The 72089-nt window shown below is 34.7% G+C and overlaps 1 protein-coding gene and 1 long non-coding RNA gene across 6 annotated transcripts; both read left to right on the top strand.

The window, feature by feature from the left end:
• Positions 1 to 16428: 16428 nt before the first annotated feature.
• On the top strand, positions 16429 to 30870 carry LOC127880075 (uncharacterized). Of its 2 annotated transcripts, XR_008049403.1 has the most exons (6): positions 17533 to 18744; positions 20050 to 20220; positions 24960 to 25039; positions 27874 to 27922; positions 29808 to 29900; positions 30352 to 30870. It is a non-coding gene; the product is annotated as an uncharacterized LOC127880075 (long non-coding RNA). The 2 variants fall into 2 exon arrangements; XR_008049404.1 differs by lacking the exons at positions 17533 to 18744; positions 30352 to 30870 and adding an exon at positions 16429 to 16853 and having other exon boundaries at positions 29808 to 30275.
• A 14558-nt stretch (positions 30871 to 45428) lies between these two features.
• LOC127877411 (sorting nexin-24-like) lies at positions 45429 to 57552 on the top strand. 4 transcript variants are annotated; one of them, XR_008048431.1, is made up of 7 exons: positions 45429 to 45562; positions 50271 to 50459; positions 51075 to 51154; positions 51641 to 51732; positions 52024 to 52095; positions 52441 to 54021; positions 54784 to 57552. XR_008048431.1 is itself a non-coding variant. In XM_052423264.1 (6 exons), exons 1-6 carry the CDS (start codon positions 45503 to 45505, stop codon positions 52449 to 52451), a joined length of 504 nt encoding a protein of 167 aa, XP_052279224.1. In that variant the 5' UTR covers positions 45429 to 45502; the 3' UTR covers positions 52452 to 57552. The 4 variants fall into 4 exon arrangements, 1 of the variants encoding a protein (XP_052279224.1); XR_008048429.1 differs by having other exon boundaries at positions 52441 to 54335; XR_008048430.1 differs by having other exon boundaries at positions 52441 to 56803; positions 56966 to 57552.
• The last annotated feature ends 14537 nt before the right edge of the window (positions 57553 to 72089 follow it).

Raw genomic sequence — 72089 nt, 5'->3', positions numbered from 1 at the left:
TTTATTTGAATACATGAGCTTTACGTGTCTGTTTACATTGTTTCTTTAATGATTATGTTAATTGATAATTGTTCCGATATAATAAGAAGTGCCTTTTAAGATGGAACATATTATCAAATAATAAATAACAAACTACATTTCTATACAAAAAGCAGTTGAAACAAAACATTCGAAAAAATCTTTGCGTCCGGAAAATTCACTTTAAGTGTATGCAAAAACGTACATTTAACTATTGTGAAGGTATTCTGCATCCATTTACCGAACATTTTTACTTACCTAAAAGGGTTATATCGAAAAATATTTATAACGTATGTCAATTGAGTATTTCAATTTTCTTCCGAAATGGACGCTTAATGTTCGTACGAAAACGTGTTAGTAACTGGGGATTTTAACATCAATAATATTGGAAATATATATCTAATAAAACAAAAGATGTGTTTGTCAGAAACACAATGCCCCCAATTGTGCCGCTTTGAAACCATATATTTGACCTTTGACCTTGAAGGATGACCTTGACCTTTCACAACTCAAAATGTGCAGCTTCATGAGATACACATGCATGCCACATATCAAGCTGCTATCTTCAATAATGCAAAAGTTATTGCAAAACTTTAACGAAGGTTAAAGTTTTGGGACACACACATACAATGAATGAATGAATGAATGAATGACAGACAGACAAACAGACAGGCAAACAAACAATATTCCTCCGATCTTTCGATCCGGAAGCATAATGACCCGACTCATCTAACCATATAACGACAAAACGCTTATCTCTTCTGATTTAAAAAAAAAGAAATGCCACTTACATTCGCGAGCTTTGTAGCAGATCAGTGAATTCTGGAACGCATACGTTATCCCTTTAAACTCTTGCTATCCTCAAGATTTAAAAGCGAATCTCCTTCAAAAGCCGCACCCGGCTTAATACAAAGGCACACAATTTAAAGCATGAAGAAAAACTTAAAAGCAAGTTGTGTGATCGGATGTTATTGCTTGTTATTTTTGTTCGTTGTTGCTCGGCATTGTTGTGTTAATAATATTTTATGAAACATGAATCAAAAACGCTGCGGAAACGATCCCCAACTAAATAGCAAATATCCGACTAACTGAAATACCCTGGTTTAATCATTATATCCTTCACTCCACGGTCACAACAAACGCTAGTGGACGTGATCTATTAAGCCCAAATCTCCTTCACGAAGGTTGTTACTCATTAGGCCGAATATTTTTTAAACTATTTAAATTCTCCTTTAAACGCATTAACATTTCAACCATCTTGGAAGCTGGAAAACAATAGAACATTGTCTCAGCTGCGTTGGCCAACGCCATGCACATATACATTTTTACAATGTCCGAACTTCCAACAAACTACTTACTTTTCGACAATTCAGTTGTATGACTACAAACCATTTGAAGGCATACAATGATAACATCGACTATTATTAAAGGTATCACTTTAGTAAAAGGTATTATTAATGGGTTTAAATAATCAGATTCTCGATAGGTAAAAGTAATATTTTTCACAATACAAACAACTCCTCATTTATTCATTGGCCACCATCTCAGGTGTTACAAATGGTTCGATTCTCTAGCCGTTGCTCTATCTTGTGTTTGTAATCGTCATAATTAATTATATTAACTCCGAAATAAGGACATATATTTGTCAATAATACAAGTATATATATGTTATCTCCATGTAAAGCACTCATTAGCCGAAAATACCAAAATGCTTGATTACGAGTCCAAATTAACTTGTAAACGTCGTTGTTTTATCATTTAAACGAAACGAAACCAAATTAAGTTTGATTTTATTTTTTCCTAACTGTAGCAGGGCTGGAAAATCCCCACCGCCATGGGATTCGAACCCGGGACCTCCCAGTTCCTAAGCGAACGCTCTACCGCGTCGCCATGAAAGCTAGCTCATATAGCAAGGCAGTATAAGTGTCCCTTATACGTCACCCTACTACATACTCTCCCTCCATATTTGAAATTCTTTCACGAATTTCCTTCTGCCTAGACATCTTTGGGACGTCGTGCAGACAACCTTGGGTTATTTACGTTGGGTGCCAATTGTAGCAGGGCTGGAAAATCCCCACCGCCATGGGACTCGAACCCGGGACCTCCCGGTTCCTAAGCGAACGCTCTACCGCGTCGCCATAAAAGCTAGCTCATAAAGCAAGGCAGTATAAGTGTCCCTTATACGTAACCCTTATACGTAAAGACGCCCGATGATCTGCACAGTAATCTGCAGAAATAACCAGGCGGATAAATTTATCGGTAGTTGGAGGTTTCTGAAAAACACACTGCCTAAGTCTAATCTGGAAAAAATGTATGTTTATTTTATCCAACCGCTTATTGAATACGCAGACACAGCGAAAGGTAACTGCTTTACCGAATTAAACGCAAAAATTTACAAAATGACGCAAACAGAATATCTACCGACGAAACATAATAATACAACATCAATTTTCTGTTTACTGATCTTTAATGGAATTTTGTTTTCAAATATTAGAAATAAGACATTTATTGTCTCAATTACGAAATGAAACACCACGTATGCACCAGAATACGTCTCAAAACTGATTACAATCCAACCACAAAACCACTTCTAATAAGCAACAAAAATCAGTAGCTCTAATTTTCTATTCAGATAAGCAAAGACGAAGGTTAAAGTTTCCTTCTATATTGTCACCACTTAGAAGTTCTTCGGAACAATCTGTTTAGAAATATATCATGTCCTCTTATACAAATTACTGTTTTGAACTCTTTTACTAACATCGGAACACTACGACATAACTTATCATAAATGTCAAACGATATATCGTGTTGTCAAAAGATTTCACATAATAACTGGCTTCCTCTTTGCGAGTGACCTTCGTTCGTGACTGTTTTGTATCTTCACTCAGTCCTACTCTTTTTACATTTTCTTGAATTATACACACTGTTTAAACCATCGGTAGAATTTAATTGATGAATGTTTTGTCTTTGTTAATGTCTGTTTGATCTCATTACTATAAATGGTCATTGAAATATGTGTGTATCTTTGTTTGTGTCTATGTGGTCTCGAACTTGATCAGAAAAAAGAAAACAAAAATGTATTCATGAACTATTTAGACTAGGATGTCCACCACACAATACTGCTAATGATTGAAGGCATGGCTTTTAGATCGCTGCGTAGACAACTACGATTACTTTTCATGGAATCTAGTTTGTCCCAAATCTCTTGTGGATAACACAAATGACCTCTTTTAACGTTTCTCTGCAGTACGTTCGCAGTAATGTGTAGTGTTGATCGAGAAAAAAATGCCCGAATAGACATTGACATTGCATGAATATTGTTTAGTTATGTAACGTGACAAAAAATACAATTGAAACAATTCTATTTCGTTAAGTACTTTATCCAAGACGCTGTGTATCCTACGACAAAAATGCGCATTAGAAAAAAAAGATTTGCTTCCCTCAATAAAGTTGTGTCAATGGACAACTGTTTAAAGGTTAAAGACCAATAACCTACTTCCATTGCCGACTGTTTACAGACGATTATAAATCTTTGTCCAGGGGGTAAATGTATAAGTCAGCTGAGAATATATATCAGTAACAGACGATTACATTTACCTTTTGCGTGTGTATTACAGTAAAAAACAATTTAAGGTGCGAAATAAATCATGTAACGGGTGACGATTAGTTATTGTATTATAGACTATTACGCATTTTTTTACATCCTCCATCTGTTTATACTCGTACTCCTTATTGACGGATACACAAGCAAAGCAGTCGTACTGATCTAAAGCTACTATGTCGTTTTGCTAATGTTTGCATGAAGACTGATCACCAATACGTTGAACCACGAAAAAAACAGTACGAAATCTCGTTGGTAAACAGAGTTTTATTTTAACGATCATCACTCAAATGCAAAAATGCGCATTCACATGGTCAATTTAGTGATCAACCAGTGATTCATCTGAGGCCAATTGTGATTCTTGGCATCATGCTTATTTACCGTTTGCAAAAAAATTATTTTATCAAACTAAAGATGTTAACATCAATAAAAGAGCACACAATAATGCAAGTGCTCAACACATACCCAACTTAAATTTAAGGCATTCTTTATAGTTGAAAGCATGTCGTTTAAACAGTGAAGTTTGCTTGCTCACAAAACAATCGAACACGTGAACTTTTCAAATCGTCGTGTGTACATGTGTTCATTGTCTGTACTTATTTTCACTGAGACTTTTCTTACGCAACAGTTTTCAAACTTGAGTATCTCAATTATGAGTACATATTTTGATTTTAAATTTGATATGTAATCATGTGACTACATTCTGTGCAAAATCAAGATAAAATAATTGCTTTAGAAAAGTCTCAATGTGTATTTTGCATACTTTAACTCACGGATACTATGGCAATCGAAGTGTGCTTAAAAATAGTATACATCGCTCGGAATGTTGGCGTGTTTTTTTTATGTTTCCGAGTGTTTGTGTGTGCAAAAAAGACTAGAACACATGGTCGCACTTATACAGGAAATCAACAATACACTGTATTGTAATTTGGATGTGTATTGCAAGATAACGAACCAGTAAATTGAATGGAATGTATCTCCTAACATTGTTCAGCAAATAATGCAGCTAGACAACTAAAAGAGCATATAACACTTTAACAACAATGTTTATGATAATCACTTGTGTTTGATGCGTATTGACAATAACGGATGGTTTCGAGCATTTTTGAGGTATTGTAGGTACGTTGTTTTATTGTATTATTTACATAAAGACGTTTTACGTGAATTAGAGGGGATAATTGAAGGAAGAAGTCAATTAACATGAAACATTAGAGAAACATAAGAGAAATTCGAAAACAAATGTATAAATAAAATCTATTAAGTTTAGAATTAAATATGTAATTAATTTATACATAGCCTCGAATATTTAAGTATGTGTTTAAAAGTCAAAGATGTAAAGAAGTATCGATATAATGGGCAGAGTCCAAAGATAACGTTTGGATAAAATCGTCGCGGATGTTTACGTAATTAATCAATTGCTTAGTGGAGATGTGACCATGTTGAACATAGGTGTTTCAGATATAACGAAAAGATTTATGCTGCTTATAGCCATTTTACATTTTTTCGATTACTCTACATTTTGTTGTGATCATGTTAAAAAGTTACAAGGCCTTAAATAATCTATGATCGCCCTTAAAACTGATTTGAAGAATTAAAGAAGGGTCGCAAAAAAATACGCAATGCTTCATGTGATTGAAAGCAGGTATTGTTAGTTCTGTGCATTGAAAATGACCGCTTAATCCAGCAAACAATAAAAGACAATTTTTGCCCAATCTCTTGTGGACAACACAAATGGCCTCATTGAACGTTTTCTTTCAGTAAATGACCAATGGTATTTAGTGCGGATCAATAACTGTAAACCCTTGAGGGCTGACATTGAATGGTTCTTAACGAATGGTGAGGTATGCACCATTACAAAGTCGATTGGTGAAACGTTGATGGTTCCTGAATTACATAGCAATAATTATAATCCAGAAACATTATCTAGAGAGAAATTCTTATTAACACCCATTTGTTTTCGATTAAATGCAAGTGACATTTGGCTCATACAATATAAAACAACAAAATCAACATCATAAAACGTAAACATGACTAAAACTTGGGTCATCTCCTTAAACGTAAAATGCAAATTATTTTAGTTTTAATCCGATTGAATCCCGCGTCGAACCGCACACTAAGGCCAAAACTAATCGCTTACCACACGGTGAAATACAAATTAACATCATCATATTTTTTTAAACAACTAACAATAAAATATAATTAAAATTCGATTGAATATCAATCTAATTACGGCTTCATATTCACAACAGCAACATAATAACAACTTTCTGATGCAAGAAGAAATTTAATTAATACAAATATTAACTAAATATCTTTTGTTCACCAAATTTGAGATAGTAGCTACCTATAGTACAAGCCATAGATCAGTGTATTGGATCTTAGAAAAAAATCGTAACGCGGCGTGTAAATATCCCTGTTAACACAACTTGGATCTATAAGCAAATTATAAAATAGTACAAATTATAGTGTCTTTAACTCATCATAATTATTGTTTCAAATAAACATAGTTTTCTTGGCTAAGCGTTTCGCTACCAATGGACTCCAGGTGGTCATGTGATGAACGCGAGGCAATGACTAGTATCTTACGATATTATGCGCAATTATAATTGTTTGGTGTGTGTTGTCAATGTTGTTGTTTTTGTAAACAATCAATTGTTTCTATACCCGTTATTTCTATGTGAAAACAATATTTAATCAGTGTTTAACAACAAAGGTATATACATGGACAACTGAATGAGAAATAGGTGAATGCGCTTCTAGTGTTCCCGATGTTTACAGACAATATATCATTTATTGGTCATGGGTTCAACGCAAAAATAGGCTGGAGATGTATATCAATAACATATCGTTTAATAAACATTCTTCTCGTATTGTAAGAAACATTTTGAGGCGCTAACAAATACGAAAAAGCGGTTATATCGTCAACAGGAGTAAACTTCTTTTACAAATTTTGAATTTTGTTTGGTGAAATTTAATACCAAGACGCATGAAAACTGATGCATTATTTGTGATAATTACATGTTAAATATTTCCTTCAACAACAAACACCTGAGATAGACCGAAACAGGAAAAAGTGATGGAAGCATTAATGAAGGTTCAAAATGAAAGAAATGCATCAATTGAGAATACATCAGTAATGCAATAATCGCTTTTCGATAGGCTAATAATGATAAATCAACTAAGTATGCAATCGTTGATGTTTGAATGATACACTTACAGAGTGTAATAGCATTTTTACATTATATGTTAAGGACAAGAGAGTGGAACATTCATAAAACCGATAGATGTGAAAGTTATGTCAATTGTATTTGCTGTATAGAAAATATCCAATTATCAATGTGGCAATCACTTCAGTTGCATGCAATTGAGCACGAGTGTATGATACATAAACATTTTTCAACAAATTATCGGCTAAATCACTAGTACTGCTAATTAGAAAAAAAACGCCCACTAAATGAATACCATCGCGATTCTCAGATGTTCACACTGCATGGTTAAAACAAATCTGTCTCCGGCTTCTTTGTTTTCTCAATGCGTGTACTTAGTATGTACACTGCATATACCAGCAAGCAAAATATCCATTAAACTTACTGTAGCTACATGTTCACTTAAATAATTGAAAAATTGGTTTACTGTATTAACGTGTCAATTGTTCTAACTTTAAGTAAAACGAATAACATATTGCTCTTGATTCGTATACAGGTTTAGTAGGGCAATTGTGTTTCTTATGTTTAATGCTACAACTCAAAAAGGTTGACCTTGCACTCGTGAACTCACCATAAATTAAACGCTTGGATCGTTTCCAATATTTGCATTCGGTTTTGTTCGTACATGTCTTGCACGAGTTTTAAGAGACTATAACAGTCTACACGGTGAGAGTCGGTTCTATCGCTTCCAGTAGGAAACATACATACATACATGTATCCATCGTTTTTTGTCGATCATATTGCCATTGTATTTCCACCACTTCTACTTGCTCTGAATATTTATGCCAATTTCGGGTGATCAAAGCTATGCAATGATAACTATGAAGCGTCTCAACTATGGAAGGGAAAGATCGCCAATATTATTTATCACCAGAAATGGTGCACGTATTGAGTATTCAGCGGATATGTTCTATGTTGCAATTATTGATTATACATGTCAATTAATATCCGTTCAAACAAACATTGTTTGATATTTATTGTTTCAATTTCAACAATGTTAATTTTTAAGGTGGAGACATCTCAAATGTTCATATTGTGCATTGTCCAATTAAAACTGTTAACTAAATAAACAATTAAATGTTCAAAATGTAAAATATACATTTACTTTTATTATTAATTTGCATTCACAACGCACAAAACTTTGTCACAACTCTAACGCTTCTTTACAAGGGTGAATGCTAAAGAATACAAATTTGCAACAGTAACTTTAACGAACTGCCGATTTCCACTGTGAGCATGTTAACATAGACTAGTCATCGCGTATCTATACATCTTGCAATGTTACAAGTTGACATTTGCTCAGTTGGAAAGTCTGCATGAAATATACACGCGGCGGGAGCGACACAATTAGTTTTCGCCTTAGCCAGGAACAAATGCCTCGCTTACGGGCCGGTAACCATTGTAAATGTAAACAATGATTCTTCTGGTGCACAGCTGTTGGGCACGTGGCCAAGTCACTTTAACACTACCAATGGTCATTTTGACCAAAAATGTTTTTCTGATATATTATAATATATATAATATATATATTATAATATATATATATATATATATATATATAATATTATAATATATATATAATATTATAATATATATATATATATATATATAGAAGGTAGGTATCTCTTGACACAGTAAAATTACCAACATCAACATTTTTAAACCATTAAGTGCCTATATGGCGGTCGATTTTCTTAAACTATGTACCATTTTGTTGGGAATGGTTGCCTCGTGACGAAAAATGACCACGAAAGGCTACTTGGCAACATAAACTACAATAAAACCACAATGCTAGGTCGGCTCTCGTCTGACCGAACGTTCAGTGCCGATTTTTACAAGAGTAAAAGTATCGAAATACCCCAGTTACCGAACATAATCCTCATTAGTACAATAAACAAATAGATGTTTATCAACTATCAACACAGATTTGTCTTCTTGTCCACCAAACACTAATATAATCGTTATGTTTTAATGTTTATTTCAATCGTATACGATGATCCGTCCTTCACCTTACGCTATTTATCCAACAATTGGTCCCGCGCCTCAGAGTTACCGAATACCCCAACCGAGAACCGTATTTACCTTTAGCGTCTGATCGACATGGAGCTGGACTCGAAATTGCCGATAAACAATGCACGATTTAGAACGATTTCGACGTTATAACGCAAACAAAAGGACAAATATGTGTTGTAAGTTGATGAACTCGTATTTGTCTATTGTACTAATGTAGATTACGTTCGGTAGCTGGGATATCTCGATAGTTTTACTCTTGTAAATATCGACACTGAACGTTTGGTCAGACGAGAGCCGACCTAGCATTTCTACGAATTCGAGAAGTGTTTTCTTGTAGTTAATGTTGGCAAGTAGCCGTTCGTGGTCATTTTTCGTCAAGAGGCAACCTTTCCTAACAAAATGGTACATAGTTTACGAAAATCGACCGCCATTTAGGCACTTAATGGCATAAACATGTTGATGTGGATGATTTTCCTGTGTCAAGAGATACCTACCTTGTATATGTATATTATATAAGAATTGTTTTTTTGGTCAAAATTATGAAAAATGTTGTTTTTTGACATATTAATAGTGTTTAAGTGACTTGGACACGCGCCCAACACCTGTGGCTGCTACTAATGACAAGTTGTACCCTAACACAGGTTGACTTAAAAATGCGTTGTAAAATGTTGAATTCGCCAACTTGTACTCTGTACAATTGTATATTGTACACTTGTTAGATGCTGACTAGTAGCAGATTACTAAAACCGATCGTACAACTTAGAAAATATTCAACATGCTAATGTAGTTTGTCATCAACTTACTTTCAGATGGATCTATTATCTTTTATTTATTATTATGACTACAATATTAGGTAAATGAAGATGCAGACTTTATATATGCATTTTTAGATCTGTAGTATAAGAAGTGATATCTTTGTTTTTAAACAGGTAAACATTTGTAGAATCGGAACAAACAACATTTACACTTTACAATTGTACAAAACAGATATTAAAATGTTGCATTTTAAAAATTATATGTTAAACAAATGAGCTGAATATTCAACGCGTGCAACATTTCTGGTGATGAATAATATTGGCGGTCTTTCTCTTCCATACTTAACAGGTTAAATGTAGCTAACACATCAAAAACGTTTTATGCATATTTGATTATGTATGTGTTAAAAATAAATACAACGAAGGAAATAAATGGATGACATTATTATTATATAGTCGTTACGTTGACACGTCAATGATCGATATGAGAGGAAGTAGTATAAAGTATATGGAATCGTGTTCAATAAAATATTTAAATTATTATTTTATATGTATTTCAAATCTTAACTGTTTCATATTAAGACCTGAACAGTCATTAATTAAATTGTAAGTTTCAACGTGTAGTGGCATTAGACATAATTCTTTGTTATTTCGAGTAAGAAAAAAAAGAAAATTAACAGTTAAGAGTTTTACGTTTACATTTATAATTATCATGAAACCGGCTAAGTGGTAACAAATCGCATAAGTTTCACCAATTTTTTTCAATATAACGTATTTAGTATCCGAATTTCTGCTCTATTATAACGTCGGACCGATACAAATTGTACAGAATACGTTGCACTTCCTTAAAAAATTAACCAAAAAAGGCACATGCAGCGTGCAACTTGATATGCAATTTTGGCTGTCGTATTTGTATGACTAATATTTGATAATCAATAACTAATATAATATTGTTTCCAATTTTGGACATGTTTATTCCATATCCCTTTGAAACCATAGTTTTCGCTGAGTTTAATTACCAGTTGGCTAATACCTCTGGCAAATAAACGAAAGTAAGTATTATACACAGACGGGAAAAAAACTCAGGTGTAATAAAAGATGTAATACTTTTGAGTATTTAATATACATTTCATATATGTATGTCAGTTTCACAGGATCGCGACAAATATATTTCGACACAAATACGCGAACGATAAATCATACATCCAAATGTATCGCGTATGGGGAATGAACTAATAAAAATGAACAATTGCACTTGGTCAAACGTAATTGTAGTGTCAGTAGGACCGGAGTGCAATATGCGTAAATAATATACGTCGCTAATCGTTTGTCTTTATTCTCGCAAAAGAAATTTGCTAAAAATGACAAAAAAAAAATGTTATTTAAATCAAACATAAATTACACCAATACATTAAGCCGAAATGTATGTATGACAAAAAGCATATTATTAGTCATGTATTATACTAGTGTAGCTACGTTCGGTCCGCATTTCTTATGCACATGTAGCTAGATACGGGATCTGCCTACAGTTTTTAAGATGAAATGAAGCTGGTTTTAATAACAATTAATATTCCGATGATATGCATAGACTTCTCAATATTCCTAGTTAATTATTAAGTCCGCAAAAGTCAGATCTTTCCAAATTGGGTTACGAGATTACCGCGTTTCCTGTCAATATATCACTGAAGACTGTGTGTGAATACCGTTAAGTGCTTGTTTCAGCCGAAATTAAAATAAACAGTCAATCCAGTTAAAGCATACGTATTGAATTCGTGTACTGTATTGCTATTAATTGCATGAACGTATGTTTTCTAAGGTATCAATATAAATATGTTTTATAGAATCGTAAAACTACGAGGTTTTAAGTTTCACTATTGCATATATACTTTTGGCCCTTAATGATTATTCAGCCAATGGTAACACTTTTAGAGTTATGACTACGAACAATATACACACAGCCGCAAGCGTTTTTTTTTCTCGTTGCAAGTTACACCGTTACAAATCCGTTAAATGCAAATTTTATTTGCATAAGAAGGGTTTCGGAGAATCGGCAAGTAAAAACGTCCATAGTGGCGGTACAAACCTCGCAGAAACCGCAACAAGTCAACCCCCTATAAGTTTTGATCTAGCAAGTTAGATCAAGTTTAAAAGTTAAAAAGGTACAGAGAACTTATTAGTATTACTTCAAGGGAAAAAAAACGATCAGATGAATCTTGGGGTAATTATGCAAAACATTGTTATTCTATTGTTATTGAGCAATGTTTTATAAACTTCGCACTTTTACGAGCAATAGTTTCAGAGTGTTTAAGATACTAATTTCCATCGACTAAACGTGTGTCAAAAGCAGATACTCGGCCGCAAGCTCGTTTTCTCGTTTCTTTGATAACAGCTAAAAGTGTACGAAGTCATTAGGAACTTAGTTATCTCTAACCCGTTTTGTGTAGATGATGACCTTCATGTAATAAGTTTGCACTTTTGCTGCAATAATGTATTTACTTTAAGTTAGTTGTGCTAATGTTGTAAACATTATATACGTATATATGTTCATATACTAGTAAATAAGTCTGGTTGAATACATCTATTTGAATGTGTTATTGTTCGAATAAATAGGTGTTTTATTTCCTTTGGTATAATGTTCGAAATTGTAACGTTTAAGCTGACATACACATGTTCCATCATAACAATAAGGAGCACTTAGTAAATGATGTATAGACAAATGCAAAATGTTACATTTGCAGTGCTATTAAGAATTGACTTCAGCAGACCAATAACAGACTGAAGTTTCGTAATAAAACTTAAAAGCCAAACTACATGTAAACAAAAATATGCTGATTACTCAACTTTTCTACATTTTTTGTCTCTCAAGAGTGTAGTAATTAATTTGGAATTATAATACGTGAAAAAAGTTTGATCCATTAACAAAACATTTCCACTTACCTGTAAGAGTGATATCGACAAAACCGTTAAGAATATTTCGAATGAGTATTTATCCTGTATCCGCAAAACAGAAATGCACGAAAGCGTCAATCAATATAATTCGTTTAATTGAAAATTATATTTCGAAAAATATACATCACTTTAAGAAATCGTAAATCGCATTAAAATGGCAACACAACTATAGCAATGACCGTCACATGATATCCGTAGCCGAGTATGATTATTTGGCACAGCGATTGAGCGCGTATTGCCGAAACTACGATGCCTGGATAATGATATACTTAGCCCAATACTTGATTTCTGCGGTTATCGGAGTTTAACATTGCATACTTTTCGATGACAAAAAAGAAAACAAGTCAGAAGTGTGCACATTAACAATTAATAATAGAAATGTTAATCATGCGAATTATTATTGTTTAAACAAAGATACCTTTCGGAATACATTTTTATTAAATTATTGAAATATATTAAATGTATTGATAATGGCTCTAATGTTCTTAAGGTTACATGCATTTATTAACTTCTTTATCATTCAATATTTATTCAAAGGTTTTGGAGTTTGTATTCGAAATATATAGTCGTGGCAGATCTTTACTGATCGTATTGGTATAACTATAAACATTCTGTCAGATCAAATCTCTGTTATGAAATTTTACAGTTGCGTAAGACAACAAATAAAAATAAAGCTTCAATGCTAATAAAAAAAATCACTGACATTCAGATCACCCATTAAGAACTTAATTGGCAGTGTTTTTACCAATCATTTTGTGTCAAACTTTCTTCATGCGCTACATGACATTGTTAGGAATAATTGAAATGTGTGTTTTAGTACCCCGGTGGGATGGCACACATAGCAGTCGCACTGTTCATCAGTCCGTCTGTCAATCCGTCCTTCCGGAAGGCATTCCGTTGCCGGATGGTTTTTTTTCTAAACGCTTTCAGATATTTACCTTATTTTTGGAATTAGATTCATTCCGGTCCATGGATTTGTTTGGGAAGTTACGGGCCTTGGACTTCAATTTCCTCTAGAAAGAAAACTGTTCTCCGATTTTATTTCCGAAATCCTTGCAGATATTGACCTTATTTTTGGTGTGTGCGTCTAAGAACCTGAGGTACAGATTAAATTTTAGTTTTGTTATGGCCCATGTATTTTTTTACGAAGTTGAGGGTCTTGGACTTTTTTCTTTAAAATAACACTTTTCGGGATTTTTGCAAAATGCTTTCAGATACTGACCGTATTTTTAGTGTGTGTGCGTTTACGCTCGAGTTTCGTTCCATTCCATTGTCACGGGCCTTAGACTTAACAACATCATCTTATATAATTAGTGTTGGTGTTTGAGTCTACCTACATAACATTCAGTTAAACGTTGAGTTTTGTTTTGGTCCGTTACGAGCATTGAAATGTTCTCTAAAATAACAGTTTTTCAAACATTGTTCAAAACACTTTCAAATATTGACCTGATTTAGGACTTACGGATCATATTTGAATTTTTTTCGTGTTACGAATTTTGACAAAATTACAAACAGTTGTGGGCTTTCGACTAACTTAGAATTTGGGCGGGCATCTTTTGGTAAGAACTGTTTTCGTTTAGGATATAGCTGCTGTGCGGCTTTAAAGCGCAGTAGGAGGGCTCTGTGTTTCACAAACACAGCTCTTGTTTGTGTAATAGTTTTACCCCATGACGATAGTCAATACATTCATGAAATGCATATTCATGCACCCCACTCGTCAACACATAAGCAGGTATGTTTTTACGACGTAAAAAGCAAGGTATATCGAATATGAGAAAAGCGGCCTCATATAAGTGGTCTTGCAAGGATTACGTTATTCACAAGAGAGAGCTTCATTAAATAGAAAAAAACACTTGAATACTCGCAACACTTTGCCCTCCAAAACCTCGTAACATCGTTTACAAAGTTTAAGAATTGTTCTGATTAACAACCGGTTTTGGGAGATCTTGCTCAAATAAGCCAATTTACTGTTATAAATTATTTCTTCTGGTCTATTGATGACAGATGTCTCCAACATGCCCATATATTATTGAGAAAGGTCAAAAAGGTTAAAAAAAAACTACGTCAAAACATCTTGCTCATCGTTTTCGTTGAGACACTGCATAAATGACCTTTTATATTGTCTTCTTTACGTACAAGAGTAATACTGTTTTGGTTTTGCGATATTCAATAACTTTAAGTCAATATTGATGTCAAATGGAGAACTATTGATGTAACGTTCCATATTATATTGTCAAAACAGTTATATTGTGTTGATAATTGCAACGAGAGACATTACCGCGTATCCTAACATGACTTGTTTCTTCAGTGAAAATACTGTTCTGTGGTGCGTTAATCGTACCAATACTGCAGTAAGTAAAAAATGCACTTATTAAAATTATGTTCGCTTTGTTATCACCATCTTTCTAAGCCGATCACGAAATAAAAGAATGGATCTAAGCAGTTCCCGACGGGGTTACATTTATTATGTTTACATTTATAAACGTATTGCCACCTCTTGTAGTAAGTGTTTAATGGTTGAGGCCCGCGAATATAAAGAGAGAAACATTTACATTAGCACAAAAAATGATTGCAAATCATACGACAGCTTTCATTTTCTGAATATATATTTGTTTATCATGCATTTATATAAAAAAGACCAGACGAGGTATATAAAAACAATCTTATTTAGTTATGAAACGTATTCAATTATGATAATGCGCTTAAAGTGTGTCCTCAAGTTTTTTAAATTAAACCTTCATTTTAAACCTACAATCAGTCACCATAAAATTATTGTTTGCCAATGTTATTTTCTTTCATAAACACATGCGTATCATTTGCTTGATCGAATGCGTATCATTTGCTTGATCGAAACCATTCAGATACTTAATATTCACAGCTTTAAGAAGGTTAAACATCAACAACGTCTTCATTAGCCTACTCTAACAGAGGAACAAACTGACAAGAGAGAAAGTCAAGATAATATCTATGAAAAATCAAAAGCTGCTAAAGCCTGAAGAGAAATCGCCCTGTGCGCGTATATAGTATTCACCAGTCGAACAGATCAGTAGTAAGCTGTTTTGAAGACATTTTTAACTTGCGAAGATATGTTTATCCATTTTATCTCTGTTTAGCCATACTGGCGACTCACCAAGTTTTATATACAGCATTTATAAAATCTAATTTAACCCCACATTGCTGCCAGCAATAATTAACCGAAGCTTAGTATTTTAAACATTAATTATGTCTTATATACACATAGAAAAATCTTTAAAAAGATATACGGCGTTGATGGTGTAATGTTTGCGACCAGTGAAAGGAGATGGAATGAAGCGACCATGAATTTTAATGAGGATAGTGAGTGATAATAAGATTATATAGTTTACTGTATTAACAAATAAGAAATGAAGAACAAGAAGAGGTGAAATTATATGTTTAATTATCGGTTAGTATTGTAATGACTAGGTTTTCATAATTGAACGAGTAATACATTAGTTTCAATATGAAAAGAAAACGTATTCGCCACTGAAAACTATGAACATAATTTTGGAATGAAATAAAAGATAATGTGTTATAATATGTAAAGATGTTAGTAGAATGCAAACATAAAAGACTCAATATTGCAAGCATCAAAGTGATAGGAATTTTTTGCAGAAAGACAGATTTTATATAAAAAATGAACAAAACAAAGTACAAAGAAACATTTTTACACTTATAAACGCAAATATGGATTAGAAAAAATTAAAGACAGATATATTTCCAACACCTATATATTTCCTTAGTATCGGGGGCTACCGCCCCCAAACCCCGCTTTGTCGATAGGGGTAAACAACTGCGTGCAGGTAAAGTGCAATCTAGCCTGTTCTTGTAGTGTTAAGTGTGACCGCTATGGCATGTAAACAATAGCTTCTTTTAATTGTACAGACATGTGTTTAATGCTTTACTGCTTCGTAAATTAAGGAGAAACGTTTCGATATAATGTTTAGAGGATGTTTTGTATCATGACAGTTTTTAATTTATTGTAATTGACATGTAATTTACAAGATATTCCTATTTAAGTGCACATGATATGCATCCAATGTTTACGGTGATTTTTGTATTATTAGCCAATGCACAATTCGGATTTATTCATTTCGGACCTATCATGAATGAAGGTCATCTACGGTCAAAAGTGACGTTAAACAGCTACGCCGAAAAAACCTGCACATTTCCACATTTGCTGACATAAATGATAATTTATGATAAACCAAAGTGTATAGCTTCACCGTCTATCATCACCACCGGAAATAGATGACAGCGACGCGAAAGTAAACACACCAACCATGGAGAGCAGTGAGTATTTACCTTAAATATCTAATAATTACTCGCTGCTGGATAACCAGTGCGTGTTAGGCATCTTACTGAAAGATAAAAATGTTAAAAAATGTGTATCTATATTGCAATTCGTATGAAGCGTCAATTACACAATTTTATGACTGCTTGGCACCGGTTTGAAATTGGTACTTCTCGAAGAAACAATTTCTTTTATGATAACATGGTTTGTCATCGTATATGGAGTTGATTTCCTATTCTTATAGGCAATATATACCATCGTAACGCTATTTCTGGTCTTGGTTTGATTATTTTTCGTGGAAATCTATTAAAATAAAATAACTGTAGTGTACGGCGAATAGTTGTTTATGGCAAAAGTGTCCGGCGAATAGTTAAAGTCATGTACGGCGAATAGTTGCAGCGTATTGGCATTTGAACACTAGTCTGATAACTGATTATAATGAAATAAATAGTATAGTGAAAACATTCCATTGAATGTTAATTCATTTATATGTTAAACCCATTTTACCACGCCTTTGCAGTAAACTGCTATTTTTTAAGTGGTTGCAAATACCATTGTCAAGCAAAAACTCGTTCGTATGGTCCAAACATACACTGCGGGAACACGTTACACTTGTTTCGCTTTTTAAAATACAATCTATTTACAATATAGAGTTATGCTTAAGAGGAGAAACCAGAATGGAGTATATGCCACTGCAGACCGAATTTTGAATACGGTTAGCAACCCCAGCAGACAAGATGCTTATCAGCTGGTCAGTGGGGAATTTCCGATAATTGATATAGTCATCCCAGAAAATTAATTAACTCTTCACTATTAGATTTTGAATATTAATGAAATTATATAGACGTTAATAAGCATTAAATTTGCTTTCCAATGAATACAGTTTCAATTAAGTATCCATTGATGATGCCTTGCATAAACAGAAGTTAAGTCAGATTATCTTTTTCATCTTGGCAGTGGCTAGTCGTACGGGGCCGTACGTATAGCATTTCCTATAGGCACTGTCTAGCCGTACGACTGTTATAACAAATAAATATATTGATTATTAATTGGTCTACGTTCAGATTTCTTTTCCATGCGTCATGAGGAAACGTGCTAATACATGTGCTTAAAATTGTGTGCTACCACGCAGGCATTTTAGATGATTATTGTTTTTCGCTACATGAACGTCCCGCAAGATAATCAGTGCATTTGTTTTAGCTACTTAGATAGTGAAATTGCAAAATTTCTACCCTTTAGACTAGCTCGTGCAGTCGTTGTCATGGAATTTGCAGTCTGGTTTATGTTTCGTCGTGATTGAAAATCCGTTTCGTACATAGTATATAATGAGGTGTAAAAAGGGAGATATGAAAATGTAAATTTAGTTCGCATAACACAATTTCGGCAATCAAAATAAATCACAGTAACTGTTATGGAGTATATAAATACGCATTGTACATGCGAATATCAAATGTATACATTAAATATATAGTAAATAATTTTAACTAAGTCAATGAAAATTGCGACATCACAATGAGAAAAGTTTATAACAAAACAAGTAAAAGGGAACTTAACGTGAAAAGGATAAAACGATAAAAGAGACCTCCTCTTTTGTTATTAGTTTTTTTCTTAAAAAGTGACTTAAATATTTTTTTAAAGCATTTTTTCTAAGTTTTACAGTTGTTACAGCTACGGTATAATATTTTCCAAGAAAGTAAATGACTATTTGCATTAAAAAGATGTTTTTACAAAGAAAATAAGAGTTTGCGAAATGAAGTAGATTAAATGGGAAGTCTACGACTGTAGGTGGATGGTCCACGGCCGTCCACAAGCTCAAATGACCATATATGGAGAAAAAGGCGGGACCAAACCAAATAGGCTTGCAATGCGCATGCCCAAGCAAAACCGATTGTAAGCCATCTTGAATTGTTAGCGTGAAAAGAATACATTAATTGGATATTTTAATATGATGAATATTTTAGGCAGAGAATATGGATAGTATCATCATCATAACGTCAACATTAACTCAACAATTGTATTGTTGACATGAAGATAAAGCTATTTCGAGGTTGTTTTGACCATTGTATTGCTAAGTAGGTCAAACTCAAAGTTTTAACTTTTATTGATATTTTATTTAGTTAAGGAATCTTCGAGTAATAGTTAAAAAAAATCTTTCGCAATCTATAGCTGAATCATGTGTTGTTGCTATAATATAAACTTTCGTGCATGAGCCATTTAAATCCGTTTGCATTACTTTTTTTGTTGTTTCCCCTGGAAAATTCTCTTCTTCTCGATTCAACATCGCTATATTCCTGATTTTTGTTGTTTTTTTGGTTAAAGCTGCATGCTTTTGTTGGATAATGTTTTATTTATCATTCACGTTTTACATATGATTCTGTTTAAACCATATTTAATCGATGTTTTGGTGAATTTCGCGCATGCTTAACTTGCCTGATTTCGGACGTAATTTACTTTCGGATACATGCTCCTCTTGTGTTTTTTTTTCGATGTTTTCTTATGTATGCAGATTAAAAAACAGCTCATGCTTAAATGTGTTATTGAGCAAGTGACTTCTTAATACTATGGCAGGAATAAAAAAACTGTTATAAATTAAAAAGGCAGTTTAGTTATATGTATAAACTCACAGTCACAAGTGTGTAAGTATTACTGTTACATTTATTTATATTTACTAAAAGTAAATATATTCTCACATATCAGTAAGTATTGTACAGCCCTAAATTATATTTAATACACCCATCTAGGCAGTAAATTCATATATGTGCTGGTTTTAATTTACATTCATGTTATTATCCCCCCGCAATAGGCGGAGGGATATTGTTTTGGCCTTGTCCGCCCGTCTTTCTGTCCGTCCGGCACTTTTGTGTTGGGAGCCATATCTTGGAAGTGCTTTGGCGGATTTCATTGAAACTTGGTATGAGTATACATATAGATAAGAGGATGATGCTTGCCAAATGGCAATGTACACTATCTGTTAATAACGGAGTTATGGCCCTTCGAACCTAAAAAAATGCTTTTTTACCTGAGTGTCAAATATAACACTTTTGTGTCCAGAAGCTAATTAGCGGGGGATATCAATTCAATGAATTTGCTTGTTATTAATTGAATTGAAATAAACCTGTTATTTTGTCTGTCATTATGGTGTTTAAAATCAAATTAAATTTAAATGGCATCCAACCTACTTGATTTCAAATACAGTAACACCTGGCGCCGTGACCTGGATGCAGATTCTAAGCAGATGGGCCAAAATGGGGGCAGCTGGAGAGACTTGCCCGGAACTGACAAGCCTGGAGGAAGCTGGTTGACTGTTGGCGAGATGGGACAACAGACGAAGAATAAACGAACCTACTTGATTTGATAAACATTTTTGTAAGTCAGTAAAGAATCGAGCAAACTTTTTGTTTCCAATAAGCAGTCCTGTATATATCCGAAATAAAATAAAATGTTTCACTCAGGTTCCTTGATACTCATCTTGGTATTTAAGGGACCTTATAACAGATTTTGGCATGTATTGAAGTTTGTCATTAAATGCGTTATATTTATAAATGTAAACATTAAATCTAAAAAGCTCAATTAAAAAAAAAGAAAAAATTAAAAGAACAAGATGTGTTTGTGAAACACAATGTCCCCCTATATGATGTTTGACATTGTAGGATGACCTTGACCTTGTGAAGGATGACCTTGACCTTGACCTTTCACCACTCAAAAAGTGCAGCTCCATGAGATACACATGCATGCCAAATATCAAGTTGCCATCTTCAATATTGCAAAAGTATTCATAAAATAAGCGATTTGGGCCACATATATTTGACCTCTGACCTTGAAGGATGACCTTGACCTTGACCTTTCACCACTCAAAATGAGCAGCTCCATGAGATGCACATGCATGCCAAATATCAAGTTGCTATCTTCAATATTGCAAAAGTATTCATAAAATGAGCGATTTTGGCCACATATAATTGACCTCTGACCTTGAAGGATGACCTTGACCTTGACCTTTCACCACTCAAAATGTGCAGCTGCATGAGATACACATGCATGCCAAATATCAAGTTGCTATCTTTAATATTGCAAAAGTATTCATAAAATGAGCGATTTTGGCCGCATATATTTGACCTCTGACCTTGAAGGATGACCTTGACCTTGACCTTTCACCACTCAAAATGTGCAGCTTCATGAGATACACATGCATGCCAAATATGAAGTTGCTATCTTCAATATAGCAAAAGTTATTGCAAAATGTTAAAGTTGGCACAAACAGACAGACAGACAGACCAACAGACCAACAGACAGGGCAAAAACAATATGTCCCCCACTACTATAGTGGGGGACATAAAAAGTAATCCTCATCTGGGCTCGAACCACTGACCTCAGGAGTAAAAGTCTAACGCTAAGACGGCCATCCATGCTCATACAATATTTTATACTTTCAGTTTCTATAAGTAAAGCTCGTAGTGTCACAAAAAACGACAACAGAACTCCAAATTATTCAATTGTTTTGCTTTGCAATGATTTATCATTTTCAGGTTGTTAATGTTAAGTTTAACTGTTTTCTCACAAATATCATAACTGCAACAAAAATGTGCGAGTCTGAAACGATTTTTATGCCCCCTTTCAAAGAAAAGGGGCCATATAGTTATCAGACTGTCCGTCTGTCGGTCCGTCTTTCCGTCACACTTTGCGTTTAGGTTTCGAAAAATGCTCATAACTTCTATGTCCCTTGAGATATAACCTTCATATTTGGTATGCATGTGCATATGAACAAGGCCTTTCCATACGAACACAAATTTTTACCCCTGTGACCTTGACCTTGAACTTAGGGTCCGCGTTTAGGTTTCAAAATCTGCGTTTAGGTTTTGAAAAATGCTCATAACTTCTTTGTCCCTTGAGATATAACCTTCATATTTGGTATGCATGTGTATATGGACAAGGCCTTTCCATACGCACAAAAATTGTTACCCCTGTAACCTTGAACTTAGGGTCCGCGTTTAGGTTTCGAAATCTGCATTTAGGTTTTTAAAATGATCTAACTTCTATTTCCCTTGAGATATAACCTTCATATTTGGTATGCATGTGTATATGAACAAGGCCTTTCCATACGCACACAAAAAATTACCCCTGTGACCTTGACCTTGAAGTTAAGGTCCACGTTTAGGTTTCGAAATCTGCGTTTAGGTTTTGAAAAATGCTCATAACTTCTATGTCCTTTGAGATATAACCTTCATATTTGGTATGCATGTGTAAATGGACAAGGCCTTTCCATACGCACACAAATTTTGACCCCTGTGACCTTGAACTTAGGGTCCGCGTTTAGGTTTCAAAATCTGTGTTTAGGTTTCGAAAAAAGCTCATAACTTCTATCAAGCATTTATAGGGGGCATAAGTCATCCTATGGTGACAGCTCTTGTTTTATTTTGTCAATTTACCAAAACATGCAAAGGCCCCTTAAAATACATGAAGTAATGTTTACAGTTGTCCATAACCACATATTGAAAAAGAATGTGCAAGCTCTATCTATTGGCATACAAACAAAGCCAATCTGTTGGATTATTACTCATGGCAAGCAATATGATCTTAGGTATACCTTCTATAATAAGGTGTTTGCACTTTAATCACATTAAAATTTGAAATACTATGGAAGTACAAAAAGGTCAGAATGATAACAAACAGGTTTGTAATGGACATCATCGTGCAATTGCTATTTATGTGAGTGGGATGGTACAAAAATTCTGAATTTGTTATATGTAGGACATTTAGTAACTTAGCAACCCATGCATGTTGCAAGGGTTTAATTGTCCGGATTATTTGGAAATCCCGATTTGAGCCATTCAGGATTGAATTTTAGATCAGTGTAAATCCGATGATTTATTTTAAGGGGGTGTGAACAAATATTGTAATTGCTTCATTGGCATGCCGGGCATGTGCGCTTAGTACGGATTTTTCCTGGTCTTTTTAACAATGTTTTCCAAAGAAAAAAACGGGTTATTAGATTGGCAAATGTCGGTTGGCGGGCAGGCGGAACAAGCTTGTCCGGGCCATAACGTTGTGGTTCTTGGTGAGAATTTAAAATCATTTGGCACATTTGTTCACCATCATTAGATGGTGTCGCTCAAAAGAATACCGTCGATATATCCAAGGTCAAGGTTTTTGAGTTCAAAGGTCAAAAATGGCCATAAAAGAGCTTGTCCGGGCCAAAACTATGTCATTCATTGTGAGACTTAAAAATCATTTGGCATATTTGTTCTCCATCGTGGGACGTTGTTTCACACGTTAGAATTACGTCAATATCTCCAAGGTCAAGGTCGCCACAACTTAAAATCTATTTATTTTGAAACAAAGGGAGTTAATTATAAACAATCAGTTCAGTTTGAGTTGTCTCCCTCTATCAGACTTTTTTCTACATTGAAAACCTGGTTTTGTGACAATTTTTTCCCTTGTTTAACTATTGTCTGATTGGTTATCTGCTGACACGGACGTAAAAGGTAACTGACCTAACCTCTTGGCTACTTTCCAGAAATCTTACATACTACAAAATGTAGCATATGTCCGCCATCATTAAATTTCCATTTTCTGCTGTCAAACTAAGTGCATATATTATTTCATTTGCAAAAGACATATCTGGATATATTTTTGGACAGTTGTTTTACTGTATGGTTAGTGGATTAACATTTATTATGCCCCCCTTCGAAGAAGAGGGGGTATATTGCTTTGCACATGTCGGTCTGTCGGTCCGTCCACCAGGTGGTTTCCGGAGTATAACTCAAGAATGCTTAGGCCTAGGATCATGAAACTTCATAGGAAGATAGATCATGACTCGCAGATGACCCCTATTGATTTTGAGGTCACTAGGTCAAAGGTTAAGGTCATGGTGACCCGAAATAGTAAAATGGTTTCCGGATGATAACTCAAGAACGCATATGCCTAGGATCATGAAACTTCATAAGTAGATTGATCATGACTTGCAGATGACCCCTATTGATTTTGAGGTCACTAGGTCAAGGTCACAGTGACCCGAAATAGTAAAATGGTTTCCGGATGATAACTCAAGAACGCATACGCCTAGGATCATGAAACTTCATAGGTAGATAGATCATGACTCGCAGATGACCCCCTATTGATTTTGAGGTCAGTAGGTCAAAGGTTAAGGTCACGGTGACCCGAAATAGTAAAATGGTTTCCGGATGATAACTCAAGAACACATATGCCTAGGATCATGAAACTTCACGGGTATATTGATCATGACTCGCAGATGACCCGTATTGATTTTGAGGTCACTAGGTCAAAGGTCAAATTCACAGTGACCCGAAATAGTTAAATGGTTTCCGATGATAACTCAAGAACGCTTACGCCTAGGATCATGAAACTTCATGGGTACATTTATCATGACTCACAGATGATCCATATTGATTTTCAGGTCACTAGGTCAAAGGTCAAGGTCACGGTGACCCGAAACATTAAAAAAAATTCCGGATGATAACCTAAGAATGCTTTTGCCTAGGATCATGACACTTCATAGGTACATTGATCATGACTCGCAGATGACCCTTATTGAATTTCAGGTCACTAGGTCAAAGGTCAAGGTAACAGTGACAAAAAACGTATTCACACAATGGCTGCCACTACAACGGACAGCCCATATGGGGGGCATGCATGTTTTACAAACAGCCCTTGTTATCGATGTTCTTTATAACATTAATATAAAATGACAATTACACATAGAGTGTTACTGGTGGTCTGGCTTATAATATTTTGCATTTTACTCACAAGAAATAGCAACTAAGACTATAAAAAGAACATTAAACTATGGCTTTGGGGGCTCTACCTGTAAGGAACCTACAGCCTCAGACTCCAGACTTTATCATTAGGATTTCAAATTTGGGACATTTGACACCCCTGATGTTGTGTCATGTATCAAACCGTCTATAAATATTAATTTTATTAATTGGATATGTTGAAGATTTGGTGATGCAATCATTGGATTTCATTTTGTGTTTTGTTGACCTATTTTTAATTTTTAGGCTCAGCAGAACTATGGCTGTCAAAACACAATTGTATTAAAATGAAAAGTGCTTCAAATTATACAAGAAGTCACTTTCTTTTTGTTTTAGATGTTTTTCAGTTTCGTCGGAAGACGTTTCCCAACAACCATCCTGTCTTGAAAGAAATAACTTTTGAACTTGATTTTCTGGTAATACTATTTTTTTTACTTACAGTTATTAGTGAATTATGAACATTTCATAAGGATCTCAATGGTCACAAAAGGTATATTTATAATATATATATATATATATATATATATATATATATATATATATATATATATATATATATATATATATATATATATGTATAATATATATATATATATATTAAAAAAAGGCCTGTTGAGTTTTTAATTTGTTCTCTTAAAGATTTACAGAAAGACCCTTTTCAGCTCGACTATTATATATGAAATCTATATAGTGGAGCAATTCTACTCACCCGACGTTGGCGTTAGCCTTAGCATTGACGTAAGTGTGAGCATGCAAATGTTAAAAGTTTGTGTACTACCCCAAATATTTTCAATGTCCCTTGGCATATTTCTTTCATACTTTGCATACTTCTTAACAAACATGACCCCAACATATAAACAAGAGCAGACAACTCTATCAAGCATTTTGTAATAATTATGGCCCCTTTTCCACTTAGAAAATGCAGCAAATGTTTAAGTTTATGTACTACCCCAAATAATTTCAATGTCCCTAGACATATTGCTTTCATATTTTGCATTTTTCTTAACCAACCTGACCCCAACCTATAAACAAGAGCAGACAACTCTATCAAGCATTTTGTAATAATTATGGCCCCTTTACCATTTAGAATATTCATTTTATTGATAAATCTATGTTTAAGTTGGCGTACCACCTAAAATATTTTCAATGTCCCTTGACATATTGCTTTCATATTTTGCATACTTATTTACCAACATGACCCCAATCTATAAAGAAGAGCAGACAACTGTATCAAGCGTTTTGTAAGAATAATGGCCCTTTTTCCATTATTATATGCATATTACTTAAGATTCAACCCAATAATATCTTTGACAAGTTTTAAAATGACGCCTGTTGGTTGAAAAACATGGCATTTATGAGGTGGGGCATTTTCCTTATATGGCGATAGTAAACCTTGTTATCACTCTAGAGGCCACATTTATTGTCAGATTTTTATGAAATTTGGTCAGAACATTTTTCCAATGATATCTTGGATGAGTTTGAAAATGGTTTTGGTTGCTTTAAAAACATGGCCACCAGGGGGCGGGGCATTTTTCCTTATATGGTTATATATCGTCCTTATATGGTTATATATGGCTTTAGTAAAACCGTGTGAACACTCTAGAGGCCGCATTGTCCAATCTTCGTGAAATTTGGTCAGAAGATTGGTCTCAATGATATCTTGGATGAGTTTGAAAATGGTTATGTTTGCTTGAAAAACATGGCTGCCAAGGGGCGGGGCATTTTTCCTAATATGGCTAAAAATGGCTATAGTAAAATCTTGTTAACACTCTAAAGGCCACATTTATTGTACGATCTTCATGAAACATGGTCAGAAGATTCATCCCAATAATATCTTGGACGAGTTTAAAAATGATGCTGATTTGTTGAAAAATATGGCTGCCAGGGGGCAGGGCATTTTTCCTTCTATGGCTATAGTAAAACCTTGTTAACATTCTAGAGGCCACATTTATTGTCTGATCTTCATGAAACTTGGGCAGAAGATTTGTCCCAATGATGTCTTGAATGAGTTCGAAATGGGTATGGTTGCTATAAAAACATGGCCACCAGGGGGCGAGGCATTTTTCCTTATAGGCTTTAGTAAAACCTTGTTAACACTTTAGAGGCCACATTTATTGTCAAAGCTTCATGAAATTTGGTCAGAAGATTGGTCTCAATGATATCTTGAAAGAGTTTGAAAATGGTTATATTTGCTTGGAAAATACGACTTCCAGGGGGCGGGGCATTTTTTTTCATTATATGGCTATAGTAAAGTCTTGTTAACACTTTAGAGGCCACTTTTATTTCCGATGTTCATGAAAATTGTCAGAAGATTCATCCCAATAATATCTTGGATGAGTTCAAACATGATGCTGATTGGTTGAAAAACATGGCTGCCAGTGGGCTCTGCATTTTTTCTTTTATGGCTATATAGTAAAACCTTGTTAACACTCTAGAGGCCACATTTATTGTCTGATCATCATGAAACTTTGTCCGAAGATTTGTCCCAATGATGAGGTAAAAAATGGTACAAAAACATACAGACTTTAATGATAAACACTAGTCTGGCCAATGTCGTCTTACAAGCTGTTATATTTGTAGTCTGCTGCAGACAGGCAGTGGTGATCGTTCTTAGCAAATTGAGTTGCGGTTCTTTCCGTAGCTAAGGCTTCTAAGCACACACTGATTTGCAAAATATGCTCTGTAAGTTCTAAAATGCGACCAACTAAAACAAACCCTTTGCCAACTTCTAGGTCAAAGGTTAAGTTTGAACATCATGATTCCTTTTAAATGGCAAATGATATTCGCGTACGATCTTACAACTGTAACTCCCTATTAATTGTTCCCAACTCGGCATTTTCATCAAAGGGCATGAAGGGTGTCCAAGGTGGACAGGTTGGAATCTTTGAATGGCAGGGTGCTGCGCCCTTCCATTCATGCCAAGCTGGAGCACTGGTTTTGATGGTGTTTCACTTGTAACACACCAAGCATTATGACCCATTATATTTATCAACATTGCTAAAATGAGGCCAAAATAATTGTTAAATGCCCTTTGTTTATTCCCAAAGACATGGATGGATCATCTTTGTCTCTGAATATATTATAAATACTCGTGTTGTTGATTTTGTCCTGTTTGCTTATTGCAGGAAAACTGTTAACGCATTATGTTGTGAAGACTCCTCTGTAATCAGACAGCTAGCAGTATTATGATTATCAAATATTAAAATTTGACTTAACAATACAGCGCTTCAAATTATTATTTTTGTTTCAGATATTTTCCAGTTTCCCCTCACAACAATATGCATCAAACCTCTTGTCTGGTAAGAAATTTCCATTGAAACCAACTGCTGGTAATACTATCTTTTAATACCCCCATTACCATTTGTAATGGGGGCTATATAGGAACCACTTTGTCATTCCGTCTGTCTGTCCCGAAATTTCATCAGATCTTCACCCAAACTTGGTCACAAGTTGTATATAGATGATGTATAGGTCAAGTTTGAATATGGATCATGCCGGGTCAGAAACTAGGTCATGGGGTCACTTATTGTGTTTTAAACCTGAAGTTTGTCTGGACCATAACTTTGTCATTTATTTCATACAGTATTGTAAATGATGGAACAGTTCATAATGATTTCAAGACATCTTCTGATCCCTGGAAGATAAACTAGGGATTGATATGTCTGTTTATAACAGTTCAGAGCCTTCCAATCTAGCGTGTGAAGATGTAATGATAATGTTAAAAGGAAATTACATATAACAGTTTATACAGTTTAAGAAATACAATACATTTTATACAATATCATTTTTGTGCCCCTGAACCAGCGATTTTGGGGGCATATTAAAATCGCTCTGTCCTTTAGTTTGTTAGTCCATCCGTCCGTCTGTAAGTTAGTAAGTCCGTCTGTCAGTCGGTCTGGATTATTTTCCGCTCAATAAGTCAAGCAATTGTCATCAGATCCTCACCAAACTTCGTGAAAATGTGTAAGGCAATAACATTTAGGTCAAGTTAGATAATGGGCCAAATAGACCCAGACACCCCTGAGTTATGGCCCTTGAATCATAGTAAAATGGGGTTTTTAGCTGGACTATTATATATGAAATATATATAGTGGAGCTTTCCTACTCTCCCCGGGGTTCCAGTGTCCGTGAGCGTTGGAATGAACTATAGTGGGGGACATATTGTTTTTGCCCTGTCTGTTGGTCTGTCTGTTGGTTTGTTTGGTCCAACTTAAATATTTTGCCATAACTTTTGCAATATTGAAGGAAGCAACTTCATATTTGGCATGCATGTGTATCTGATGGAACTGCACATTTTGAGTGGTGAAAGGTCAAGGTCATCCTTCAAGGTCAAAGGTCAAAAGATACCTAGAAAGGTGCAAATTTGCTTCAGTTTTGTGTTTAGGTTCATTTTATTCCTAAAATATCACAGCTATTACACTATGCCTCCAAACAATATACGAAAGCTTGACCCAAACCAAGACACTCTTGATGTTAGTAATGGTAGATGAATACGTCGTAAGAATTAAATGCTGGCAATTCACATGAAATTGACATGAGGGTTTATTAATGATCCATGGTCCTGACCCCTTAAATATCTGAAATCCCTGTTTGTGCATGTAACATAATGAGAACACCCTTTGGTCGACTCAACTTTGTATTTCAATCAGTTTCTTGTTTTGACCATTATTTTTACATTATCATCAAAACTTGTTAGTTTCCTACCCTTGAAAAAGGAGAGGGACTTACGGTTTGCGCTCTGTGTCTGTCAGTCTGACACTTTTCTGGATCCTTCGATAACTTTAAAAGTTCTTCACCCATTTACTTCAAATTGATACTGAACCTCTCTTATGACAATACGGTCAATCTCAACTATGTATGGCCCCATTACCAACCCTGGGGTGCCCCGCCCACATAGGCCACGCCCACCCAAAATTGCCTTCTACTATAATTTCTTCATTTATACACCGATTCACTTCTAATTGATACTGAACTTCTCTTATGACAATACGGTCAATCTCAACTATGCATGGCCCCATTACTAACCCTGGGGCGCCCCTGGGTCAAACATGCGGCGTGGGGATATGCGTCGGCCTCTGCCGCGCCATTTCTAGTCAACATTGGAAACATTGGCATCTTAAAGGAATAAATTATGTATGAGCCCAAATTTTGCAGAACTATGGTCCTTGCTCATTTTTTGTTTAGCTCCTCAGCTGAAATCATCATCTAGCAGTCACAATAGTTGAGCGGTTGGAGAGGCATGCATTGCGTCCTACTACCTGCTCTGACTATATCATGGTAATGCCTTATCCAAATAACACAAGTATTCACCATGTGCAAATGTCTTGTTGTCTGTATAACTCTCTCTATTTGCTCAAAGTTAAAAGCATTTGAACTTGCACACTTTGGTGTTTTAGTTTAAGTAGACCTTGTGTTTACAGTGGACAGGTTTAAAGTGGAAGTGACTAGTTAACTGTTGATCATAAGCTGCACTGATGGAAAAAATACCTGCTCAGACTATATCATGGTAATGCCTTATCCAAAAAACACAAGTATTCACCATGTGCAAATGTCTTGTTGTCTGTATAACTCTCTCTATTAGCTCAAAGTAAAAAGCATTTGAACTTGCACACTTTGGTATTTTAGTTTAATTTTGTTTGGACATTACAATTGTTTTGAAACTAAAGATTAGTGTGGGGGCATTACACTTCTCTTTAAAATGTTTATTTGTGATTAATATTTTTTTCAGTTTGGCAGACAAAACATGCTGATCAAAAAGAATTTGTACCACAGGGGCCAGTTTTTCCATTTGAGAGATTGACAAGAAGAAGAGATGAGAAATGTTATCATCATATTTTAGTCTCTACATTTATAGTGTACAGCTCAATGTATTGAACTGGTGTTGTAGAATATAATTGGAGATACATGCGAACATTATACCATTATATATAAGATGATATTTCAAAAGCAATAAGAAATAAAGAGTATAAAAAGGTCAAAACAGTAGACCTTGTGTTTACAGTGGACAGGTTTAAAGTGGAAGTCACTAGTTAACTGTTGATCATAAGCTGCACTGATGGAAAAAATAGTGGGAAATTACTATCTAGAAAACTGTTTAACGTACGACAACAGTTGTGGAACTTCATAAATGACCGTATGTAACAGGGCTGGGCAGTTTTCCTTATATAGCTATAGTGAAACCTTTTGAACACAAGTGAAGTCACTGTTTTTTTCCAATCTTCATGCATTTTGGTCGAATATTTGTTCAAATGATGGCTCAGTCTATCAATGCTTTGATAGAAATTATGAGCATTTTTCGAAATCTAAATTCATTTTTCAAACCCTAAACGCGGACCCTAAGGTCAAGGTCATGGGGTAAAAATTTGTGTGCGTATGACAAACAGACGGAAGGACAGTGCGATCACTATATGCCCTCCTTCGGCGGCATAAAAAAGTTAATCCAGAAATGCAAAATAAGTCCCAAACTAGAGAGCGGACACCATACTTAATCCTTGAAATGCACTTAGTGACCCCGTGACCTAGTTTTTGACTCGGCATGACCCATATTCGAACATGACGTAGATATTGTCTTGATACAACTTTTGACCAAGTTTGGTAAAGATCAGATGAAAACTACTTCAATTAGAGAGCAGACACCATGCTTAATCCTTGAAATGCACTAAGTGACCCCATGGTCTAGTTTATGACCCGGCATGGCCCATATTCGAGCTTGACCTAGATATCGCCTAGATACAACTTCTGACCAAGTTTGGTAAAGATCGGATGAAAACTATTTGAATTAGAGAGCGGACAAGAAAAGTGTGACAGACAAACAGACAGTGCAAAAAATATATACCCACTTTTCTTCGAAAGGGGGCATAAAAAATGTGGAGTAAAATATATACAAATGTGTTCTTTTTCTTTGCAGACTGACTAACCTATCAAAATAGTTACATAAACAAATATGTATAATTATATTGTTAATATTATGCACATAAATAAAACATTTGCTATTTCATCTAAAATTAATTGTAGACAGAAAATAATGAAACAAGAAACCGTTTGAGACGGGTGATGCTCCACAAAGGTTTTTTTGTCACAATATTGCACTATATATTCAGATAAAAGGAAACGTCTTGAGGGGCATAACTTTGGACAAAATAATACGATGGATGGTTTGACAACTTATAAAAATTTCAAAAGGCCATAACTCTGTAAATAAATCATCTAACCAGAACCCACTAATAACATGTGCATCTTCTCAAGGTAGTTAAGCTTCCCATTAAGCTTCATTGTATTCCAGTCAGTAGTTGGGGAGAAATAGCCCGGACAAGAATTGCACTATATGTACAGTTTATAGAAAATTTCAAAGGGCCATAACTCTGTGAAAAATCATCCGACCATAACCGGCTGATAATATGCACATCTCCTATTGGTAGTGAAGCTTCCCATAAAGTTTCATTGAATTCCCAGGATAAATTGCTGAGAAATAGCTCGGACATGAATTGCACTATATGTACAATGGAAAATTTCAAAGGGCCATAACTCTGTGAAAAATCATCCGACCATAACCGGCTGATAATATGCACATCTCCTGTTTGTAGTGAAGCTTCCCATAAACTTTCATTGAATTCCCGTAATAATAAGTTGCTGAGAAAAAGCTCGGACAAGAATTGCACTATATGTACAATGGAAAATTTCAAAGGGCCATAACTCTGTGAAAAATCATCCGACCAGAACCGGCTGATAATATGCACATCTCCTCTTGGTAGTGGCGCTTCCCATAAAGTTTCATTAAATTCCGGTCATTAGTTGCTGAGAAATAGCCCGGACAAGAATTGCACTATATTTACAGTTAATGGTAAATTTCAAAGGGCCATAACTCTGTAAAAAATCATCCGACCAGAACTGGCTGATAATATGCACATCTCCTCTTGGTAGTGAAGCTTCCCATAAAGTTTCATTGAATTCCGGTCATTAGTTGCTGAGAAATAGCCCGGACAAGAATTGCACTATATGTACAGTTAATGGAAAATTTCAAAGGGCCACAAATCTGTGAAAAATCATCCGACCAGAACCCGCTGATAATATGCACATCTCCTCTTGGTAGTGAAGCTTCCCATAAAGTTTAATTGAATTCCGGTCATTAGTGGCTGAGAAATAGCCCGGACAAGAATTGCACTATTTGTACAGTTAATGGAAAATTTCAAAGGGCCATAACTCTGTGAAAAATCATCCGACCAAAACCGGCTGATAATATGCACATCTCCTCTTGGTAGTGAAGCTTCCCATAAAGTTAAATTGAATTCATGTCATAAGTTCCTGAGAAATAGCTCGGACAAGAAATGCACTATATGTACAATGGAAAATTTCAAATGGCCATAACTCTGTGGAAAATCATCCAACGAGAACCGGCTTATAATATGCACATCTCCTGTTGGTAGTGAAGCTTCCCATAAAGTTTCTTTGAATTCCCGTAATAAGTTGCTGAGAAATTGCTCGGACAAGAATTGCTCTATATAAACAATGGAAAATTTCAAAGGGCCATAACTCTGTGAAAAACATCCGACCAGAACCCGCTGATGATATGCACATCTCCTCTTGGTAGTGAAGCTTCCCATAAAGTTTAATTGAATTCCGGTCATTAGTGGCTGAGAAATAGCCCGGACAAGAATTGCACTATTTGTACAGTTAATGGAAAATTTCAAAGGGCCATAACTCTGTGAAAAATCATCCGACCAAAACCGGCTGATAATATGCACATCTCCTCTTGGTAGTGAAGCTTCCCATAAAGTTTAATTGAATTCATGTCATAAGTTCCTGAGAAATAGCTCGGACAAGAAATGCACTATATGTACAATGGAAAATTTCAAATGGCCATAACTCTGTGGAAAATCATCCAACGAGAACCGGCTTATAATATGCACATCTCCTGTTGGTAGTGAAGCTTCCCATAAAGTTTCTTTGAATTCCCGTAATAAGTTGCTGAGAAATTGCTCGGACAAGAATTGCTCTATATGTACAATGGAAAATTTCAAAGGGCCATAACTCTGTGAAAAAACATCCGACCAGAACCCGCTGATGATATGCACATCTCCTCTTGGTAGTGAAGCTTCCCATAAAGTTTCATTGAATTCCAGTCATTAGTTGCTGAGAAATAGCCCGGACAAGAATTGCACTATATGTACAGTTAATGGAAAATTTCAAAGGGCCATAACTCTGTGAAAAATCATCCGAACAGAACCCGCTGATAATAAGTTTCATTGAATTCCGGTCATTAAAGGGATCTTTTCACGCTTTGGTAAATTGACAAAATTGAAAAAAGTTGTTTCAGATTCGCACATTTTCGTTTTAGACTTTTAGTTATGATATTTGTGAGGAAACAGTAATACTGAACATTTACCATGGTCTAATATAGCCATTATATGCATCTTTTGACGATTTTAAAACCTAAAAATTATAAAGCGTTGCAACGCGAAACGATTGAATAATTTGGAGAGTTCTGTTTTTGTCGTTAAATTTTGTGAAACTGCGAAGATTGCTTATATAAGGTATAAAATACGTCTAGTATGTGTACTCGGCGGAATAGCTCAGTAGGCTAAAGCGTTTTTACTTCAGGACTCTGGCAGGACTCCAGGGGTCACTGGTTCGAAACCTGCTCCGGGCAATGTTCTTTTCCTTTTTTTAATTTTATTCTTGATTTTTTACTGGAGCTTTTACGATCCAATGTTTACGTTTATCAATATAAAGCATTTAATGAATAAGTTAAAAAATGCAAAAATCTGTGAAAAGGCCCCTTTAATTGCTGAGAAATAGCCCTGACAAGAAATTCACTATATGTACAGTTAATAGAAAATTTCAAAGCGCCATAACTCTGTGAAAAATCATCCGACCTAAACCCGCTGATAATATGCACATCTCCTCTTGGTAGTGAAGCTTCCCAAAAAAATTTCATTGAATTCCAGTCATTAGTTGCTGAGAAATAGACCGGACAAAAATTATTCACGGACGGACAGACGGACTGACGAAGCGGCGACTATATGTCCCCCCCGAAATTTTTTGGGTGGAGCATAAAATGTCAAATTAACATGGATAATAGAAAATATTGTGAAATGCTTTATTTATAAATTAGAAACTGGATAACACTTCTAAAATGATTGCAAGTTTCCATGACTCATTGAGGAATAAACCATGTAAAAATGTTAGTTTTGCAAATTTATATAGTTATGGGAAACAACTACATTAAATTTAAATATCAAAGCTTTTTTTCTAATTGTATATGTACCGGTAAAACACCGCTTCATTCGTAAGAATGTCATTTGAGCCTAGATGAAGATACAGCTGTTGAACATCCATCTTCCGCAAGTCTCTCAACAATGCATGGCGAAAACGATCACAAGAAAATTTGGCACCTTTGAAAACAGAGTTAGCGAATGTCTGTGTAAATAAATCACAAATTAGATGAATGAATACACAAGGAAAATGCATGCTTTGCCTCAAGATTAAAATGAAAAGTTTGCAAATACAATTCCCTACAATCTGTAAAATATTCCACACGCTTAAATAAAATATATAACCATGCAAATTAGTTAGAAAACGCAATCATTGCACATCAGCATAATAAGTTTAACTTTATATTGATGACAAATACTGTAATCATACGAAGCTTAGGACTTGACATTTGAACTGTTTAAGTATAAAGAAATGAAATAATTACATCATTTATAGAAACTACGAGTATCACGTTAAAATGGTGGCGTTTCGTGTTTTCTCAAAAATGTTTACAAAAACAGTCAACATTTAAACGACTGTTGATATCAACATAATCCATTTTAGTTCATTACGTTACAATGTTGCAAAACTTATTAAAAGCTGTTAAAAAAAGACTGGTATACATTTGTATCATGTGTGCCAGATGGCCCTTATTCACAACAGCGTAAACATAACAAAACACCATGTTCGACCTAGACGTCTTGAATATTTGACACACGTCGGCACAAAGTGCTCGGAAAATTTTTCCTGCTATTTGTTGCATGATCATTCCCCGAATTGTCTTGAACATTCGACGCGCGTCAGCACAACGTGCATGAGGAAATTTTCGCGACATTTATTCATCCGCATTCATTTTTAATTTAATAAACAGATACTCGTTTTTATGTACATCTTGTTAGGTAGAAAACAATAAAAAAATTACACAGGTGTAGTCTTAATTTATTTGTCTTTGTTATAAAATACTACGGCATGTAAGTAGAAAATGTGTACCCAAAGACTCAACAACGGCAAGAACAGTTAGTTTTAATGTGACGTCATTGCGCAAATGGGTTATGATCTGAATATAACTTCTGGAAATAATCATTAATTTCAGTTTGAAAATGCGATGTCAATGACGCTTTTATAACTGACATATGGATACCGTTTAAACGGTAAGCTTTTGTTTATTTCATTAATCATTTCGTTTTAAGGTTTAGAAAAATGTGTACATGTGATACCATTAATAGAAACAAACCTGAAACTGTAATAACTGTTCTATACCATTTTCATTACATATTCTCACCAGAGATTGGCAGGCATTTGACGGCTATATCGTCAGGAAGAATATCCTTAATCCGATGAGCATTGGAGTCCCCAGCAATACGGTTCACTTTTCTCCTGTCTTGGGCACCTGAAAAAATAAAAGGAAAATGCTTCCTGACAAAACGCTGCATCCTGTTCAAAAGAGCCTGCGTAATAAATCTACTAATTTATTATAAAAAGACAAGTCTTAACAATTCAAATACTACCTTAACAATACTATTGCAACAAGACTAATAAGGACGACTAAACTTGTCTTATGTGTGTCTAACTACACAAAAAGAATATAAACAAAACAGATCAATCACGCTTTAATAAAAATAAAGGTCACACAAGTTAAAAAGCACTAGTTTTCAATAATCAATAAGTGTCAAATTGCAATACACTGGTCAGTGTTCAGTGCAAATATCACTATGAACATGTCAAGTGTCAATTATTGCACTAGTGTGTAACACACTGTATGTGTTCAAATGCGCGAAGCAACTGTTTTTTAATAATTAGTATTAAAATGTCACTCAAAATTGCAATCCACTGGTAAGTGTTCAATCAATGCACAGTCACTATAAACACATCAAAAGCGTCAATTATTGCACTAGTGTAAAACACACTGTAAGTGTCCAAATGCGCGAAGCACGTGTTTTTAATAGATCACAAAATGGGTAATAAAACACACACAGTTGAACTTAAGGTGAAAAGTAAACACAAATCCTTCGTTCACTCACACCGAGTTACTAGGACTAGGTCGCGAAAATGAATGCCACTTTGAATTATACACTTTACAACGTCGAAATACACCAAATCACAATTAAAAGATAGCTATTGCAAGTTCAAAAACAAAACTGAAATAGACTTCTTGATCTCAAAACAATGTCACAAACGTATACAATACCGGATCTCAACCGTTTGAAAGCTCGTGGGCAATCAGAAGGGGAGATTATTCAAACGGTGTTTTTATTGTTTCTCCATTCGGTACCCCTCGCACGTTATTTGATTACGCTTTCTTCATGTATGGTCATATTACACTCATTCATAACGTTTATTTATAGATGTTTGTGTTGTGACATATATGGTTATGATTACCATATAAGGTAAAGACGGCCAGGGACCAGAGTCGCTCTGACGAAGTAGACGACACCCTACATAGCTAAAGACATATCACAATGCTAACATGTCCTTGTGGTTAGGATCCAGATCCCTTCAAGCGTATTTAATACCTTAATTGCTGTTGAGGAGGATATTCTTTTTTATTCTTATTTCTGCTGCAAACATACATTTTTGATAATAGTTAGAAACCTTCAGTTTGATGGGTCTGACGAGTACTTAGAGCAGAAATAAGAAGATATATGAAATAGATTTCATAATTTGTCATATGATAATTGTCTTTGTTCGGCTGTAGAAATCAGTTTTAAGCATTTGCGTTACGAACGAACGGGAAAACACACACAAGTACAAATACCGAATCAAACAGACATATCATAGAAGAACAGCGATACGATTCAGATACATACATGGTTGAACAGCGAGGGCTTGTCTTACTGGGCGTTTTGTTTAGCCTTACAGAATGATTTGTAAAGTGCGCTATCGAATACGGACATCGGTGAAACATATTTATATAAAACTACAATTTTAATACTAAAAGCTGAATAGCTTAAGGACGAAAAATTCTATTGATTTAATTGTCATTTATATTACTTGACAATAAGTATTTAAGAAAAATAAACACTTCAATAACATGTTTCATTAAAATAATAGAACGTCTTCATATTCATGAAAATATGTTGATTTAATACTTTTTAAACTTCAAACAGGCAACTATTTAAGGGGAACAACTTTCCTAAATAAATCTGCTTAACTAATGCAGTGCCGTAGCCAGACCCAAATTTAAGCCGAGGCAGTATCTTTGGTCCTTCTAGGGGGGTCCGGGGGCATGCCCCCCCCCCCCCTGAATTTTTTGTATACCTAGAACGTCTCTGGTGCGTTTTAAAGGCCATTTTAACTACATTTTATACCTAAATTATCGGAATCGTGGACGCTACATATTACCGTTTGGTATCAATAAAGTTAACAAAACAATCTGCTACAAGTTCATTGTCAATTTTATATTCTGGTACCATAAACGGTGTTTGAAGTGACAATGATGTAACAAACTTAACTACAGAAAAATAGTCATATACTTCATTTGAAGTCAGATAAAAAAAATAAAAAATTGAGACGGAGCTCTCTCATACAAGCCACAGCATGGATAATAGAATGTGCTTTACATATTTATTATTGAAATACTAAAATAAAATAGATCTACCTTATTATATGAAGAAACAGATCTATCAAACATTTTAGCGAATTATGTTTCATGAACATGTTTTATTATTCTTCAACTTTTAAATATCAATCTTATTGAACGCTAATTCAACTCTTCTGTCTCCAGTCGAATCCCACATTTGAAGAGTTTGTTTTCGATCAACTGGAATGTGTTTATGCACAAACATTAAAGCGATGCCATTTAGCCGTTCCTTTTTCATAGTAGAACGTGTCCACGTTTTAAGCCTTCGCAATCCGCTAAAACTCCGCTCACATGTACAATAACCAATAAAAAATATTATTTCTTAAGTTAACATCAAATCAGCTTCCGCATACTTGCTGTTGTAGTTCAGACAAGTTCACCGTGAAAAAATTCGTGGACGATTTGTTTTTTCCATTTAGAGCAAAGAGAAAACACAATAGGGCTATTTAAAGAAATATTTAAATGCATTCAATCAAAAGCGTTTTCAATCATAAACACATATAAAAAGGATCATTGATGGAATTTACTTAAACACGGACCTACTTGGATTCGAACCAATGCAGTTGTGTAACATTTTGTTTTAGCACTGCGTCATCATTTTCTATCATCAACGTTCTATCATCAACTTCATTGACTATTAAAAAGAAAAGACTTGAACTTCTTGATATCAAAAAAGTTTATCATAAAGGGATATCATAATTTGAAAATTCTAATGTAAACAAAGATTCTTACCACCTGAAACGGTCCCGGATTAAACTCGACGCCGGCCATAAAGAGGAGAATTCCAATAAAGGCGAAAACGCCAACCACCCGAAGTGTGTCTAGGTCTAAAATAGAACCAGATCTGGCCGTAAAACACCCGATCCTCGCTCGGTACGTTCCGATGTCCACAATGATTGTAACATTGAAGTGTACAGTGCGACGCTTTGTTTAATATACGGATTTTTCTAATCATTTTGCTGGGCCAAATGGCATCAATTGAAGTTATTAAAATGAAATAATTATCTGCCTCATCATGAACCAATTGTACTCAATGATAATATTTGTGTGTGAATATCATAGTGCCTTAAATTCATTAAATTGCCTCAATTTCTTATATAGATTTTATTCTTTGACATAAATTGTCCTTTTTTTCCTTGTAATCTCAACATTGCTCTGCAAATTTTAGCCGAGGCAACTGCCTCGTTGTGCCTCAGCGTGGCTACGGCGCTGTAATGTCTACATTTCCTCAATGCGGTCGGACTTCAATGACTATGACCAGACTCAGCAAATAATTTCTATCATCCACTCATAATACCGATGCCGCAACTCATTAAAAACAGTTTTTCACACCTTACTTAGGAACGTCGACTTATTAAGGAATCAAATTACAAACCGAATTAAATTATTTGTGTAACTCAATTTCTAAGACCTACCTTTGAGGGCTACCTTCATTGAATTTCATAATATTGATGCCGCAACTCATTAAAACGTCGACTAATTGAAGAATCAAATTAGAAACCGTATTACATGAAAGGAAGCCGAAACAGATAAAGAATTTGTGTACTTTTATGAGCTTTAACAAACTTATTACTGATTAACAGCACTGAGTTACAATTCTATACTTGATTAAGCCGTACGGCAAGACAATCCCCATAGGAAAGGCTATACTTACAGAGCCGTACGACAAGCCAATATGCCTATTGGCTAGTCGTACGGGGTCGTACGGCTAGCCACTGCCTTTAATCTTACAGGTCGCTATCTTTTCATTTTTGGACGCGCTATTTTTACACCTACTTGTGTATTCCTTTTTCCGGGTCACATACCTTTCATGAATATAAATGATTTGTACATTTTTTGACTCTTATTTGATTGGTCTACAAAAATATACTTGAATCATTGCACTGTCTTAACTGGTGACAGAGAAAATAGGCCCCAAAGTTGTCGCAAAATAAAATGATTTAAAGAAAACTAATCAAGATACATATATATTCTTAAAGTCGTGTCTTTGCCCTTTTTATTGATGTATAAATCTTGATTTTAAACTTAGTTTTTGCTCCCCGCATTAAACGCAAAAATTTAAATTTTAAATTTTAAAATTTAAACAATGGCGACGCCATATGCGTTTGCAGTTGAATCCTACAACGCTGCGGTTGAATGCTACTACGAACAGAAAGTCAGCCGAGTTCCAATAATTACACGAGTTGTATATCAATCCTGATTGGAATCTACTTGTAAGTAAATATTGTATCGATTCATCTTAATTTTTAAACAAAACTAAGATGAAATACATTAGAATCGTATTAAACTAAAATACGGACTGAAAAATTGTCGATCGATGTAGCAGGTGCCGGTAATTCAAAACATTTTTTAAATATAAACAATGCATCAGACGTACTTTTTGGCCATAAACGGTCTCATCGTAAAGGATATAATTGTTTTTATTTGTTTTACACCAAGATGGTCACATATTTGCGAAATTTTCATTTATTTTCCCTTACAAAGTCAAAACTATTCGCCGTACACAATTTAATTTTATTTTGCTACACGCCGTACACATCAGGTTCTATTCGCCATACACAACGAAGTTTATATTTTAGCTAAACATTTGCTTACTTACTAAATTTTTGGACTGTAGCTGGCAAAAACCGATAGTTTTTATAATTCTATTAGGACACCATTGAAAAACTCGGCAAAATTAGTATACTTTCCTCGGACAAAAGGAAAAAAAATGTCCCAATGAACTTAACTTTCGGTACCAGGTAGCTGATGATTAATCTATTTCAACACTCGAATGTATTAATAAAGAACTCCAACTACTTACGATAGAAGCTTGATATGTCCACTATTAATTTGTCACACAGTTTTTGGAAAACGTTCGCGATTAAAATGGAACAGCATATTCTTTTCACGAGCACTACTTCTTGCGTGATGTTTACATTCGCTTCGCTGGTCATCTATTTCCGGTGGTGATGATAGACAGTGAAATACTATTTTAAACATTAATTATGTATTATATAAATATAGAAACAACAACAAAAAACACTTCACATTTCAATGTTTAACATGTTCAATTATTGTCTATCAAACTTGTGTATTCATTAGATATTCAGTGTGTGTAGAATATAAACAAAATACACAGGCTCTACTGAGCGTTGTCATCCGAATTGTCGAAGACCGCTACAACGGAGAATTTCTGAGTCACATTGTGTGCTTTATTAAATAATACAACCGTTTGTTTCGAGGTGTGTCGATGCAATAAAAGGTATTTCCGTACATAAAATTATATGAAATGTTGTCACATTTCAGTCTTCTGGGGATTTTATAAGTAGAGCTATTTTTGCCTGTGTTTCATTGCATCTTATAAACCAATAAAAAAGCTATTCTCTTATCAGTTAAATACATTTCCGATACTTAAGACACAAGTCCATGAACACTGAAAATATGAGTGGAGTATTCCATTTACGCGTCACGTTTTGGAAATCTGTCTCTTTTCTGTTCATTTTCTTCCTGCATGGGTAAATTTGAATAATATTGTTTTTGACGCGCGTTTGGTATTTTATTAATTCTACGCTTCGGCTAACTCTTAATCCGGTTTAAATAAATCTATTGAAATAAGTAAACATTCGACAAAAAAGGGCTAAATAAGTGAAAATAGGAAAGTAAGATGCTTTGAAATCACCTCCATAAAATCGCGATGTTTTACATGCATTTTTGTTCTATGTTAATGAAATGCTACTTTCTACCAAAAGAAACGATACATCCTATGATAGTCGAATGATTACGGTATTTCTTCTGTGTGGCGACTTTTGTCACGAATGCTGCTTCCGAACATCGTTCAAATAAATTGAATAAAAGACTTAATAGTTCATTCCCGTTGAAATATTATTTCTATCAGTATCGATCACAATTTTGACGATGCTGCTTCAGAAGCTCGTCTTAGTTATCATACCATGAAAAATTCTTCACAATGGCGACCTATGTAAAAGACCGAGCCAGTCCGATTGAGTAAGCAAAATTTTCTCAATCGGCATACCTCGCTGATTAGACAGACGGACGGACGGGCGGGATGGCGGGCCGGCGGGTGGGCGGGCGGGCGGGCGGGCGGACAGCCTGCCTGCCTGCCTGCCTGACAGACAGACAGACAGACAGACAGACAGACAGACAGACAGACAGACAGACAGACAGACAGACAGACAGACAGACAGACAGACAGACAGACAGACAGACAGACAGACAGACAGACAGACAGACAGACAGACAGACAGACAGACAGACAGACAGACAGACAGACAGACAGACAGGCAGGCAGGCAGGCAGGCAGACAGACAGACAGACAGACAGACAGACAGACAGACAGACAGACAGACAGACAGACAGACAGACAGACAGACAGACTGCCTGTCTGCCTGCCTGCCTGCCTGCCTGCCAGCTTGCCTGCCTGCCTGCCTGCCTGCCTGCCTGCCTGCCAACAGACAGACAGACAGACAGACAGACAGACCGACAGACAGACAGACAGACAGACAGACAGACAGACAGACAGACAGACAGACAGACAGACAGACAGACAGACAGACAGACAGACAGACAGACAGACAGACAGACAGACAGACAGACTTATACACAAGAACATCGTCTTCATACTCAAATATACAAATTATTTATGTCATGAAATTAAGCATATTAACATATAAATAAATAACATAAAATGGCCATTTAAATTTAAAATGACAAATATGAATAAACGCATTAATACGCAAATTCTATCGAAGCGGTAAAGGAATTTTTAAACAGCATTATTTAGAATCGTATTTCTTATAACAAAAGCTTCTTTCATATATTTACATACATTTGAAAGTACTGATTTGTTACATGACGCTAATAACATGTGGATTTTATATACAAATAGGTTTATATAAAATATACGGCTAATATATATTTTTTCTTATCAGTGTAACACCGGCAAATACATATAAAGTGGTATTCATCTTCTAAATCGAAGTTATTACAACATAAACAATAACGCTCATTGTGTGGTATGTTATTCTGAGCGTATCTACCAGTCTGATTTACAACGGGTGTGCAGAGATTCTTAATCTAACAAAAATAGGCGTAAACGTCTAAGAAGCAAATCTAAATATTCTTCATAGTCCAGTGAGGTTTAAAAAACTGTATACATATCTAATACAGAACTGTTATTATTTTTTTCATACCACTCTTGTTTATAATTGTCAACAAGTCTACATTTGAACTCGCTAATAAAACGTTTAGCATGCACAACATTTGGATTGTCAAATACATAACCGAATCCATAATTATTTAACATGTTCTTAGCATTTAAGACCCAATTTGTAAAACCTTTATTACAATCAATTAAAGCTTGTTGTTTGTAAACAATCTGTATTATAATATTTGTATTTTTTAGAATTGTAAACTAATACTTTAGAATTTTAGCATACCTGTTTACATACAATGGATATCTACCTAACTCAACATAAACAGCAATATTACATGTATTTATTTTAATCTGTAACAATCGTTTGCAAAATTTTAAATTTTTCCAATATCATCAGACTTTGGGAAACCTCATACTTTTGAAGCATAATTCAATATACAACCCACAAAGGAGTCAAACAACTAGCAAAGTAGTTTTGGTTCTATGTCAATTTTGTTGCATTTAAACAATAATGCATTCATAGCCTTAAGGGCTTTACCAACCAAATGTTCTTGGTTTAATTTAAGACTTCCAGTGTAATTCAAAATTGTGCCTAAATATTTAAAGTTATTAACAACTTCAATATCAGTTCTATTGTGTGTTTTGTTTTTGCAGTGTTGACATTAAGCCCCAATGAATTACAATATAAATATAAGTTATCTAGATGAAATTGAACTTCAGTCGGGGACTTGCCTAAACTAGCCATGTCATCAGCAAATATTATACATAATAAAACCAGCACAATATCATCTATATTCAAACCAGAGTTAATGTTATCTTGTAAGTAAAGTTCAATTTCATCAACAAATAGAGAAAACGAAATCGACGACATTACATCCCCTTGCCTCAGTCCAATCGGATAACTAAAATAATATGAACAAGATGAACACGATTTGACACGTGATTTGTATACATATGTTTTACTAGTCTGTGAAATTTGCCTTTAGTACCAGACTTGAACATTTTCAACCATAATGCAATACGGTATATACTATCAAAATATTTTAACACACGAATTAAGTTTAAAATATCGCATAATCCTACGACTACCAGTCGATCGGGCAACATGTTTTTGGATATTAAGCGATTCGTTAATTGTTCGAATCGTAACAACAATTTTTACAGTATACAACGATTTATTTAATAACACAATAACAAAAAACATAAACTTAAATTTCAAATTATGTCTGGTATATTAATGAACGGCTGATTTATTGACTTTTACATATTTGTCTGCACATTTATTCACTTTGGCTAAAATTTCTCATCATATTTTTCATTTTAAACCCAATTTTACGTTTTTGTGGCTGGGTTTTTGTCGCCGAATGGTGAAAGGTGTGCAGCCAGTCCGTGACTCGAACCCGGGACCTCCCGCCTTCAACGCAAGTGCTCTACCGAGTGAGCTTACACAACTTGGAAATCGTCCTCGAAATCGAGTCATAGAAAACAGTGTATAACCCGACGAAACCACAGGTTCAATAGATAACTGCAATTGTAACTTGCTAGCGCCACATGACTCACGTTGGGTGCCATTTTTGAGATTCGTGTTATGCAAGCATTAAACTTAATGAAAGCAGATGAAATACTTGTATATTTTATTGTTATTTGACCGTTCTCTGGTGTTGTGAAAAAGGAATTTCTCTGAAACAAATATTAAAACAATATACAAACGAACACGAATATATATCTTTACAAAAAATTGTATGTGAGAGCATAGACCAACAACTATGCGTGGAGATTGGGTGAACCTGTGACCGGATTAACATGTGGCCGGCTTGACTGTAATTCAAAGCGTTTGTTAAACTTAGATCAAGATAAACAAAGTTGGGAGTAAGTGATTTATCTAATGCAGTAATGCTTAGGGTCTCTATACCAAGTTTTCAAAAGGTGGAAGAAAATGGAGAAAGTTTTACGGTATGATAGTTTGACCATAATGTTAGTGAAATGCGTGTGGCATAGATACATAAAACAGATATTTGTAAACAATGGTTACACACCACTACACATACTAACGCTCGATTGGTCATTGTCGGCCCCGGGTACTCTTAGGTTGCACACTACAGTTTTTTTAGTCTCGGCCAATCTCGTACACAAGCAGGAGCGAACCAATGTCTGGAAACTGGTCACCTCGCAAATCTGTATCGTGTAAGTACCTGTTATCGAACAGCACCTATTATCGGACGTTTTCTTTGGTTCTGTATGCACATGCGCAAAAGTGCGCATGACGTCACATTGATAAACAAATGGTCGCACATGAAGTCCATGAGCTACTTGCCTATATAGCTTGAAACAAATGCGCCAAAAAAAGGTTAAAGGGATGCATTTATTGTTATTTACACCGTTTTATGTGTTTTTTTGCTATTACTTTTTGAATGCATTTATCAAAACGTGCATTTACACACCAAAAAGCATATTTCCTTTTGCAATTTTGATTGCAGCAGACGCAGATTTTTTCGCCGAGTCCGGGTCACATGATAGTCATGTGACTTTGTATATACTGGAGTAGTATTTATGAAGTGTCGGGTAATAGGTCATGTTTACATCGGCCGCCATTTTGTTTTGTCTGCTAGAGGTTACAATAAACAGGGAATCATTGTTATAAATTCTTGAAGGAAGTTTGCTGGAAAACTTTACAGATAAATCATTTAATGATTGAACTGTTAGTCATTTGTTAAAACAAAATGTTTTTGTCATTTTAAGTGTTTTTATTTTAAGGAAATTTAACGTAATTTCTTAGGTGTTCGATAACTGGTTCGTCCACCATAAATAAACCAAGCACATTTCCAGAATTGTTGCCTTCTGAAAAATCAGTAACATTCAAATCAAATGAGTTGGGGCAAAATGTTTTAGTATTGATTATTTCAAATCAAAACATCAGAATTCTGTGTGTTTCTGAGCCTTTTAAGCCAGTTTCAACAACAAATTGCCACTTTCCTGCAGAAGCAAGGTGCCTGGAAACCATGTTTTTACATTGGTAACTTACCAAGGACTAAACAGCAATGGAGAAAATTGGGGGTCAAGGGATTAGATTTTTTGTAATAGTTCAATGTCTGTACGCCCTTTCAAATTTCCAACAGAAATACTGACCGGAGCCAGCATTACACCTGTTTTCGAATTGCATTAATTCTACTTCCTGTATGCTATAGTTACAATACCAATGTTTTGGTAACTGACAAACATCCAAGAAAAATCACCACAACTCAAACCTGACATTCATTATTATTTAGACACTCAAAATGGTGCTTACTTGAGCAATGTTCTCTTTTATTAGAAATTTGACCGGGGCCAATTCGCATTGATGGCTAAAAAGCGTGGTGTGCAGCCATAAGTATTCGTACGGAAATTATACTAACGCATACCAGGCAAATTAACACTGTACAAGAGTTTTATTTCTGCCAATAATCTGATTTTGTTAAACGCGCTGCGGAATTCGAAAAAAAAATAATTTTTGAACAAAACCTGACCCAACATGCTTTTCGAGTAGGAGTTGCGATATATTAAATAAAGAGGACATTTTACAGAATGTTGACATAAATATGAACATAATTTATGTGAAAAAATAGCCGACAATTACCAATTAAGCATTATAATTCCCAGGTACTTTTCAGTATATTTTCCATACCCAGGGTACATTTAAGTATACTGAAGAGTACCTTGGGTAGGTTTTAGTAGTACCAGTCAACAATGACCAATCTAGCATTAGTAACAATTTTCACACTTACATTCCATGAGAGATTCCTGTTTTTCTCACATTTTGAAGAAAATTCTACATTAAAGTACACTTTGCTCATAGAAAAAATCTGCCGGTCATCCAGACAGGCATTTCAGAAAATGTGCCGGTCAAGAGAAAATTTAGCCAGACTGAAAAAACCAACAACACAACTATGTACATTAACTTAAACCCTTTATTTTAGCTGAACAAGCCACTGCTGGAACAGTGCTTTATCCTAATAGGATAACAATTGTTCTGTGTTAATCAACTTGTCTTGATAGTCTGGACAATCTTCTTCAATTTCCATATCTTTTTCAGTGTCACACAGTTTATCAATCTCCTTTTTGAAGGTAAGGATTTGTACCACAGGCACCTCATCAAACTATATAACACTGACCAATGATAACCATTTAGGCATCATACATGTAACAACGTAAACTAAAGTAAGAAGAAGTATTGAAAATAAAATTGCGGTTAACGGACACTAACTTGTACAATTTAAAATGATACCTTTTTTGGAGACCTATGACCAGTGCATGTTATAAAGATATCACTAGAACATTGTTTATATTTAATAAACAACCTTTTTAAAGCCATGCTCCATACAGAAATTCATATTTTAATGTCCTTATCTACTCGAAAAATGTGTCAAAGCTATCAAGATCTTTTTTGTTAGAAGCAGTTGCTGATTTTGCAACTGAGTTTGAAGTAGGTGTTGTGTAACCAGTTGGATTTGCTAATTGTACATAACAAAATTATTGGAAACATTGAAACAATGAGCGATTTCATTTTCATGATGTAGTAAGGCTCGATTGGTCATTGTTGGCTCGGGTACTACTTACATGTACCCCGGGTACTCTTAAGTATACTTACATGTACCCCGGGTACGGTAAATATACTAAAACGTACCCGGTAAATTTAACGCTAAATCGGTCGTTGTCGGCTATTTTTTAAAATTAATTATATACAAATGTATGTCAATTTTCTGTAAAATGGCCTCTATACTATCGAAAATCATGCTCACAAAGCATGTTGACGCAGTTTTTTTAAAAGAGAAGTTTGTTTACGATAATCGGTAGCGCGTTTTACGACATCAGATTTTAGGCGGGAATACATCTCGGGTACAGTCTAATATCGACCGGGTACGATAAGTTTATTACCGTACCCGGGGTACATGTAAGTATACTTAAGAGTACCCGGGGTACATGTTAGTAGTACCCGAGTCGACAATGACCAATCGAGCTGTAGTAAGGGATTTGTTCTTCGAATTTTCAACTTTGAAAAAAATATATTTTGTTTGCATTCATTATTTTCACATTTTGCCGGTCGCCAGGGCCGACATCCTTGTTAAACCTGCCGGACTAAATGTAAATCTGCCGATCAGGACCAGCGGACCGGCATTGTCACCAAGCCTGTCATAGTTGCAATAATACAACTCCCAATTATTGACCCTCCGGGTCTCTGGGAGTGGGAACTGATTACACGTTTATTCGTGTAAATATGCCACCCAGAATCTAGACGGGGTTTTAATCCAAACTATTAGCCACATAAACTTTTTTCTGACATAAATAAACACAAATAGATGGTAAACATACCCATTGTGCGCATATTAAAACAACTTTCGTGATAATAGTGATATGGTATGCTCGCATAATATCGATATTAATCCAAAGTTTCAAACACCTCAAAGGTTAACTCAAATTTGTAACTTTTTGTGATAGACAAAGCCAAGTAATCCAAATTAAAAAATGCGCAATAGACTATCTCCGGAATCCTCGGCAAGATAGATCTCATGTCTAATCAACCAATCGTAATATACCGATCATTTCTGGAACATCCGTAAGATAGACGGAATCGTCAATTCAAAACTTCAGCTTTCCGTTTGATAAAGTTTTTGTATAAAGTTTTCGTTCTTAGTATTTCTCCACAAATCACTCCCAAATTGAAATGGGTTATAACAGGTATTGTGTTTGGTACGATGTATAAGGTTGATTGAACTCGATTTCATATACATACTTGAGATATAATTTTTTAACATTAAAAAATCTGTTAACAAGAAAAACTCTGAGCTGTACATTATGTACTTATAAAAGCTCAGAGCATTCAAGAAGAACTAATTTTGCCCAGTGATAATATTGCATATCTAATGTTTTTCACAGCTGTTCAACTGTAACTCTTTACACAGGACATGCGTTGAGTCCAAACAGAAACAATTCTAATGGCAAAAAAACACTCTTGCTCATGCTGTTCTTATTTTTATTTTGTTCAACAAGTGACATATAAAACAGTTGATAAACCAGCTTAAAAACTTTTAACAAACTACATGTACTGTATACACTAATGAGCTACATAATTTAAAATCATGACATCACCCTGGAGTAAACATGATCTTTTTTCAAATGAACACCGGTAAAAGGTGGGAATAGTCGTCTTAATAGTCATTGATAACCATCAAATAAATTAAATTGTCTAACAATTAAACATTCATTAACTTTCTGGCTTATTTAGGATTTTTCGTTGAAGTCATGATACAGACAGGAGGATCATGATACATGTTGTAATTGTACTGGGAAGGGACACTGTCTGATATGACGGTCCCTTTGATTACCATTCTAGAACAAATTATTATTTCAACAAAATTGAATTTCCAAGCTATTTTGTTATGTGGAGAATACTATGTCTTAAACAGTAAATATTTAACAAATTATTATCTTCACATTTTAAACATCTGTGCCTCATTTCATTTAGCAGGTCATTTCATATGAAGGTTGAAGAAAGCCAACAATGAACAGTAAAGATTTTAACTGGAATAATTTAAAAGAATGTAGTGTTTCCTGACCTACTTGTATACGTTATTTGATATATCAAGAATGTCCCTTTTAAACATAGCATATGTTCTGTCTTTTAAAGGCTTACAGAGTTGATGTGTTCCAAAGTGGCCAGTCACATTACCTGTACAAGCGCTACTCAGAATTTGAGGATCTTCATAAGCTGCTCAAAAAGGTCATAACAACGCCCGAGTTTCCACCGAAGAAGGTCTTGAAGTTCAGTAATAAAGTAATCGAACAAAGACGAGTTACTTTGGAGTTGTATCTGCAGGTAGATTTTTCAGAATCACAAATTTTTTAACATCTGTTAAGTATTTACCAGCAAGGCCTTTGTTTGTCTACCTAAGTTTTTAGAGTAATGACAGGTGATTATGCAGCACTTATCAGAACAAAACAAATCTTGTTTTGGGGAAACACATTATCAAATTATTCACATGCTTGTTCTGTACCCGATAAAATCGATTGAGAATCCTATAATTTCTTGAAAAGCTTAATAAGAGAAAAGATTATAAAAAAATCCTTAATTGGTACGGGGTACTGAGCAAAAAGGCAGGTTGAAAGCTTCCATTCCTTTGTGATTATGTAATAATTACGTAAATAATAGGGATTTCTTATACCATCAATTGTTATAAAGTTATAAGTTTATAGTCATTATTTGCTGTTTGCTGTTTACAAAAATATGTTAACAAAAAACAGTTTTCACATTTTTCATGTTAACCAATCAATAGGGGCAGAATGAAACCAAACAGGAAAAGATTACAGCACCCTGCTTTTTTGCTTCTGATCTTTCTCTATTAATTGAATGCTTGGCTTTAAAAGAGCACAACATCCTGATAACACTCATTCTGTTACACTATGCAGAGTCTTGTTCTCTGGTATTTTTCAGGGAATACTGAATGGTGAAACAATACCAAGATCTTTCTTCAAGTTTCTTCAAGTTCAGTTGCCAAGATCTGGGAGTTTTGAGTAAGTTTTTGTGTGGCTAATGTTTTCCCCATCATAATACATGTATAACCTTTAACTAACTTAACCTTTGAAAAAGTAAAGAACTGACCTGAGATATCTTAATTGCTATAATGTCTTTGATAGAAGTCATTTCAAAATATTATGTTTAATTTTAGTATACCCAAAATACAGACATTGTTTTATTAATATAAACATAAAATTTACAATAATATATTTAAAAAAATCATGAACTGAAGTGAAAAAAAGTTATTCCTTAAAATTGTATGGACAGTTATAATTTGTAATGTTTTGATTAAGTAATTTTTTAGTGTGAACAAAGTTTGTTTCAATATTTGCTATCCTCGAGTATTATTCACCCATATATTCAGTGTTTAATAAAAATGCTGAACATTAAAAAATAAAAATATTTTCAATAACAATTAAATAAATTTTGGTTTGTTATTTATATGCATGCCTCTGCCAGTTAACCCATCCAATGTGTTTCAGCTCCGTGGACATGGGCCTGACAGAGCCAACAGTCACACACGCCCCTGTCATAGGCTTCTCCAAAGATGCTTTTCTTCATGAAAACTACCGCAGTAAGAATATTCAGACATATGTAAATCAGAAATGAATTTTGAAAATATGTACAGTAAACCAATTTCACTTTTCTCTGATAATTTTAGCATGTAATATTTGTTTCTCAATTGTTGATATATTTTTTTATATATTTTAGAACAGTATACTATACAGAAACTTTCAATTGATTTGCTTTCTTACTTTTTGAGCAGTATAAATACAGGTTATTTTTGTATATACCAACATGGTATTAATAATAAGACTTCTCTTTAGATTGTGCACTTGCATTACTGACGTCGTTGTGTTTGTAGGCATACTGCCAGACATTGTCACTGCAGGTGTTCAAGATGGTCTATATTCCTATACAGAGTACAGTAACAATGGTTAGTATTTTGCAGGCACCAGGGAAACATTTATGTCGTTGACAGTGACTGCAATTTGTTACTGAAAAATAATATTTTTAACCGTATTCATAACTGTAATACATGATATTTTCAGTCTTATCACAGTTGTTGACCTTATCAAACATTTTTAATGGTAATTAGTTATACTGTTCAGTGAGCCAAAGCAGACATTTGAAACAGAATGATATTCAAAATAAAAAAAAATAAAACAAGGTAACATTGACTGATACATGTATGAATCAGTCACTGTTACCTTGTTTTCGAAATAAGGTTTCTGAGCACATTGTAGTAACATTTCATAAGCCTTTTTTCATTCTCTTTTAGGCATATCCTGAAGTGTTCCAGATATTTAACAATTCAGCTACAATTGAATGTGTGTGTTTTTGGCAAATCTGCAGATCAACATATTTACATCAAATTATAGCCTGGATAATTTAGAAAGACACTCCTGAATTATATTCCTATGAAATAGGCCATACATGATTTCTTTTAATTACATGTATTTGCAAGACTCCTACCCTGTACTTCTTTTGTAAGATTCCTAATTTTCTGCCAACTTTGATAAATACTCCAGCTGATGCATCTTTACGGGAAATATATTCATAGACCTATCATTTCAGAAACTTGTTTTGACTCAATCATTTCCTCATGAAACTTACCATAGGTGTAAATGTGACTAAACACACAAAAACTATATGATGTCTTAGGAAATCTTGTTTTTGACTCAGAAACACATATCATTTTATATTAATTTTTAATAACATGAAACATTTTTCAACTAAATTTTCTGACTTTCTCTTACCATAAGGTAGAATGTCTCCTACTTTAAAGTAAAACTGTGCTGGTAGATATACTCTTGTTGTTAAGTGTATTCAATAAGTATTGTAGCGACAGTATTTAAGTATTATGAATTTTGTATCAAAGCAGCATTAAGGTTGAGACAATTAAGGCTTCATGATGGTTATTTAAGATATGTTTACTACTAGCATTCTGTTACTAGTTTATGATGTTTTGTCAAGATCTGCAGCATGTTTATCTCACCTGAGCACATTTATATACTATGATATCCATCATCATTCTGTCCATGTGTTACTGGAAATTGTGCGTCCATCAACTTTGTATGCCCCCGGATCGATAGATCGGGGTTATATTGTTTTTGTCCTGTCTGTCTGTCTGTCTGTCCAAAACGTTAACCTTGGTTAAAGTTTGATAACTTTTGCAATATTGAACATACCAACTTGATATTTACCATGCATGTGCATCTCACCGAGCTGCTCATTTTGAGTGGTGAATAGTCAAGGTCAAGGTCATCCTTCAAGGTCAAATATCATTGTATTTTTCTTTCCTAAAACTTTAACCTTCGTTAAAGTTTTATCACAACTTTTTTAATATTGAACACAGCAACTTCATATTGAGCATGCATGTGTATCTTGTGGAGCTGCACATTTTGAGTGGTGAAAGGTCAAGGTCATTCTTCAAGGCCAAAGGTCAACAAAAAAAAACATTTCTCCAATCAATCTCTTACTTACTTCTCGTGGAGCTGCACATTTTGAGTGGTGAAAGGTCAAGGTCAACCTTCAAGGTCAAAATATAAACAACATAAATTTTTATAACTTTTTAGCTCACATGTCACGAAGTGACATGGTGAGCTTATGTGACCATGTGATGTCCGGCGTCCGTATGTGTGTGTGTGCGTGCGTCCGTTCGTCAACAATTTGTTTGTGTATACAGTAGAGGTCACAGTTTTCATCCAATCTTTATGAAATTTGGTCAGAATGTTCATCTTGATGAAATCTGGGTTGGGATTGTATTTGGGTCATCTGGGGTCAAAAACTAGGTCACTAGGTCAAAAACTAGGTCACATAATAGGTCAAATATTAGAAACACCTTGTGTAGACAATAGAGGTCGCAGTTTTCATCCAATCTTTATGAAATTTGGTCAGAATGTTTATCTTGATGAAATCTGGGTTGGGATTGTATTTGGGTCATCTGGGGTCAAAAACTAGGTCACTAGGTCAAAAACTAGGTCAAATAATAGAAAAACGTTGTGTAGACAGTAGAGGCCACAGTTTTCATCCAATCTTTATGAAATTTGGTCAGAATGTTTATCTTGATAAAATCTGGGTTGGGATTGTATTTTGGTCATCTGGGGTCAAAAACTAGGTCACGAGGTCAAAAACAAGATCAAATAATAGAAAAACCTTGTGTAGACAATAGAGGTCGCAGTTTTCATCCAATCTTTATGAAATTTGGTCAGAATGTTGATCTTGATGAAATCTGGGTTGGGATTGTATTTGGGTCATCTGAGGTCAAAAACTAGGTCACTAGGTCAAATAATAGAAAAACCGTCAACAATTTGTTTGTGTAGACAGTAGAGGTCACAGTTTTCATCCAATCTTTATGAAATTCGGTCAGAATGTTTATCTTGATGAAATCTGGGTTGGGATAGTATTTGGGTCATCTGGGATCAAAAACTAGGTCACTAGGTCAAATAATAGAAAAACTTTGTGTAGACAATAGAGGTCACAGTTTTCATTTAATCTTTATAAAATTTGATTAGAATGTTTATCTTGATGAAATCTGGGTTGGGATTGTATTTGGGTCACCTGGGGTCAAAAACTAGGTCACTAAGTCAAATAATAGAAAAACCTTGTGTAGACTATAGAGGTCACAGTTTTCATCTAATCTTTATGAAATTTGGTCAGAATGTTAATCTTGATGAAATCTGGGTTGGGATTGTATTTGGTTAGTCAGGTGAGCGATTCAGGGCCATCATGGCCCTCTTGTTTAATATTGAACACATCAACTTCATATTTGGCATGCATGTGTATCTCGTGGAGCTGCACATTTTGAGTGGTGAAAGGTCAAGGTAATCCTTTAAGGTCAAAGGTATAAAAAAAAGCAGCGCATTAGGGGGCATTGTGTTTCTGACAAACACATCTCTTGTTCTTCATACAACATCTCCTCTGAACTGCTGAGCAGAATTTTTAAAAAACTTCACAGGACTTTTCCTTGGGAAGTCCTCTTTAAAAATCATTCAAAAGTTCTTGTCAGTTGATGAATTATGTCACATGGCCTTAAAACAAGGTTAAATATGAAAACTTAAGATTAGGTACGTAGCATTGTACTGTGGTCTTCTACAAAGTTTGTACAAATTATGCCCCTTGGGTCAAAACTGGTCCTGCCCAAGGGTCACCAGATAAAAACATATTTATATTGTTAGTAACTTCAAAACTATTGCATTAACCCGCAAAACAGGCCATGATGTGGTGGATATGGTGTCCGCCTAACAACTGGGAGTTGACGGGTTTGATCCCCACTGTGGGAGCGTTCTTTAGATCTCCCCCATAGACACCAAGTACTGGTTCTAGTCCCAGAAAACAGACTCGAGAGCATTTAGCCAAATGTTTTCAGTTTTAGTCTGTAACATCATCTGAAACCTTAACAGATGGGATAATCTTAAAAAATCTATTTGTCTAAACCTCATTGTCCATAGCTTTCATATTCAATATGTAGCATTATTTGGAGGTCTTCTACAATGTTTTCCAAATACCCCTGGGGTCAACAGTGGCCCTGCTCCAAGGATTGCCAGTTTTACATAGACTTAAATAGGAACAAATATATATAAAAAATATTTTGTGGCTTTCAAATTGGGAATGAAGCATTATCTTAAGGTCCTCTACAAAGTTTACTAAAATCTTGTCTTGAACCGTGGCGTGAAAATTTCCCACATCCCATTTGTAATATGTACATATAGCAAAGTCAAGTTTGAAATCTCTGATGTAACAAATACAAGAGCTTGACCATGCCTTGGGGGTCAAAACTGGCTAAAGCCATGGAGTAACATGCTTAAATAGAATATAATGGAATATAATGGAAAGTAACTCAAAATCTCTTAAATGATATGGTCAAGTGGTCTTAATATTGGTAGGTAACGTCATATAGTGGTCTGCTTCTTAGTTTGTTCAATTTGTGCCCATGTAATAAAAAGTAGCCCCGAACAAGGCTTCTTGTTTTTTATACTTATAAGCTACAGTTTCCCAGGTGAGCTTTTAAGGCTCTTAATGGTCTATTTGAATGTGTATACTGTTTGTGATACCAATATCAAATTGTGATATGTAATTTTTTTCGAATATATTAGTTCCTTCCCGTTAGTTCCTGCCATTTGATTCTATAATACCTTAATTACTGCTTATATTTTTAATGTGTTTAAATGAAGTTTAACTTAGATTTGGTTGTGTGTGGGGATACTAATGTCTCATTATTTGTATCTTAGAGAAACTGAATGTATTGGAAAATTATTCCTACTAAAAGTAGCTTTGCATGTCTTACATTTTCAATTATAGTTGTAGGTGTTCATTTTAAACATGGAACTAAGTTCTGGCATGTTGATCAAATGTTTCTTTTAATACTTACAGCTTTATGCAATGACTCAAGTATTTTTAACCAGGTTTTCCGAAGGAAAAAACTGGTTATTAGATTGGCGAATGCGGGCGGGCTGGCTGGCTGGCTGGCGGGCTGGCTGGCTGGCGGGCTGGCGGAATAAGCTTGTCCGGGCCATAACTATGTCGTTCATTGTCAGATTTTAAAATCATTTGGCACATTTGTTCACCATCATTGGGCGGTGTGTCGCGCGAAATAATTACGTCGATATCTCCAAGGTCAAGGTCACACTTTGAGTTCAAAGGTCAAAAATGGCCATAAATGAGCTTGTCCGAGCCATAACTATTTTGTTCATCGTCAGATTTTAAAATCATTTGGCACATTTGTTCACCATCATTGGACGGTGTGTCGCGCGAAATAATTACGTCGATATCTCCAAGGTCAAGGTCACACTTTGAGTTCAAAGGTCAAAAATGGCCATAAATGAGCTTGTCCTGGCCATAACTATGTCATTCATTGTGAGATTTTAAAATCATTTGGCACATTTGTTCACCATCATTGGACGGTGTGTCCCACGAAAGAATCACGTCAATATCTCCAATTTCAAGGTCGCCATGACTAAAAATAGATTTAAAAAAAAAAAAAAATACAAAGGGGGTTAATTTTTTTTGGTCATTTCAAAAGTTCAGTTTGAGTTTTCTCCCTTTATCAGATTTTTTTTTCACAATGAAAACCTGGTTTTGTGACAATTTTGTCCCTTGTTTAAGATTGTTTTTTTATTTGTACTGTCTTCAAGTTTATTGATTTTTTGCAAAATCATATTAAACGTTATTAAGTTATAAGTGTGATTTTATCTAGAAACATTATCATCTTCATATACTTGGACAACTTTATTGTAATTTATTAGCAACCTCATTACAAAATATGTTATTGTTAAGGATATGTTTGGTATTATTTATACATGTACACAAAGTCTAGTCAAATGAAATGTATGTATTCAAATTGTTAGTATGTTTGTGTTACCAAATATGAAATAAACATGTATTTGATTTATATTTTCTGGTGGTTATTAAGGATGGTAGTTTTTTACCACATTAATTTTTTTCTGCTCATTATATTCATTATCTTGTGTTTTGTAACTTTTATTGATTTACCATTTTAGAGGCAATATTTTTTCTGAAACTTGGTCAGATGTATATCTTGACAACATGTAAGCAGAGTTTGAATCTGGGTCACATGTCTCGAAACTCAGCGTCATCAAGATAAATGATAGAAATATATTGTTATCATTCTGATAGAAATATATTGTTATCATTCTGGAGGCTGGATTTATGACTTAATCTTGATGAAACTTGGTCAAAATGTTTTCTTGACCATACATATCAAATTGTAAATGTTAGTTACATGCCTCAAAAAACTAGGGTACTTGGTCAAATCTTAGAATACTCTGTTACTTATCTGGAAGTGACATTTATGACTGGATCTCGATGACACTTTGTCGGAATTTTTTGTTTACACAATCTATGCCAATTTATAATTCGGGTCATTTGTATTCAAAAACTGGGTCACTAGGTCAAATCTAAGAAAATACATGTAAGCACTCTAAAGGGTACATTTATGACTCAATCTTGATAAAACATGGTCAGATAGTTTTTCTTTACAATGTCTAGACATGTCTAGTATGATTCTTGATCATGGTTTCCAACACTTTAGTCAAATCTTCGTGAAGACATATAACAATTCTAGAAGCCTATTTATGATCCAATCTAATGAAACATGGTCAGAATCTTGATCTTGACAAAGCCATGACTGAATCTGAAGCAGGCATTTTAATGAAAGAAATAAACATACTTTGCATTGATTGTTTTTTAAGAGAATCAAATATACGCTTGAAAAGTGATTAGCTGTTGAATAAAATGATCTACCAATCCATATAGGTGCTATTACATGTATCTGTACGCACATACAAAATTGGCACTCTAGCGTTCCTTCTCCCATTAGATCTGAAAATGTGCGCAATATAAATTGAAGTGTTCGTTATCTGACGACGTACGTTTGTCCACCACAAAGAAAGCTGTCCGTTTTTTTCAGACACGTTGATCAATTATACATTAACAACGGCCACCATTTTCCTTTAAAATTAGCCTATTTGAGAAAAAGTTTCCGATTAGATTCTTGCTTTTGACAAATAATTGATTTTGTTTGCTTAAAAATGCGTTTTTTCTTATATGAAATTTATTAGAAATGTTTGTCTTCCAATAGGATTTGTGCAGTTTCTCATGGGATTTTTCGTTTTCAAGTGGGTCTTTTCCCCCTTACAGAATAGGAGAAAAATCTTTTTATGTTAAGTTATCGATTATTAAGGACTGTATAAGTATTTGTGCTGATTTTCTTTCCATTCTATTTTTAATGTGGGGAAAAACCATTGGAGAAAAGATCCAATGTGGAAACAAACAATTTCATGGGAAAATGTAAAATCCCATTGAAAAAGGATATTTTGACCATTTTTCTAATGAAAGAAATGGAAATTTTACATGAAAACCATCTATAAATGATCACAAAGATGCATTTTATCTAATATATGAGTATCTTAAAGTTTGCGAAATTTCGGTTTTGATAAGTTTTTTCCGGTTGCCATGTTTACGCGTCTTTTGAATAAATGGACCAAAACATATTCGTTTATGGACAAAATAAGGAAAACATAATTTTCGGAAAAAGCGTTCCCGCTCTTTGGTTTAGCTTGTTACGTATCGGCGTGGTTGATATGATGTCCTCTTAGTGACCGGTGGGTCACGAGTTCGAACCCCACCGTGGGAGCATTAAATAGATCTAAAGACAATAAGTATTGGTTCCACCCAGGAAACAGTTTCGAAAGCATCTCAATAATCCTCGATGAAATCGAGTTTACATTAATAGGTTATACTAAATATTTATCTCAATTAATAAGTTAAAGATTTTCTCTTAAGCAAAATAGGAATACGAAGAGCTGTTAGCTATTTTACGAGTACTTTTGGCGTCTCGGCAAACATATTTTATGTGATCAACATATTGCCCTAATGAATCCTTAGTTGGTGGTCCACATGGGATTGTGGCCAAGGTGTCATATCATTCCCAGCTGGGTATTATGTGAGCAGATCCATAAGTGTCTTACGCAGACTCAGAACCCACTGGGCACGGATGTTCATTTTTGCTGTAGGTATAATAAGTGCTTTAAATGGTTAAAATTTAGTAGTATTTCTTGCACAAGCTAACGAGTACAAGTCATGACTTCACCATCATTGTTCAAAGTTAATAAATAGCGAAAAACCAAAAAATCTCCGAAATGACATTGCACGAAAGTTAGTTGTTTAACAGGTATAATTATCATTGACATTTTATTATGCCCCCCTTCGAAGAAGAGGGGGTATATTGCTTTGCTCATGTCGGTCGGTCGGTCGGTCCGTCCACCAGATGGTTTCCGGATGATAACTCAAGAACGCTTGGGCCTAGGATCATGAAACTTCATAGGTACATTGATCATGACTCGCAGATGACCCCTATTGATTTTGAGGTCACTAGGTCAAAGGTCACAGGTGAAGGTCACAGTTACTGGAAATAGGCATTTTAAGGATTTAGCATGGTTCAAACAAGGGAAACAACTACCGTTTTTGCATGTTCTATTTGTTACAGCATTTGCCTCCCTTGTAATATATTTATGCCCCCCTTCGAAGAAGAGGGGGTATATTGCTTTGCTCATGTCGGTCTGTCGGTCTGTCCGTCCACCAGGTGGTTGTCAGACGATAACTCAAGAACGCTTGGGCCTAGGATCATGAAACTTCATAGGTACATTGATCATGACTCGCAGATGACCCCTATTGATTTTGAGGTCACTAGGTCAAAGGTCAAGGTCACGGTGACCCGAAATAGTAAAATGGTTTTTGAATGATAACTCAAGAACGCATACGCCTAGGATCATGAAACTTCATGGGTAGATTGATCATGACTTGCAGATGACCCCTATTGATTTTGAGGTCACTAGGTCAAAGGTCAAGGTCACGGTGACCAGAAATAGTAAAATGGTTTCCGGATGATAACTCAAGAATGCATACGCCTAGAATCATGAAACTTCATGGGTAGATTGATCATAACTCGCAGATGACCCCTATTGATTTTGAGGTCACTAGGTCAAAGGTCAAGGTCACGGTGACCCGAAATAGTAAAATGGTTTTCGGATGATAACTCGAGAACACATACGCCTAGGATCATGAAACTTCATAGGTAGATTGATCATGACTTGCAGATGACCCCTATTGATTTTGAGGTCACAAGGTCAAAGGTCTAGGTCACGGTGACCCGAAATAGTAAAATGATTTTCGGATGATAGCTCAAGATCGCTTTTGCCTAGGATCATGACACTTCATAGGTACATTGATCGTGACTCGCAGATGACCCCTATTGATTTTCAGGTCACTAGGTCAAAGGTCAAGGTCACAGTGACAAAAATCGTATGTACACAATGGCTGCCACTACAACGGACAGCCCATATGGGGGGCATGCATGTTTTACAAACAGCCCTTGTTAAATTTTACCAAATGTAAGACTAACTGCATTTTTGTAATGCATTCTACTACTACTACTGCTGCTGCTGCTGCTGCTGCTGCTACTACTTCTACTACTACTACTACTACTACTACTACTACTACTACTACTACTACTACTACTACTACTACTACTACTTCTACTACTACTTCTACTACTACTACTTCTACTTCTACTACTACTACTACTACTACTACTATTACTACTACTACTACTACTACTACTACTACTACTACTACTGCTACACCATCACCACCACCGTTCACAGTGACAAAAAACGTATTCACACAATGGCTGCTACTACAACTTATAGCCCATATAGAGGGGCATGCATGTTTTACAAACAGCCCTTGTTTATCGAACGTTTTTTTTTAAACAGAATACGTGTATACCCGCCATAAACATGGTTATTTGCCTCGTAAGCAGATTTTAATCAAAGGTCAAGCATTGCCGACTTTCTGATTGAAGTTGTTAAACCATGCATTTATTAGTAACTAAGTCGGCTGGTAAATTAATACATGCAATAAGATGCCATTTGCGTATGTATTGACGTCAGAGATTGATGACACATGGGTGTTATAGGTGATCCGCATGTATTGCATTCATATAAACTTTGTTCACACAGCCGGAAATTAGAAGGCAGTTTATTAATATGCAGTGTCAAAAGTAAAAGCTATGTTAATAAAATGCTCAAATGGTTTTCAATTACATAAAACGCCATCAGATCATTTGATACATTGACATGTTTTCTATGGACTGGAAATATTAACTAATTCCTTAACAGTTGATTCCCAAACTATTCGAACAGAAATCACGAGCACAGCATATTTGAATTTGTCATGGTCCTATTGTCGTTAGCTATGTATGTACATACTTGACATTCAATCAATCATGCAGTACTCGATTTCATTTTACTGCCAAAACAGATACTATCATTAGTTGGAGAAAGTAATGCATTAGCAATGACTCACCTATCAAGCCATATGGGAATTATATTTCTAATTATGTGTTTGTCGACCTTCTCGGTGCATTAACTAGGGTATAGCTGATGTAATTTAAATGAAGGTGAAGGTACTAAACTTATTCCATTAAACATTATATATAAACAAATATATAGCACATTAAATCGTAACTCGGTTATGTTCACGGTGGGCCATTAAATGTGTACTTGTAAAAGTCGGCCGGTATATGCCATGTTTGTGTGCAGATTCAACCGTATCTATGTACATAGTTGAACTATCTTTTTTTTTTAAAGACGTTTTGTCGGAAGATTTTTATTAATTTAGTATATGTATGCATTATAATTAACAACGGGTAACTAAAAAATAAATAAATAAATACATTAAAAAAAACATTGTCATTGACATCGAGCGCCTATGATTTCAAGCAATTGCGAGACATAATTTTATGGTTGAATATTTTAGTGCGCAGACTTGGGTAAATAGTGAAAAGAACATTTGTAAGGAGCATGCGTTCTTAGTTGATATAAAAATATGCTTACTCAAGTACAATATTTCTTCACGATGGTGCTCAGCCACTAATCATCTCACCGACTCAAATGGCAGGTTGCCATGGTGACGTTCAAACTTATTAGCATAGTAATTACACCATCTGCACGTGAAAAGTAAATGGTATTTCAAATTGGATTTTATTATATTTGGTTTAGCTATTACGTGCATATTAAATATGAAGGAGTGGCTCCTTAAAGCATACGCTCGCGTGTAGAGAATACATGTTATATCAAGCCGTATTGTCCAATGTGAAAGGCATACGTATATTATTCATCGGCTGCACAATATTACAAACGTTACTTTATTGAATGGATTGATTGAGTCTGACCTATATTTTTGAATGAATGAGCTGTAGTGCAAAAGGCAACCCAAAATACCATGACTCGTATTTCTTGCACCATGACTATAATTCATTTTACTATTAAATGGGCATGTCTTGTTTTCTGTTAAACCATGGACGCTGATACTATGTACATGCATCAAACGTATAAAGTAGTTCATCAGAATTTTTCTTCTACAAATTTAAGCCGAAAATAGCTTTGATGACACAAGCATTGATGAAACTTGTGTGTTCTATAAGTCGCACAAAACACTTGACCACATGCTGACCAACTTTCCCAGTGGTTTTTACACGCATGCCGGCTTCCGAGACTGGATCGTCAATAACTTGCAGACTTTAGAGGTCAAAATGTTGTTTCTTTTTGTTGATGCGCTTTCAACGTCAAGAAAAACATGTAAGGCATTATACAACCTCATGTCATCGCATGTTCATATTACCCATGGTCATTTAACAACAATTTCTGTACATGGTAATGTTCCTGAATTTACAATCGTTTATGCTGATGGCTCAATTATAAAGGCCGATTGTGACATGAAGGAAAAAGACCAAAACCAAATGACAGAGTGTAACAATGTAAAAGGTGTAATAAAACGAATTCATAAATTATAAAATGCTCTTAAATGCGAAATAAAAGACCGATGTCCAAAATCGACAAACCAGGAATAATTAGCCTTGTTTATTCATAATATCACCGATTTAACCCAACCCAGATTTGTTTAAGTGCATTCACACAGCTTAATGACTCATTGATCACCGACTTACAGCGTTCTGCGAAAACAATGCAACTCAGCAATATTGCGAAATACTTTTAAAACAATTAAGTGATCGTGAGTATATGATGCTAAATGTTCTGACGTTGAACTAAATTAGAACGTTCGTCCACAAACATTAAGCTCACCATTAGCTGAAAGGTAGACTTACACACTTATTATAATAAAGCCGCGTCTTTATGGACTATAAAAACTTCTTTGTTGGTCATACACAGAAAAAAAACTTTTCGGAAATAGTTTTCCGCAATTATTTAGTGTATTCGGAGAAGAGGAAATCTAAATGATAAACTCAGTGAATTCACTCAAGTTTGTCACCAAAACAAAAATAGATTAAGTGTTTATTTGACCGTACGGTGTTAGTAATTGTACGAACAGCAGACGTTTTATACCCAAGTTTACAAATAAACTAGGAACCATATGGTGCCAAAATAGGCATTTGTATGGGTGCTGAACTGGCGGCCCATAGGGTTTTGCATCACGGTTCCATATAGATCCACCACCACCCTAAAAACACACAAAAAAACACACAAAAACAACAACCAACAACACGTGGGACCCATAAGCGCGGTTTGCAAGTGTTATATTTAATATGCGTTTTGCAAATTCAGCTGTAATTCATTCACCGCTAATAAGTGTACGCGAAGGCACCGCCCAGCAGGGTTGCCAAATTTTATGAATACCGCAAAACAAAGAACAATTTTTGCACCTTAGTTATTTGCTAAACAGGTAGTTATATCATTGACAGTATTATCGACAACGTGTCTGCTAGAACACAGGTTACGTATATACATGTACCAGTCATAATAAGACATATTTCCCCCTGAATTGATTTCGATTCATAAGTCACGAATTGCGTACATTCTGTGTAAAGTTTTAAAAATATGCACGTATTGTTAAAGAAGTCGGTTTGTAACTTTATACATGGGAATGGTATGCCATTTGCGTCTGCCCTGACGTCAAAGATCGATGATTAATTGACATACTTGTCAATAATAATCTCTATAAAAGCTTGTAAGTATGAACTTTATGAAGGCAGATCATTTGTATTCTTATATTCAGAATACAAAATAAAAGTTGTGTTAAAATTATAAAATTTCCAAAAGTCTTTTAATGGTTAAAAGTAACTATTTGCATCGAAACATTTTCTATTTCCTTGGACATTATTTTTTCTTAACAGTTGATTATGTGGTTTCTAAGAAATTCGAAAAAAACAACAGCAGCTTTGCGAAAAATGCATCGTCGGGTATAGAACGCCAAAACTGCTTTTTGTTAAGAGAAACTGTTTTGTTTGGTTAGTTGACATTATTTTAGTTCAACCAAACATTATATTGGTTTATGATAAGATTATGTTGGATTAAGGTGACATTATTTTGGTTCAATAAACATTATATTGGTTTATGATAAGATTATGATGGATTAAAGTGACATTATTTTGGTTCAACTTAACATTATATTGGTTTATGAAAACATTATTTTGGCAAAGTTGCCATTATATTGGGTTATGTTATTATTATGTCGGGTAACGCGAACATTTTGTTGGGTTAAGTGGACATTTCGTGAGATCAAGTAAAAATAATGTTGTGTTAAGTTAACTTTATGTTGGGTTAATTTTACATTATTTAAGGTTAAGTTTACATTATGTTATATTCATATTATATTGGAACTAGAAAGCAGTATGTTGGATTAAGATGACATTATGATGCGTTAACTTGACTAAACCTGATACCAAATTGTCTCAACGTAATGGATGCATAATGTCAACTCAACCGAGCCTAAAGAATACGTGGCACAACATAATGTAAACTTAACCCAACGCAATGTTAACCAGACATAATGTAAAATTTAAATGGGCAAATATGTAAGAAAACTTTATTTGAAAATTATATTGGCAAAGGTCGAATGTCAGGCGCTGTTAAAAACTAGGTCACTAGGTCAAATCTATAAAAAAAAGTGTTACCACCAACGCAGCCAAATAAATGAATCCTTCTCAAGAGCTTTTATTTATAAATCTTTGCTCCATCATTATGAAACTTGGTAAGAATAGTTATCTTGACAACATCTAGTCCAAGATCGAATCAGTGCCAACTGTGGTTAAAAACTAGGACCGAATGTCAAATCTTAGGAAAACAGACTACAAATACTTTAAGAGCGTACTGTATCATTCGAGCACCGAATTTAAACTATATGAGGTAACAAATTCACATTTTGGCAATATGCAAAATCAGGATATTCGTTTGTTTGAAGCGAACGCACACAGAAAAAACTCGAATCGAAAATGACAATAGACCGACCCGTTAAAAACTGTGATTCTTGTAAATATTGAAAATAACTTTTAACAGGAAGCGATAAAAAGTATACGACACATTTGACATAAATACCGCGTATTTAGTAAAAAAGGATAGTTTAATGAAAACGCAATCTTTATTAAAATAGTGAAGGATTGCAACACGGTGAGTCAAAGGGTCGCTATTGTCACAACAGTCCCAAGTGTAAACATTTCTCCAGCAACGCACTTGAATCTCAACGCGTTACGTGCCGATATTGGACTTCTTTTGTACATGTATTTCTATCGATACAGAGTTTGCTTCCGGGACGCACCTGTACTTAAACCTGTCTTAATACCCGTTTAACATTAGCTTATGGCTATGTCATTGAAGGTGAAGCGTAAGGCATTCAATATGCTTTACACCATATATACCCGCTATTATCCTGCACTTAACAAATAATCGGCGATATATAGCTTTTTTATGATCGTTAAGTCACGATTATTTTGCATTTAGATGAATGGGACATTCCCTAAGCATTTGTAAAAAAAAATCGTTCAACACTGATAATGTAGATGTTGTAAACATGAAGATGACATTGAGTATGTAAATATGTTAAATCAGAAAAGGGAGCATGTAATTTATGTTGAAAAGTTATCGTTGAAATTTTCCTTTGTAGCAAAACGGCAAACACATATAGACTTGTTCTATATAGTATAAATATTAATTAAGATGTATTAAATGTACATTTATATATTGTGAGCCAGAAACTAAGTATCAACTACGTATCTTTTTGTTAATAAATCTGTCCATTCTCGGAAAATTTGTCTTTCTGCAACAAAACAAGTCCTCCAATTATCGTTGAAGATAGGTCATAGAATGTAACGGAGAAGAACACATGGGCATTCGATGATGTTAAACCTGAGCTATTAATGGATAATTAAATATTTCCGATGTTTCACAATGTTGCAAAAGTGTTTTTAAACAAAAACCTACGGTCGAGGACAATTTGTCGTTGCTGTTGTCGATTAAACAAAAATCGAACTTGATACGTTCTTGAAAACCATAACCTAGATTTGGTAGCTTGCATTCGACGCTGACTCTATACCGAGGTGCTTAAACTACTGATACAGTATTGCGACATTTAAAAGTCTCGAAACAAGCAATAGTTTGGTGTCATTTGCGATTTCATTGTATGGACATATGCTTGAATACAGACAAACAAACATCGATTTGCTTCTAAATCACGAAAGAAGTTGGGTCGAAACATGATATCAAACGTGTTTTGTTTCGTATTTTGTTATGATCATATTCATTTATAACTTAATAACATGCTTCAGCGAGCGGCGGTGTGCTGTGTATTACTATTGATTTTTTGTCCAAAGTCGCGATTAAGCGTGAACTTTTGCTTATATACTGGTCGATAAATTAGATCTATGTTCTAGTAATTTTTACAACAAGCATATTGACGGGACTGAGACTGTATTATAAACTTAATTATTAAATAATTTGTTTCAAATAATTGCCTCGATTTATCATTTACTTTCGAATGGAGCATAATTATGTATTGTTAAAAAAAAGATTCTAATAAAGTAGGTATTTATACACATTATCTTATATAATCTACATGCATGCAAGTGGTATGATTTCGATATACCGGTAATAAGAATTAAATGAAGATAATTCAAACAAATTAATGCGCATTAATCTTTGTATTAAAAAGCAAAACATACATTACATTTCAAGCTGAGAATAAACAATACAACGATTATCTGAACGGTCAAACGAAGGTATATATTCCGTTGTCATTTTATTGAGTGAACTTAACGATATACTGACATTAGAGATTTCGTTTCTTAAAGATTGATGAGCCAAAGCATTACCCATGAAATTACCCATCAGTGTTAAAACCTCATATACTCTTCGACTGGTGTCTTCAAAGCAACGAAAGATCGTTTCAGCGGATACGGAAAAAAATAAAAAACGAGTACAGCCTGCATTTCAAATGATTTGAAGTTAGGTCATCTGATTGGTTGAAGGTCCATAAGCACTGAGACACGGAAACCAATCAGATGTCTCATTAATGAAAATCACGCAAGTTTCTAGCCTGATCTCCCGCGTTCAGTAAAGATGCATGTAACGAGTGAACGTGGGTTCCGATGATGGAATAAATACTTATTTGCACAGCTCATAATTTCTTGCTATTGCGATAAGAAAACTCTCACTTCATTTATTGTCATTCAATAACACGTATAATATGTGTTTTGAGTTGAATGATACAGAACGTTAGACGGGTCTCGTTTATCAAACTTGACAGGGAATTGCCAAATACATAATTATTTGATTTTTACAATTTTTCATTTCGACCTTCACAATGTCATTATTAGGCTGACGTAGTTAGACTTGATATGAACGTTCCTGAACACGCTTTATCCAATATAGATATAAACAGGCAATTAAAACGGCAATCTAATATTGTTATGCCTTATAACAAATCTAAGCGATAAAAACTTGTGTTACAGAAGTGCGTGACTGGAACATCTTCATTGAAAGTGTTACCAATGCCACAACAGTCGAGAACAATCCTCCAAAAGCACCATAAATAGGATTTACCTTCCCAAACGCATTGACAATATGGTGTAGTTCTGCAGATGCATATACCATATTTTTTCAGCTGGATGATATATAAACAGGGAGTTTGTTTTGCAGCAAAACTATGTTTTTGTAATAGAGAAGTTTGTTTTCTGAAATAAAACTTGTCTACATAAATACAGATAAATAGTCTTTAAACAAACTTTATGAGACCATAGCGCTTTATTCTTGGCAGTGTATTAGGCGTTCAATATGACATACTTCTGGTGCGGAACTATCCTTTGTTAATCTGTACAAAGAAATAAAGTAATGTTTATAGCCATTTTATGATCGTTTAGCCATGCGTCGGATGGATGGGACATTCCCTAGGCATTGAAGCAAATCTTCCTTCACGCTGCATTTACATTGAAGTTGATTACATGACAAGGTTGCATAAACTTAATGTGGAGAAAAATTACTGTCGAAATTATCTGCGTTAAAACTGCGTTATTTTGTTAAACCTGAAAACAGATGTTTGAAACGTTACTGTTTACAGTTAGTTTTAATGTAAAAAGTGTTGATAGTAGGGGGCTCTCCGAAAGGTCGTTCACAGCTTAATGTATTGACTCATTATTAACTGTGTTTTATTATGTTTTGTATGTTCTTGAACAACAATATTGTGTCACATTAACCATAAAAACAAGTTCATCTAGATTGATGAAAAGAAAGAAGGTCAACCGCTTCAATTTTCTCTGTATTATCATTATTTTATGAATGCAAATCATAATCATTTTACTTAATACCATCAATGATATTACCGATTGTGTTAAATAAGGAAAGGTTTCGTTTCAGAGTTGAAAAAAGAAACATATGGCCAATCTACTCCGTAAACTTGTGTGACTTCAAGTATTTCATGACTATCCACTCTGTGTTTAAACTAAAAAACAATTCACACGGCCAAAGAAAAACATTTGAACAATTGACATTTATTTTATAAGTATCATCTGTTAACAACATATATTTGTTAATATCTCGCTAATTTACTTACATAATTGTCCTGTAACGGGGAATATTAATTTGAAATGAATACATAAGAGATCATTACATGATAACATTCTATAATTCATCACAAGATGAAAAGAACGGAGACAGATATAACTGAAAAATTGATTCGATAGTAAGTATTCAGCAATGACTCCGTAATCGTCCGATGTTAAACGTTTAACGCTGACACAGTATGAGGTTTTGCAATGTTTATAAGTTGTCTTTTAATAATGCTGCGATGTAACGCTAAGAAATAGTTGGTGTAATACGTTATTCGACATTCATATATATATATTATAACATATGGTAATTTGTTTTAAAGTTTTCGTTTTACGTTGATATGAGAGTGTGGGCGTTGTTGCTAAAGCTGATACTTGGTTTAGTGTAACACAGCTTAAACGATTCTCGAAAAAAATGTTGTCAGTTATCACCTACGCGTATCAACTTTGCACGAATTTTTCTATGCTGGTATGATATCCACATGAATGTATGGCTGACAACTTTAACTAACACATCGTATAAAATAAAAGGAATTGAGAAACACATATTTGAGCCGCGCTCTTGTGTTAAGTGTCGTCTCAGATTAGCCTGTGCAGTCCGTATTCGTTTAAAGGAAGTCTCTTCTTAACACATATCAGGTATATGCGGAAAGTGTAGTCCCTAAATAGCCTGTGCCAACTGCACAGGCTTATTCGGTACGACTACGTTTCTGTAAATGATCCACTTTTTGTGTATTATTCAATAGTGGAATTTTGATAGTTTCAAAGCCGTATTCAGATCAGATATTGATTCAATAATTTTCTAAGAGGTGCATGCTATTTAGGGAAACACTCTTGTGTTTTTTTTTCAAGAGTGATTTATGTTATTAAGATGTTTTTTTTTGTACGGTCTAAACCTGCGCTTAGATCATTAAAGATCAAATGATACTTACAACTTGCATTTCAAAGTCAATTCAAATGAATAATATACTTAATAAACTAATGCAAGTGTATGGGTAAACGCGTTTTGGATTTCGTAACTGTTAACGTCAGAAGATGATGATTCATGATCAGGCAAGCTTTTGTCTGTTACGTAGCATTTTAAATTTTGCTTGATCATGAACTATAAAAACCGGCTATGATAAAGCATGGCCTGTTCATATGAATAACTTTTTGCAATGTTCAAAATTGTGATTGTTGTGAATAGTAACTAAATGAATTAAACCTGTAGACATAAATGCAATCATCGATATTAATGATCGATACAAATAACATGTTTGCAAGGTACTTTAAAATTTCCAATGAAGCCATTTGAAAATATCACATATGTCTGATGCCTATATGGTAAGAACATTTCGCTTCAAGTCAAGTCAAGTCAACAGTTTATTAAAGAAACAGAGGCCTCCGGCCCAAAATACATAGCATGTAATATACAGAAATTGCAGAGTTGTGTCATAGTAATATTGCACAGATGTAAATGTTAATACATGTATCTAGTCTTTTATAGAATTAATAAGAAAGAAACCATACACTGCTAATTTTCTATTAGTTTCAAAATCATTCGTTGACAATAAGTCATAGAATTTATTCAGTTCAGTACCAGAGTCATACCAGTTGAACAGAAACTTATTTCTAATACTTGTATTCTTAGAACACTGGAAAATGCATGATATCCACAATCCACATATGTCATATTATTACTAATTTGTTAACAAAAAATTACACACGCGATTCTGGAAAGTTATATTCAGATGACTGCCAGTTTCAACTTGTAGTTTATGATTAGAACATCTAAACTTAGCATAGGCTATTTTGTGTCTGACTGGCATTTCTATTATCAAATATCGCTCAATATTAAGTAGAGTTTTAAAATTTATGGTGACATCGACTTTGGATGCCCAACAAATTCTTCCAGTATCATCTATTGATTTAATCATAATATCACATTGCCTGGTGTATCTATCGGATGGCATAGTTAATAGTTTACACCAGTACCTGATACAGTTGGTAAAATAAGTGATACATAATGGGAGTCTTCAACATTCTCCCAAAACCATGCAAGTATTGGATTTTTTACGAACATGTAAGAATTTTTTACAAAACATATTATGAACAGATTCAATAGTATCATGGGCTGAGCTCCAGCTTAACTTTGGAGTCAACAATAACCCCATGTACTTGTATACAGGAGAAACATTAAGTTGTTGTCCACGGAAGAACCAAGTTTCATATCTTCGGAGGGGACCACCATTGCGAAATACAATAATTTCAGTCTTATCCAGATTAATTTCCATACCAGTATCAGTACAAAACTGATCAACAATGTTATATTGTTGATGTAACTTATTGGCGGTCTCAGCACAATTGGCGACATCGTCTGCAACGATTAGACACAAAATATCTGGGATATCATTAGCTATGAAAATACCAGATTCACGTTTAAGCCTTAAAAGTGAAGATAGCTCATCTATAAATAGGGCAAAAATAGTCGACCTCGATTTATCGCCTTGCCTGGTTCCAATATTGCAGGGAAA

This window comes from Dreissena polymorpha, chromosome 4 (genome assembly GCF_020536995.1).
Source record: "Dreissena polymorpha isolate Duluth1 chromosome 4, UMN_Dpol_1.0, whole genome shotgun sequence".
Classification (NCBI taxonomy): Eukaryota; Metazoa; Mollusca; class Bivalvia; order Myida; family Dreissenidae; genus Dreissena; species Dreissena polymorpha.
The sequence above is the reverse complement of the archived record's forward strand: the minus strand, read 5'-3'. Positions and strand labels throughout refer to the sequence as shown.

Excerpts from the sequence above, each read along its gene's own strand:
- LOC127877411 (XM_052423264.1), top strand. The coding sequence starts at position 45,503 with ATGCTTAGGGTCTCTATACCAAGTTTTCAAAAGGTGGAAGAAAATGGA. Across the intron at positions 45,563-50,270 it reads AAAATGGAGAAAGTTTTACG|GCTTACAGAGTTGATGTGTT; the intron begins GTATGATAGTTT and ends TGTCTTTTAAAG. Across the intron at positions 50,460-51,074 it reads CTTTGGAGTTGTATCTGCAG|GGAATACTGAATGGTGAAAC; the intron begins GTAGATTTTTCA and ends GGTATTTTTCAG.